General features: G+C 42.5%; 1 protein-coding gene, 1 long non-coding RNA gene and 1 pseudogene across 4 annotated transcripts; 1 reads left to right on the top strand and 2 right to left on the bottom strand.

The window, feature by feature from the left end:
* Positions 1-26,170: 26,170 nt before the first annotated feature.
* On the bottom strand, positions 26,171-32,284 carry LOC106831549 (cryptic protein-like). Of its 3 annotated transcripts, XM_014841847.3 has the most exons (6): positions 32,021-32,284; positions 31,664-31,713; positions 31,399-31,572; positions 30,550-30,664; positions 29,986-30,095; positions 26,171-26,497 (listed from the first exon to the last, which is right to left on the bottom strand). In XM_014841847.3, exons 1-6 carry the CDS (start codon positions 32,041-32,043, stop codon positions 26,379-26,381), a joined length of 591 nt encoding a protein of 196 aa, XP_014697333.2. In that variant the 5' UTR covers positions 32,044-32,284; the 3' UTR covers positions 26,171-26,378. The 3 variants fall into 3 exon arrangements, with proteins under 3 accessions (XP_014697333.2, XP_070363434.1, XP_070363435.1); XM_070507333.1 differs by lacking the exon at positions 32,021-32,284 and having other exon boundaries at positions 26,178-26,497; positions 31,664-31,991; XM_070507334.1 differs by lacking the exon at positions 32,021-32,284 and having other exon boundaries at positions 26,321-26,497; positions 30,039-30,095; positions 31,664-31,991.
* Positions 32,285-35,037: 2,753 nt separating this feature from the next.
* LOC139045073 (uncharacterized) lies at positions 35,038-66,927 on the bottom strand. The gene is made up of 4 exons (XR_011502721.1): positions 65,145-66,927; positions 59,851-59,933; positions 58,646-58,844; positions 35,038-35,907 (listed from the first exon to the last, which is right to left on the bottom strand). It is a non-coding gene; the product is annotated as an uncharacterized lncRNA (long non-coding RNA).
* Positions 55,827-58,039, top strand: LOC106831542 (proline-rich nuclear receptor coactivator 2-like; annotated as a pseudogene).
* Positions 66,928-72,089: the final 5,162 nt, after the last annotated feature.

Genomic DNA, 72,089 nt, shown 5'->3' with positions numbered 1-72,089 from the left:
AAAGGCCCAGGTAGGATGCAATACTGGGCTAAGGATTTAGCCGGAGGCCTGCAGGCCAGACCTCCACACCTGCCACAGCTGCCCTGTGCGACCTCAGGTGGTGCCTTCTCCCACATGGGGGTGGGAGGGCAGAAGGCTGGCATCCCATGCCTGGGGTCCTACTGTGTATCCTTGTAAGTCTAAGACTGCCAGTCTGGAAGGCTGCTCAGGGTCCCCTTTGGAGCTTTGTGAAATGGACTCCGGGGCCTCACCCTTGAGATTTTGATCCAAGAGGTCTGCAGGGGGATGCTGTGGCTGGACTTTTCAAATCATCCAGGTGATTCTGATGAGAACAGCTCACTCGCAACCCCACCTTGACATGAGGCCTCCTAAGCTCCACTCTGGAGGGGGACAAGGGCAATCTCTTCATACTGCCCAAACGATGTGTGCCCTTCTATCCTGGTCCCCAAAACTCATGCCCTCTCTTTCTTCAGGGAGATTCTGGGGGCCCCCTGGTCTGCTTCCTCAACAACACCTGGTTTCTGATGGGGCTGTCCAGCTTCAGCGCACCGTGCAATGATCCTGTGGGCCCCAGCGTCTTCTCCAAAGTCAGCTATTTCGCCAACTGGATCAGAGAGAAGCAGAGCTCCTCGCCCAGTCCTGACCCTAGTACTGCTCCTCCTGAGGAACCACCTCCTGCTTTGGGTAACTCTGTTTCTCTGGGCACTGCCCACAAGCACAGGACCTGCGTCATCCTTGTGTCTTCACAGACCTTCCTCCTATGGTGGCTGTCCCTCAGGATTCTGTGACAGACTCCATGGTGCCTTCCCGGCCCTCCCCCAACAAACCTCTGTGCATTAGCGCCAGTGGGTTCTGCGCTCTCCCTAAATGTGTCCATCTCTGCACCCTCCTGTCCATCTGAGCCCTGCTCCAGGCCTGAAAAAATAAAAATAATCAAAGAAGCTTCTTGCTCCTGTTTCTGACCCATCAGAGCAACCCTCCACTTCTGCCCTCACTTCAGGAGGTCTCCCTTCTCCCTGGGCTGGGGTGGGAAGGACAGGGACACTGAGGGGCTGGCTGGCTAACTGGAGCTGAGTCACTCTCCTCAGGAAGTCTTCCAAAAGAGCCAGCACAGCTCAGGGGCCAGAGCCTCAGCCCAAGGAGGAAGTAGCAAGCTCTAGGGCCAGCGGGGTGCTGATCGCCAGTGCAATGGGCACGGGGTCCTCCTGGAGATGAATGATTTGCCCTGAGCTGGGGATGAAAAAGGATCTCTCAGGGCTACAGGTCACAGAGCCTCTGCTTGACAGGTTCTATTTGAAGTAGACTGCGAAGGACCCTGTCCACCAGGCTGAGGTCCAGAGTCTTAGGTCAGTGGTCCTCAGAGCTCTGTTCCAGGGGTCAGCTCTTAGCCTATACCTCCTGTACCCACAGCCCTATCCTTTCCCGGTCTCCAGGGCCCACCACCCCCTGTGGACTTGCCATGGCCTGCAGTGGTTGAGGCTTGGTTCACCCCAGGTTTGCTGGCCCAACACTGAGCCCATAAGCCTTGTCCTGAGCTGCCTCCTGCAAATATGTCTGGGTCACTGAATCTCCGCTAGTCAGCAGAACTCTCAGAAAGTCCTTTCCACCACCTGCACAGGTCCATCTGCACCTGTTACCGCATCAGGTTCATTTTGCCCGCTGCATGATTATGCCAATAAACGAGATGATGAGTTTGCAAAGAGAAAGGGTTTATTCACAAGGCAGCCAAGTGAGGAGATGGGATAACAAGTCTCAAATCTGCCTCCCCAAAACATGGGGATTAGACATATTTATGGGGTAGAGGGGCAGGGTGATCTTAAGTGTGGGGATAGATGATTGGAGGTGAGGAGAGGTGAGGTAATTGATGATCTGCACAAGTGTAGTCAGACTCCATGGCTCTTCACAGGACACATATTCACAAAAAGGCAGCATCACCATGATCTGAGGGTGGAGTTTTTAGCTCCCTGACATCAGGAGGCCACTTATCAGTCATCCATGCATGATGAGTTGGTGGTCTCAACCGGCCTGAATTGGACAAAGAGTTTACTTTCAGTTCCTGAAAAACTTAAGCACTCTACCCGTTACCATGGTGACCCAGGCAGCAGAGATGTTATCTATAGGTATGCTTTAGTAATTCAGTATCTATCTAACTACTTTTGCAAACAGACTACTAACTGAGGACAGTTAAAACAAGTTGGCCCCCAGTTTCAAACCTTTGATCATCAGAGAGCAGCTTCTAGTCATTGCAGGTCCACTGTGTCCACCATCAGGTGTCCTGTACAAATTCTTTACAATCCTGTTGTCACCCAAATAGCCCAGACTCTCACCAGCAGGTGAGAACAGGTGAAGCCACGTGCATGCAGTCACCAGAACCTTGCTGGCTCTATGCCCTCTGCCACTCATGCAGAGATCTCCTCCCCAGCTCAGCAGTGTCCGGAAGTGAGAAGAAAAGCCTTCCCTCTCCTGGTAGCAGCCTCAACTGTGGGCTCTGCAGCAGGGCTGCTGGGCCCAGAGGTGGGAGGCCACACTTGGTCAGTTCAGATTTGGAGCAGTGGCCACCCGCTGTCCCCAGAACTGCCACTCTTCTTCAGCCCATGGTGGCCTCATGCTGGCTGTGCTGGATTTTCTCCCATGGTGACTTCTGCTTTGCCTATCCACAGCCATGTTTCTGTGTGGAGCATGAAGGGACAGGACTATTTGCCCTTCCAGAAGTTCCTTGGGCCCCCATAACTCAGTAGAGGCACATACATTTCCAGTCCACTCTGCAGATCTGCCAAATCACAGCTCAACCCCCGCCCATTTCCCTGTTATCTGGAACCACACTCAGTGCTCAGCATCATTATCCAGGTTGGATCTGTTTTCACAGATCTGAACCTGAGGCCTAACGTGGTCACACAACTCATCTGAGGTCACATGGTTAGTAAACAGTAGAATATGGATTTCAACTTAGATCTCTTAAGAGAGCTGAGAGGTCTTTGTCCTTCCCTTTGGTGAGGCCACACCCAGACACCTTAGGCCCTGTCCAACCTCCTCTCTTGGGCTACCTTTGAGAGGCTTGGGCTGACCTGTCCCAAGTGTGACCCACAATTCCCTCTGGTCAGTGGCAAGGAAAGATATCAAATAGCAAGACCGAGGTCAGGGTAGAGAGCAGATCTGCAGGGCCAGTGAGTGTGGGACTGGGGGACAGGCTGGGAGTGGCGTCTGTAGTGGGTTTCAACAGATCCGCCCCTAGGAGCTCCCAGTGGGCTTCTGGTTTGCACCCCAAAATCAACCTTGGGTGAGCTGGGGAGATGAAAGAAGATATGGATCTCAGAAACCAGAATCAGTGAGGAAATCCTGGAGAACCGCAGGTTCTCTTGCATAGCCTGTGGCTGGGGGAGAGGGAGGGCAAGGAGAGGATGCGCCTGCAGCTCTCTCACGTGTTCAGCTCTTGCCACTCGCCACCCGCAGCCTCGTGGTAAATGCTGCCTAATCCTTCTCGGGTGCCAGTGTGTTGCAGCGTGGCCATGTGTAGGTCTCACCAGCCACCTTTGAGCAGTGCCCTCCATGCCTCTGCTTCTACCCCCAAGGGCAAGGTGTTACTGCCTGGGGAGACTTGGTCCTTCCAGTGTGATGTCTTCTAAAGCTTTAAAATTGAAGCCCCAACTATGGGAATTGCCTTGTGGGTGGCCGTATGGAGAAGAAGTGAAGAATTGGCTCTTCAGGGCTAAAGAATCCGCTCTGGAGCCATCCCCCTCCCCCTTGAACTTCTCAGGACTTCAGCCCTTCTCCAGTGCAGAACATCACACAGAGTGACAGGATGGTAGCTAACCACTGGGGAATATGAACACAAATGCCAGAACAGCCACATTCCTGAGCAGTGTGATTGTCACACAAGAAATACAACAGACTGGACATTATATGTGATTTGAAATAGAGTTATTGAAAGAGATAGACTAAAAATTTTAATGAGCACATATGAAAATCCTTATGGATATAGGAAAATATTATTAGTAATAAGATCCAAGAAAAGAAACCACAGAAAGGGAGCAAGTCAAAATATTCCATATGAAAAATATAATAGTTGAACTATTAGTTGAACTCACAGTAGATGGGTGAATAACAGGATCAACAGAAATGAAAGAAGAATGCAATCATTACTTTGCATGGACATTACAAAGTACGGAGCTGGCACACTTACAGTAGGATGATTTGTGGAGTGTTTATTTACAAAAGAACTAACTGCAAACATATGGTTGGAGTGTAAGGGAAAGAGCAGGTCCAATGCAGGAGCCTGTACCAGCAGCAGGAGCAGAGTGTTTGCCACCCCTGGGCCCTAAGGGACAGGGTGCAAGAGCCTCGGAGAGGGGCTGCCTTGAGAGGAGCGGGGACCTGCAGTTAGGGGACATAGCCAGCAAGGAAACCTCACAAAAAGGGTTTCATGGGGATAAACACCCTGACTGCTCTATGCCTCCTCAGAACTTCAGCTGAGGCTCCCCACTGGCTGAACCCAAGTGCAGCCAGAGGGCACAGGAACCTGCTGATGCCTCCCGCTGCCCACCCCATCCCACGGAGCAGCGGGAGAGTACGAGCGGAGGGCCAACGGGAGATCACTGCTACAGGCGGGCTAGATTATTCCGATCGACTGTCCTCCTAAAAAAAGAAATTACAAGTTTTGATTAATTCATTTAAAAAAATCTTCATAAAGGCATGGAAGAGGTAGAAAGAGAGTAGGAATCTGCCAGGCGAAATTCTGGGGGAAAGCCTGAAATCAGAGTATAACCAAAATATCTGAGACCCAAAGTTGCTTTCGCTGCAGGTGTATTCTTATAGCTCATAATTGGGCTTCAGGACGCATTTGCAGAGGCAACAGGAAAGAAGTTGTATTAGTCAGGGTTCTCCAAAGAACCGGTTGGATATGTACACATCTATCTTAGAGGATAGATATAGAGGAGAGAGAGAGAGACTTGATTTAAGGAATTGGCTCATGTGATTATGGAGACTAGCAATCCAAAATCTGCAGAGTGCGCTGGCAGGCTGGAGACCCAGGGTGAGCCGATGTTGCAGTTCAAGTCTGTATTAATCATATTTTTTATTTTCTGTATTTTATGATGATTTGACACCTTGAGGGGCCTTGCTGGCCAAGGAGAGTCTGCCCCATTCCTAGAGATAATAAACACCTGCAAACACACCTTTCCTATGCAAAGCCACCAGTCCATACCCCCAGCCCCCTCCTTTACCTAACTGTCACACACCAAGCCAATATTTCCCCTGCCCTAAATCACTGCAGGGCTGCTACGTGATAACTGCAGACACCCCGTAGCCTAGAGCCCAGCGACATTATTCCAACTAGCCAATCCTAAGCCATCTCCTTGCCCGGCGTTGCTTTTTCCATGGAAACCACAATAAAGTCTCTGGGCCCTACTTTCCCTCCCCCACCTGTGTCTCCTGACCAAACTGGTGCTCCATCGGGTGGCCCTATGTGGTGCGGCGTGCCGTCTCCTCTCAGGAAATATAAGTAATGAAAATCTTCTCTCAATGGCATTAGCCTCTCTGTGTCATCATTAGTCACCCGCATAAGTTAAAATTCCACAAGTCCATTTTAATACAAAGTCCAAAGGCCACCAGGCTAGACACCCATGAAGAGACAATGTTGCAGTTCACGTTTGAAGGCAGTCTGCTGGCAAATTACCTTCTTGTTCTGGGATAGTTAGTCTTTTGTTCTGCTCAGGCCTTCAACTGAGTGGATGAGGCCCACCCACATGGAAGACAATCTGCTTTACTTGAAGCCCATTGATTTAAGTGTCAATCTCATCCAAAAACACCACCACAGAAACATCCAGAGTACTGTTTGACCAAATGTCTGGACATGGTGACCCAGCCAAGTCGACACATAAAATTAACCATTTTCAGGCTTTGTATGGGAAACACTCCCCACATTACACTGGGATCCCAAAGAGCCTAACAGGATAAGACACGGTGTTCACCCTCAAGCCCAAGAACCTGCCAGCGAAAGGAGAAGACAAAGGAAGGGTAGGCTTGCACCTGCAGTTTGACTGCCAGGGGCCTGCCAAGCAGCATCAAACTGTGAGTCTGGTTTGAGGTGGCCTGTGACTGACAGGGCTCCAGCATCCTGGCAGGGACAAATGCAGTGCTGCTCTAGAGGGTGGGACCCTCCTTCTTGGTGTGAGGAAATCCTCATCCTTAATTTTTTCAAGAATAATAACCAGCATGTGGTCAAACATAACCAATCACAAAAGGAAACAAAACTCCTTAAATAAGAACCAGAAGAAATAAGAGAAAGCAGAAATGGACAAAGATTTCAGACTTGGTAAATGCCCAAAATTATAAAGTACTGGTACTTATTACGCTGTATCTATTAGCTTTTACTGAATAGCAAATGACCTCCAAACTACTGGCTAGGAGTGCCACTTCCAGCATGGCTCTGTGGACCAACTCTCTAGGGAAACTGTGCAGATTATTTAAAAGAAATTGAAGTCTCCAGAAATGGTCCTATGGATGTATAGCAAATGGAGAAAAATTATTCAAGGAAATCTACAAAAACTTGGTAAGACTAGCAAGTCTGTGGTATTTGACCTGCAGCCTGCTTCCTCCCCATCCCCGCCCACCATGACAGAAAGTGCACTCCAGTTGGCTGCAGTGAGGACATAGGGCTCCCTTTCTCTCCAGCTCCTAGTCACAGCATCCTCTTGGGAGGGACAGGATGTCAGCAATTCTCATCCTGCCCCCAGCTGCCTGTTGCAGAGGGAAAGCTCGGGCAAGTGTGGCCATGAGATTGGGGCTCTTTCGTACACCCAGCTCCTACTCTGGCCAAAGGCTCTGCCTTGGGTGTGGCGCACTGAGAACATGGGAGCCCCCGCTGTCCTTGGCCTGGCCTGTGAAGCAAAGCATCCCTGCCAGGATTGGCAGGTCAGGAGGACCTGAGGCTCCCACCCGCTCTACCGCCTACATCATGGAGCGCTGAACTCCTAACGCAGGGTGACAGAGAAGTGTGCCTGTCCCTACCCTCAGCTCCAGAGCTCTCGCTCAGAGATTCTCTCCGGGGAGAGAAGCAGGGCATACAACAGAGATCTGAAGCTCTTCCCAAAGGAGCTGACTTTACGCACAACAGAATGTGGAGAAGTTAAAGCTGAGGAGCTCCTCAAAAGTAAAGAAGCTTGTGGTAAAAAGCAATTAAGAGGAGACTTGTAGATTCATTAGAAATAAAAAATAACTTTTATCAGGCCAGTTGGTTAACCAGAGAGAACCAGGGAGAGAGACAGCTAAGAAGGGCCCTCCTGGGGTCAGGATAAATCTGAAACGTTGACTTCAAAAACCATCCCTGCAGAGGAGCCCGAATCTAACTGGATCAGGCCAACTGCTCCACTGCACATTTCCCACGGCCTGCTGTGCCTGCAGGCCTGAGCCCCCAGGTGCACGTGCTCACCTGGAGCGTGTCCACTCCTGTCCTCACACAGAGGCTTGGTCAAAGAACACAAGCTCAAAGATAAGCATTGCTGTGCCACATGCCTGCAAAGCTGGGCCTGCCCTCCTGTCCTACTTGCTGCCTTCCTCAATAACCAGGGAAAGACCCTGATTCCACAGCCGCTGGAGTGCACATTTGAAGGTAGTCTGTGCTGCAGCCCTCCTCTTGCCACTTCTCAGGACTCCGCCTGGGTGGGAACCTCGGCCATCACCGCCTCTCCCCCAGCATACGCCGCCTGAGCCCTTGGCTACACATCCCCTGCTCATATCTCTTCTCCAATATTCTGACTTGCTATTCTTGTTTCTGGTTCTGCCTGCCCTGGGGGCAATCAGGGCCTTCTGCTCACCATTAAGAAAGCAAGTGCAGGACAAGCACAAAGCTTGTAAATGCTGATCAGTCACTAAGTGACTCAGACCAAGAGTTTTACCAGCGAGCTCTGCCTAGGCCCAGAGTGGTGAAGAATATGCTCACAGTTGCCCACGGGACACAGTCACACTGGCTCAGTGCTCATCTACCATGGCACACACTCCGTCATCCATGAATTAAGCCAGCCTTTACTGGAAGATTCTGGGGCAGGGCTGCAGGGGCCAGGTCTTGAAGGCCCTCGCATGCAGCAGTTCTTTTCTTTTGGTGAAGAGAGATGTCACGAGAAGGTGCTTTGGGGGCAGCTGTGACCTGATTCAGTGACTTCCCGCACTGACAGCCCACTCCAGTGAGCCGCAGGGCCTCCCCGGGCACAGCAAGCCTAGGAGCACATTTCTGAAGTCCTGGAGCAAGAGCCCATGCATTCGTAGGAGATTAACATTTTTGTGTTTTGAGTCACATTATTCTTAGCTTAGGTGTGTGTTTTCTAGATGCTCAGTCATCGGATTCATGGTATAATGTGGCAGACATGTTTTTTATGTGCACTTAATTGTTAAAAAAAATAAGTAAAGAAAATTTAAAGAGTTCTTCCTTTTTCGAGCATATTACCAAAGCAGTGCTTTTACATGTAGCGGGGACAAGGACTTGGGGGCCCTGTGACATACACAAGTTCCCCTGGGGGAGCCTGGTGTCTGTGTCTGATAATAGCAAAAGCCATTTGCTGATAAAGCTGTGGGCCCAGTTAGACACGATTCTAAACCTACACGACTAGGAATCTAAAGAACAAGAAATGAAAAACAACCACCTAAAAACTAAAAATAAATTTCCATGATAAAAACCAAATCCCTCTGAAAATAAATGAACCTAAAATAAATACAATGATAACCTTCAGACGTTGCACTTGCATAAAATGTCCTTCCCTTATTCTTTGTTTGGAGAGCCCAACGCCACCTCTTACAGGAAGTCTTCATCAGCTACCCTAGGAAGAGCTAGTCACCCCACAGAATGTCCTTTGTATACTTTTTTAACAACACTTATGACACTGTAATATATTTGAGTTTGCCCAAGACTGTAAACTTCTTTGGGCTGGGATCCTCATCTTATTTACTTTTTCCAAAAACCTAACGCAGAGAAGATTGTGTTTGCTAAATAATCTATCATAATTAAAAAGTAAATAAAGAAAGAAATGAGATGAAAATTAACAACTCAAAAATCAAATGACTCTAATATAAAAAACAAAAGTCAAAGAAAATCCATGACTAAAATAAATAATAAAAACTAAAAATCAATAATTATAAGAATAAAATACCATGGCAACTAGACTTCTGGTGGTGAACACGATGCAGTCTATACAGACGTCGAAATATGATGATGTACACCTGAAATTTATATAATGTTATAAACTAATGTGACCTCAATAAAACAAAAGAATTCTTATTAAAAAAGTTAAAAAAGTAATTCAGAAATGAAATAATCTTCAAATATGTATGTAATCGAAAATAACTTTGAAGCTAAATGAATCTGAAAATATATAACTGCAGATTTTAGGAAGACGGCGGCAGCTGTTCCTTCTAAGCTGCACAAGTTGCTCCCTGTGTTAGAGAACAGCATCGAGGAGAGAAGGGCAGTGCAGCAGAGGCACTGAGAGCAGAGCCTGAGACAGAGGACAGAGAGCAGAGCTAAGGAAAGGCCCACAGAGAGCCACCACACGTCTGAGCATTTCAGCAACAACAGGGGAGAGCTCTGAGGTTGGAAAACCTATTTAAGTCATACTGCTTTCTACGAATTCAAGAAAACAAATCTCATATAAAATTTAGTAACAGAAAAATATTGATGTTGAATCCCAGGCAATAGTGATACCGAACCTCTTAATCTCAAGTTCTTGTGCCTGAGGCACAGTGAGCCGAACACTGAGACACAGGTGCTGAGACAGAGAAACGCCCCATTCGAGTTGGCCAAGACAAGAAGGCGGGAGCGTGGGTTCACTCATGTCTGCCTTCACCAGAGCAAAAACGCAAGGGAGTTTTCTAGGGCTAAGGGGCTTGGCAGGAGGAGGTTCAGAGAAACAAAGGGGTCACTCCCTGTAAGGCCCTGGGCAATCTGCAAAGGCCGCTTGGGACCAGCCATCTGTGAAGGCAACCTCCCTGAAGGCATTCTCTTTCTCCTGCAAAACAAGCTCACAAATCCTCTGACCCAGGCCACCTCTCAAGTTAAACAAGAAAACAGCAAACTAACAAGATTCATCTACGTCTGTGCTGGGAACAAGGTCAAAGGCCATCCTGCGCTTACAGCGCGTCTACGGGAACCCTCAGGCGCCTGGCTTCAACAGTTCTAAAGGGGGAAGAGGGGAGTAATTTCAGAATGATGCCACTCCAGAAAATGAAAGGACTACTTCTTGATGTATTTCATGAACCTTTTTCCAAAATGTCCTTTTTCCAAAAATGAAGCAAAAGGCATTAGGAAATGCTATAACATATTAAATGATATCACAAACTAGAATTAGAAAAACTCAGAAATAAAAGAACAGACCTTAGGAAAGAACATGAAAAAAATTGAGAAATTCCTTCCTAATGAAGTGTGAAGAAGCAGAAGTGGAGCAGCAGACAGCGCCGAGGAGAAGGGGCGCTGAGGAGGAAGCTAGCAAGAGCTTACAGAGATTTGAGAAAAGTGTCAAAATTGGAAGATAAGCATAGAAGATGAATAATTGGAATGCCTGAAAGAGAAAACCAAAGCAGAGACACAAAATGAAGATTAAAAGTTATAATTCAGAAAACTTTCCTGGAAATAGGGAAATGCTCTCAAGCTGATATTCACAGAGCGCTCTGAGCACTGACTCAGAGTGACCAATGGCAAGACACATTCTATAAGATTATGGAATCATTAGACTTTCAAGAAAAGGAGAAGTCCTTGGGCATCTAGGAAAATAAGAGCAAATGACACCTAAAGGAAAAAACGTCAGGATCTCGTGAACATTTCTGAGGGCAATATTCTGCGTCAGAAGAAAACAGAGTAACATATTTAAAGACACCTAGGGAAATAAGCCGTGAGCCACGGATTTCATAGGTAGAAACACTGATTTACAGACAGACAAATATTGACATCCAAATCATCCTGCAGAACCTCAGGTGATATTGTTCCCAGGATCCCTCAAAGAGGAACGATCGCACTGAAGACCATGAAATGCCCAGAAAGGACATAGGACAGGTGGCATACACTAAATCTGCAACAACTTTGTCCAACGAAGTGTATGTGAGACAGGATGCTCTCTGGCAAATAAAAATGGCAAGCAATAGGATGTATTGGAGTATATGAGGAAGCCATTTGATGTAAACTTCATTCGGCTTGACTTTGTTTTTCCAAAAGGGCCTGACTGACATGGCCATTCAGCATGCAACGTATATCTGCTTTAAACTTTTGCTGTGTCCCAAAGACAAGAACAAATGGCCTCAAGATAAAGGCGCAACTTCCCTCACATTGGCATTTCCTTAAGGATGAGCACCTCTCCCTAGGTTAAGAATTGGTTGCTATGCTCGCCTGTGACCACCCAGGTCAAGACAGCAGACCCGCTACTTACTGAGTCCATCAATCGCTGTGCTGACAGAGCAGTCTCCTGACTATTGCGAAAGGGACGTCTCAATCATATGTGAAACATGTTCTTTGATGGGATATAATCACCCTGTGCACCCCACTTCTTTGGTGCCCTTCCTTCCTTGGGGAAGGAAGGCCCCAGGCTAAGCTAGTCCTCACATTTGGCTCAGAATAAACTCACGTGAAATTTCTCTTGTAGATTGGTTATGGATTATTTACGTCCACACCTCAGTGGTGGTCACTAGGGTAATTGCCTCATCATAACTTATTAAGAGCTGTCTTTGTTTTGGACTCTTCTTCTTTTATTTAAAAATATTTTTAAAGCAATTGGTAATAAAGGTTGTTTAATGTACACACTTCCAACATTAAATGTGAAGAATATCACCAAAACCAAGTCTAAATCCATACAGTTCAGAGACTGAACACCTGGAGCCACGTTTGCTGACTTGGGAGAGAGGCCTTCAGGGAGGCGTGTGCACAGCTCCTGCTGGCCTCTTGGCTGAGGGAACCCCCCAGGACTGGACAAGCTGCAGCCCCGCTGAGGCCCAGGCTGAGGCCTTTGGTCATCCTCACAAGTGGCAGTTCCACAATTTGCAACCCAAACGCAGGTGCTGAAATCCATAGGAAGGCACAGCAAGGGATGGAAGAGGGGCTCACCGGGGTGGGTATGTGGGATCCAGAAGGGTCTGCAGGCCCTGAGGAGATGACCTTGACCCCTGGCATCCCCACGGGTCAGATTCACAGGGTACTGAGGCCTGTTTACTGCTCTGTGCTGAGGGTGTCATCTGTCGGGACACAGAGTGATCTGGATGATCTGCAGGGCAGCCTCAGGGCACAAGTGCCCGGGAGAGTGAAATGATACAGAGGAAAGGGGAAGACCTTAGGTCTCCAGGGATGAAAAGTCCGAGTCCTGCACACCTGGGCTGAGTGAGGAGCAAGTGGCCTCAGGTCTCATGGGACAGGAGTGGAAGGACAACCCTGTCTCCCCTGCACCCTCCACTCAATACAATGCTGTTATGAGATCCGTGCTGGACAATGGGCAGGCTCCTGTAGGGTTTCCCTTTTCCCTCATAAGCATTTTTCTTTTTAGCACAACTACCCAACCTTGCCCATGCCTTTCAATTTTAAAAAACTATTGTGCTGTGGTAATAAAAACATATATTCTATGGCGTAAGTATATTTCGATGTGGAAAGGTTAGAGAAAATGCTGCTTTTTAAAATGTAAAATATCCAGTTATATTTATTTTATTTATAAAATTGGAAAATAAATGAAAGCAACATAAGCAACTTGTACTCCTACCCTTTAAACATATCTCAAGTTAGCATTGCACTGACTTTCCATCAGGTTTCTGCGTTTTGTTTGATTTTTATATACCTATGAAAAAATCTATAGAACCTCAGCTTTGGGGAAATGATGTCATGTGGTCCACAGGGCTGTGGGACCCCACGGTTTGGGCCACTCCCAAGCCTTGCATCCTACAAAGCTGGACCAGGTGGGCTGTCCTGTTGCCTGGGAGGGATTCTGGGGTGCTTCTGCTCCTCACCCTTTTCCCAGGAGGCCTGCAGCAAGGGAGGTCTGGGCCACCCCACACTGTCTCCCTACACCTGGTACTTAACTGGGGATGCTCCCCATTGACCTTAATGGGTTGGGAGGGTAAGGTTGGGTCCTGCAGGGCAATCAGCACTCTTCACAAGCAATACAGTGAACATGAAGTCATGTGATGGTGGTCCTGCAGGAACCCTGCGACCTTCTCCTCCTAATTAAGGAGCTGAAACAGCACATCAAACATTGACCAGCTTAAACTAGTTTTGCTTCCTTAAAACAGGTTGTTGGTTAATCAAACCTTGCTCAATAACCAAAGCAGCACTGCACATGTGCCAGGTGGGGACCCATAGCCCCAGGAGGACCCCAGAACCAAGAATCTTCAGAAATGTTCCACCTGAGCCCTTTATGAAGCGTGAAGTCCTTCAATAAGGAAAATCTGGCTTCCAGCAGATTGATTACCATGTACGGACTGATTTGAGACTAGCCAATCAGCTTACACAGGCCCGGCTGAGCTTAGTAGCCCCTAATTCCTTAAGTTTTGCCCCAAACCTTGGATCAGAGAGACAGACAGGGAGATTCCTGTCTCCTCGTTGGTCAACTTTGCAATAAAACATTTTCTTTTCTCCAAAGCCGGTGCTATGGAATTGGCTTCCACGCACACCAGGCAGCAGGCCTCTGATGGGTGACAGAGTCACTGGCAGGCCAGGCCAAGCAACCTTAGGGCCTTCTGTGAAACAGGCCTGTTCCCTGGGAGGATGTTCTCCGGGCATCCGTCACTTGCCAGCACTGATTTTACCATCCTCTTACTGTCTTCCCTTGTGTGGTCACAAACAATAGTGGCCAGCCCAGTGCTCTTCTTGGTTTTGTTGGTTTTCCTGAAATGCCAAAAGATCATTAGGAAGTAACTTATTTGCCTTCCCCTCTCCCTCTTGCTGCTCTGCAAGCACACGCCCTCTGACTCGTCATCTCCTTGTTCTTCCTCAACCCCTTCTCTCAGCTCCATGACAAAAGAATTTCTGGAACCAGACTCCTGCTGGATCAGAGTTGACAGCTGGAAGGAAGAAAACGATGATTCATGTCCAGAGCCAGCTGAGGCGGGAAGCTGCCTTGTGAGGAGTGCCCAGGGCAGATCCAGACCTTGCAGCCCACCACCAGCAACCTGAGAGGCCGACTGTGAAGGGAGGGGCCCTGCTCCATGCTCCGAGCTTTCAGGACTGTGAACGATTAACTCTGAAGCTGTCTGTAATCAAAAGGGTTTGGGAATGAGGGAAGGGACAGGAATGAAGCATCAGTAGGGGAAATAGCCATTTGATGCTAAAAGGATTTGAGGGAGCAAGGACTAGGGTTACTGCAGTCTCAGGGCTCTCAAGCACCCCATGTGAGGAGGCTCTGGAACAAGGATTAAAATCATAATTGAGGCCAAACTCGTAGTACAAATTTACAGTCTCTTCCAGGCAGTAGAGATGTTGAGAGAAGGTATTTAGGCTTTGCCATCAAGACACGGAAATGACAGTACCCAGTTTCTCATTTGTTTGCTGTATGACCTGCCCAGTTCATCTGCCTCCTCAAGCCCATGTTTCCTCATAGGTCAAACAAAAGCAGTTATGGTGGCTCTTCCTTTATTGTGATCAATCAAATGCCATGAGGGAAATGTAAAAGTCTGTGCAGAGGTGAGTTTATTATTAGACGAAGTTATTGACAATAATTGTAGTTCTGAAATATGGTTTTTTTCCATTTATAACCCTGTGAACATTTTCTTGAGTGGTGATGGGATTTTTTTCCTCCAGGTTCATTGAGCTATCCCTTGGCATATGATAAACTCCAGAGGCCCAAGCAGCAAAAGGCCTCCCTCGAGACGATGTTTGGAGTCCAAGTAGATGCTTGTTATTCACCATCCTTGTCTAGACCTCTGGGCCACACATAGTAGGACTGGCCTTTGTGGAAGCTCAGTCAACGCAGGATATAAAGTTATCATGCCAGCATTGATAGGAGCTTTAGCGATGATGACCCAGTACCAATGCTTAACCAGTTCTTTAGTCCATTATAGTTCCAATGTATGAAGAGCTCTTGCCTATTTGTTTTAAGATGTAGGTTGTACTATTTAGGTATGGCAAGGCCATTGAAAAGATAGCTTGTTATACTCACAGATTTCAAGAGGCCAGGCACACCATGCCATGCAGGGCCACATGGGGAAACACCAGGGGTGGTTAGAAGGCAGAGGAGTGAGGGGAACATGTACCAGACAACTAAGGACAGCTTCTCTGCCCAGAGCCTGCTGAAATTCTTCAAACTAGCTACCTGAGCCTTCTCCCCTTGCCTCGCCCATTCCTTCCCATGGAAACCACAATAAAGGCTTTGCCTACATTTTCACCTCACTCTGCTCTCCCCTGACTGGCCTGGGGCTTCCCCTGTGGCCTCATATGGCATTCCATGCCTCCTGTTTCTAGGGATCTGTAAGTATAAACTTCTTCCTTCATAGCAGTCATCTCTGTGTCTGTATGTCTTACCATTCCTGATTAAAACAAATCCTGGGTACATTTCAAAACAGCAAAGAAGTCACTCATGTCAACAAACAAGTGAAGTTTTCACATACGTAGTGCCAAAGTTCAAAGAGATTTCAGTGAATTAACATAAGAGGATTGGAAATAGTTTCATAGTAAATCACATAGCAGATTTAATGACAATAAATTTTTTGGAGAAAGAGTCAGTGAATTAGGATATAGCACCATTTGTCAAATTATAATCAAGGGGCTGCCTCATGACCAAGTGGTTACATTCATGCGCTCTGCTTCAGCGGCCAGGGTTTCACCAGTTCAGATCCTGGGCGTGGCCCTACCACTGCTCATTAAGCCATGCTGAGGTGGCGTACCACATAGCAGAACTAGAAGGACATACAACTAGAATAAACAGCTATGTACTGGGGGGCTTTGGGAAGACGAAAAAAAATTATAATCGAATCACAACCATAGGTTGGGTACGGATGTAAAATTTAGTAAAAGTCAGCAAAAGCTTATTGACTACATGGAATTTACAACAGAGTATTACATAGTTTACTATCAGTTGCAAATTCTGCTATATTACTTTATATATAAAAACTATATATACTTTACTTATAATAAACTGATATATATTATATATAATTATAAATATATTTATAGTAATTATATATATAATTTTTTTCTGGAGTGTTGGTTGTTAAACATTTGCTTGCACATCAGTGTATAAACCCCAGTGGAAGTGCTGCAGACATCCCTCACTCAGCATGGAGGTGTTCAGCTGCTGGAAATTCAGACATCTCTGTGGCTACGAACTTTCACAGGGTCTAGCTGTGATGAGGATTATTTTGGGCTGGTTACTTTTTTTTTTTTTGGAAGATTAGCCCTGAGCTAACTACCGCCAATCCTCCTCTTTTTGCTTAGGAAGACTGGCCCTGAGCTAACATCCATGATCATCTTTCTCCACTTTATACGTGGGACACCTACCACAGCATGGCTTTTGACACGTGGTCCCTTGCCCGCACCGGGGATCCAAACTAGCAAACCCTGGGCCACCAAGAAGCGATGTGCGCACTTAATCACTGGGCCACCAGGCCGGCCCCAAGGGTTGGTTACTTTTAAAAACTGGAAGGAGGCTCTGAGTAGTGGAATTTGCTTGCCCTTTGTTGGGAGACATTTACATTTGTAAGGGAGATCTCCATCTGTGGGGGTGTCTCCCTCTCTGTACCAGGAGGAAGGGGGGATGAACTTATCTCTAGAAACTCTTAATGGGGACAGCAAGGACTTCAGTCTGCATAGTGATCTTGCCCTTGTTTACTGTGCTTGTCTGGTAACCTCATGTAACTGACTCCCCCACCACCAACATCCTCCAGGAAGCATAAGACATCCTGACTTAATCTGGTCTGATTCTTATCTAAAGTTATAGGACCACCCAATAACAGACCCCACCTGCACTGATACCATTTTAACAACTTTTTTACATATTCTTTCTTTTGTCTTGTAAAGAGATAACTCACATACCTATGCCTTAAATTTAGCCCTACCCACAACCCATGTTTGCAGCTCTTACTGCCCATGGGTCCTGTCCCCATGCCTGCAGCTCTTCACTGTCCATGGGTCCTGTCCCCATGCTATTCCATACTATTCTCTGAATAAGAGAGCACTACTGCAGACCTTGAGAGTCCAAGAAATCTTTCTTTCCACTCCTCAGCTTGCTGAGCCCGCATCGTTTCTTCTGGTGGCCCTACCGGGTATCTTGCTTCATCGGCTTGTGAGCTTAAGTTCTGGTAAGTGCCCTTTTCTTCCTTGTCCCTTTCTCTTTTCAAGGATGGATCTAAATTCACTTCTCCATTGGGAACTTTCTTGGACAGCTGTTTGGATCCACATTTGCTGCCCATGGCTACTCTATGGGGCAAATCATGGCATTCAGCTTGAAGAGAATCAATACCTTAAGCCTCAGGGTGATGAAGAATGAATCAATCCATTCCTTCCTAATCCTATCTCTAACATATAGATTTTATATGAGCATGGGTCAACTGCTTAAGTCATTAGGACGGTCACCAATCTCCAAGACTCCTGTGGCAGGTTTCTTTTCCTCAGGCTGGATTGGGATTCCTCCCTATGGCTCATGACCATATTCCAAACCATGGGAAAGTCCCAATCGGGACTCCAGTTCAAGGAAAGTACCAAACTCTAACCTTTGGTTGAGTATGGGAACCCCTTCTTGGGAGAATGGCTCCAGGATGCAATTAGGTAGAATGTCCCCCAGACCGGTGGAAAATTCCTCCCTGTTTTTCTCTATTCTTTTATCTCTGGGACCATTCACCAGGCACCTATTACTGCCAGGCATAATAGGGAAGATATACAAGGGATGTGATGCAGGGGGATGCCCTCATCATCTCTTGCTATAGGAACCCCATTGGGGGGATTTCAAGGTAATGGATCCTTTTCTTTCATCTCTTTTAATGTTCTTCTCTCATCTTAGGGACCATTCACCAGGCACCTATTACTGCCAGGCATAATACAGAAGGTATACAAGGGATGCAATGCTGAGGGACGCCCCCATCACCCCTTGCTATAGGAACCCCACAGGAGGAACAACAGGTAGGATGCTGCCCTAGGTTCAGGGGGGATTTTCAAGGTAATGGACCCTTTTCTTTCATCTCTCTTAGAGTTATATTGACCATTTTGGTCTTCTTTTGAGCTTTGCAACTGAAAAACAAAGAAATCTTTAAAAGAGTAAAAGGCTCCACCCTGGGAGCCCCAACTTTGGGTTTCCAGGCCTGATCACTCCGGTGACCCCAAGTGGGGTGCCCTCTCTTGGCGGTTGACTCATTGAGCATTTTAGTCACCTACTGAGTCAGTTATGAGGATAGGAAACCTGTGATTTGTTCTGTGAACTGTCCTGCTTGGGTTGTGTGCCCTGGCATGGGAACTGTTGTGTGACTCTTATCTTGATAACCCTCTGGAAGAGGCCATGAGGGTGAGGTATGATCTCTTCTTTTCCTTTCTTTGTCTGTTTCATTCATCACCTCCTCTGCTGTCACCAAGTGGAGGTTAAGTTCAGGCTGGACCTGAGCAGAACCTGGACCATCTGTAAAATTGAAAGCTTGAAATGCTTTTGCCAGGGACTTAACTATCAACCCCTGGCACCAGGAGCCCCGGCCCCCAGTCAGCCTTTGCTTCCTGCTTCCGTGGCTCCCCTTGTGCTGGCTCAGGGACTAAGTGCCCAGGCTGAGTGGGACTTGACTAAATCTTCTAACTATGCTGACACCCACAATCGGACTCTGCACCCTTCTCCAGTCCACTGTCAGTTGGACACCAGCTTTACTGCCATGGGGAATGCCCAAAGCATCCCTGGAGACTCACTGCTTGGGTCCATTCTAACTAATTAGAAACACTTTCAATTGGATGGGTTATGCCCCAGAAACTCCAGCTGGGAGAAAACTTGAAGGGTTTCTCTATGCCTTTGTGATGCAGTTGGGCAGGTAGATCAACCTAGAATGTCATTTGAGTTAGAGTTACAACCCAGTTTCTGAGAAATCAAGAGCAACTGTCCTTGGAAAATCTTTGCAAGACTGGAAAATTATCTCTAGAAGTGTTCAGGTTCCACCCATTTCCCTTATCTCAAAGAGCTTGCAAATCCTCTGGGGACTACCTAGCCCATCACTAATTCCTAAGACTGAATTTAAAAAAAAAAAAAAAAGTGAAAAAGGAAAAAATGGCCATAAGCGTGCCCTTGCCAAAAAAAATCTAGCATCTTGAGTGTCTTCTCCACAAATATTGGTAAAAAGTCTCAAAACAAAGTTTGGATTCATAACTGGTGAGCTTTGTATTACTCTACCTTATTCATGGCAGTAATTTTTAAAATAATAGCTGTGGAGATTCTGTCTATGTGTGTCTATATGTATGTTATATGTGTGTGGTATTTCACCTCTGGATAGTATGGCCAAAATCAAGAGCTCTGTTTAATTGCCTTGAAGTAAGCACTTATGTAAATTCTAAATGTAGTAGAAATTAACCCAATGTCTTTCAAGTTAACGTGATGTGAATTAACCTTTGGTAAATGAAAGCTTGTTTAAGTTTGTTGGTTTGATTAAACCAGTCTTGTCAGAGTTGTTGGTATTTGCATATAATGCAGGCATGGAGCCTAGGTTTACTAGTCAAATAAGCTCATGTTTGTTAGAAATTCATCAGCAAAATAATAGCTTTAAATGATGACCAGTTTTGCCTAATATCTCATGAAGGGAAGATTGGACTTTCTAGAATAAAGCCACTTGGAAATATTGGCCTGGTACCTTGTTTATAGCGATTCTGGCAATCTTACCTGGTGAGTAAGGAAGCCCACTTACCTGGCAGGTGCAAGGAACCTTGCAATATTTTGGGGGGACCTCTAGAAGAGGGGAATCTACCCAAATCTGTAAGTACTGCAGACAAAATCTGACGGCAAGTCCTTGACTTGGCTTTTCTGGCCTCAAGAGGCCTTTACAGTTCAATCTGAGATTCCTCATTAAAAAATTCCAGCAAAGCAGATTTAAAAGAGCCTGTATACTCAATCGCTATTCTTGCTGCACTTATGTAAGTAACTGGACCAAGTTGTATTGAAACTACACTTATTTTGAAACCAGTTAATCTTAATTTGGCTATCTTTTGTAAAAATGAGGTGATTTTAGACAGAAAGATGATGTTTCAGTAGAAGCTATAGTACGCATTCATGGATATTAGATTCTAGCTCTTCTCTTCTACAAGATTCATCTATTACTAATCATAATGTCTCCTTGTGGCCATCCATCTCTAATACCTGGGAGTTCCCTGGCCACAATCAAACCTTTTCCTTCAACTCTACTGCCCAAATACTAACTAGATTTGCCTTGTCACAGGTCGATCATAAACAATGAGTTTATAAGGTAAAGTCTCTTATCATAGCCTTAAAAAATACTGATTGATTTGGGACTGACTGGGAAAGATGGCCCAGCACACGTTGATTAGCCCCTAATGGCACTCAGTGGCTATGTGGCTGCAACTTACGGCCTTGGCTGCCACTGGATGGCTTGGACGATGCACCCTAGGCTTTGTCTGAATATAAGGTAAAACCACATTTACCATATCTTCTCCTGCTAACCTACCCAACCTAAGACAATGTTGGACTTGCTCTGTCTTCCACTGGTATGATCACCTTGACCCAATTTCCTTCACCACTTAGGAATTGAAAGTGTCATCTAGCACACAGAAGCTCTAAACAAATTTACTATGAAGGCATTAAATGATACACAACATAGCCATTTGCTGCTTGATTTAGAAGTATCCCAAATACACAAGGCAGTCCTCCAAACCGAATGGCAATGGATATCTTGACAGCAGCACAGTGGGCACTTGTGCCATTATAAAAACCAAATGTTGTGTCTATATTCCTGACTACCATCAAAATATCTCTGGCTTCCTATCTGATATGAGCCACCAAATTAAATCCACGTCTGACCTACCCTATCTCTAAATCATTGGCTGAACTCTTGGTCAGGACCAGGTTTCTGGACTATTATCAAAACTTAATTCATTGGGTTAATCATACTGCTTGTATTTCTTATTATAATTTGTTGTCTATTTTGTTGTTTGTCTTCTGTGTGTCAACAAAGTTTCACCTCCTGCACCACCTCTCATCAAATGATTCTCTCATCTCCAGAGGATCTGTATACCTTGTCAGCCTTGGACTCCACAGATGCAAACTTCCGGTCCACTGAACCTCCTACCTGTACCTATGGCCCCATTTAGGGACAGCTCTATGACCTTGTACAGCCAGAAGCAGTTACAGAAGACTGACCATCGTCCATATCCCCAAAAGATTTTGGGGCCAAATGGGTTCGGGGGGGTTTATGATGAGGATTATTTTGGGATGATTACTTTTAAAAACTGCAGATGGGAAGGAAACTCTGAAGGGTGGAATTTGCTTGCCCTTTGTTGAGAGACATTTGCATTTGTGAAGGAAGTCTCCATCTGTGGGGGTGTCTCCCTCTCTGTACCAGGAGGAAGGGGGGATGAACTTATCTCTAGAAACTCTTAATGGGGGAGGCAAGGACTTAAGTCTGCATAATAATCTTACTCTTGTTTACTGTACTTGTCTGGTAACCTCATGTAACTGACTCCCCCACCACCAACATCCTCCTTTGTCTTTAGCTGAAGATAATATTTAAGGTGGTGGCTTCAGCCATTTACTTAATCTGATCTGATTCTTATCTAAAGTTATAGTACCACCCAATAACCAGACCCCACCTGCACTGATACCATTTTAATGACTTTTTTTTAAAAATATTCTTTCCTTTGTCTTGTAAAGAAATAACTCACATACCTATGCCTTATAAATTTAGCCCTACCCTCAACCCATTTTTGCAGCTCTTACTGACCATGGGTCCTGTCCCCAAGCTATTCTGTACTATTCTCTGAATAAGAGAGCACTACTGCCAGACCTTGAGAGTCCAAGAAATCTTTCTTTCGATTCCTTGACTCACCGAGCCCACATCAGCTGGGGTCCTGTAGGGGTCCAGCTGCTAGTCAAGATGTCAGTGGCACGTCCAGCAGCTCTATCTGGAGCATACCCCACCCCTCATTTTTTTTCCCAGTAGCAGACAGCCCAGGTGAAATGAGAAATGAGTTCTATAAAGTTTTTACAGAACTTAATTTTAAATATTCAAAGCTAAATTGAATAGGAAGGTCAGTCACAGACCTATTGCCTGTGTGATATAAAGCTACATGTGCCATAGTGGCTTTTGCAGACAGCAGAAATTGGAAATACATTCACAGGCTGCTTTTGAAAGCTCCCAGCCAAGAAAAGTCAGCTGCTTTTCAGCTTCAGGCCAGGAGGAAACTGTGATTTGGCTGAAAAGGCACCAGAGGGCTCCTCCCCGTAGACATTTGCTCCAGCTCTGAAGTAAACCTTAACGCAGGAGTGGGTTGAAAGGGCCAAACAGGCAGGAAGTTGAAGCCATGTGTACAAACCCTTATGGCTTTCCCTGTCCCTGCTTTCAGTGCCCTTGAGTGGCTCCCTTATGAGAGCACACAAAGCTTCTGGTGACAGATCCTACTTTTCTGGATATGTGAAGGTAGACTGACTGAGAACACAAACTGGCAAGGAAAGAGTGTCTTCTAAAAGCAATCCAGAATGGAGACAGTTTCTAATTGCTTTCTCCACAGGGAGGTCCCTCCCTCTGTCAGGGTGAGCAAAGCCAGGACTGTGAACAGGCTCCTCCGTGGGACATGGGACAGGCCAGCTCTGAGAGTGACATAGGACAGCCCTCTCCATCTGCTCTCCTTGATAGCAGGAGACAGATTAGATACGTAACACATTTATGCGAAGGCTCCAACCAGGAACCCAGGGTCCTCTTTTGTCTCCTGGGAATTTTCTACTTTGTAATGCTCTCTCTGGACACCTGGGTGCCATTTACAGGGAAAATACCTTTTTCTCTTGAATTCTCCAAGCATTACTGAAAAAGCTGTCAGCTCACTTTTCACAATTCCTGGATGACATTTTACGTTCTTCTCAGAACTAGGTAGGTAAAGGTTTTGATGTGGATTAAGGCTGCCCCAGGTAGAGAAGCCCAAGGTGACCCGGCCTACATGCCAAACTATATGACCCGGTGGATTTTTATGGTATGAATTAGGGCTGCCCCAGGGAGAGAAGCCCAGGGCATCCTCACCTACATGCCGATCTATATGACCAGATTCATATCTAAAGTTATATGACCGCACAATAACCAGACCTCATCTGCACTGAAATCATTTAATGACTTTTTACATCATCTTTTCTTTTTCCAGTAAAAATAAGTCACATACCCATGCCTTATAAAATTAGCCCTAACCCTCAACTCGGGGCAGCAGCAGGAGCTCTGACTGCCCACGGGTCCTGTCCCCATGCAGCAGCAGCAACAGCTCTTCACTGCCCATGGGTCCTGTCCCCATGCTATTCTGTATTATTCTCTAAATAAAAGAGCACCACTGCCAGACCTTGAGAGTCCAAGAAATCTTTCTTTCGACTCCTCGCCTCACCGACCCCGCATCATTTCCGCAATTGGTAGGTAGGTAGGTAGGTGGATGTGGATGGATGGAGAGATAGATAGATAGATAAGTAAATAGATTAAATGGCTAATTTGGTTTTCTTGCTTATAATCAGGAATTATTCTATTAGGAGGATCCATAATCCTGGTTCCTAATTTTCTACCTGAAATGTAAATGCATGTTTATATCCTAGATATTTCTCATCATGAACGCAACTTGGTTTCCCTTTTGCCACAGCCATAGCCTCCCAAATGTGGAGCAGTCCCCGCAGTTCAATCTTCTGGATGCAGCTACTGAAAAGAAGATCAGGTGTCATTTCATCTGCCTGTGTTTGTCAGCACACTGCACATTAGTATTGTGGGGACCTGGAATTGGCCATCCCAAGATATGTCTCTTTGGCATCAGGATTATTTGAGGCTGATTGCTTTTGATAAACTGGGACAGGGAAGGAGGCTCTGAGGAATGGAACTTGCCCTTTGTTAGGACATGTTTACATTTGTAAGGTAAATATCTGTGAAAGTTGCCTCCCTCTCTGTACCAGGAAGAAGAAAGGAGATGACCTTCTCTCCAAAAACTCTTAGTCAATACCAAAGGCAAGGACTTAAAATCTGCATTTTATTGTGCTAGTCTGGTAACCTCCTGTAACTGACTTCCCTCCCCCTCCCAATGTTGGCATTCCTTAAGGATTAAGCATCTTTCCTTAGGCTAGGAACCAATTGCTGCTGCGCTCACCTGTGACCGCCCAGCTCCAGACAATCGACTTGCCTCCTGCTACACCCACTGAGATAGCAGACCACTACCTGCTTTGTCCATCAAGCACTGTGCCGACAGGGCAATCTTGTGACTATTGTGGGAGAGACGTTTCAGTCACATGTGAAACACCCCGTTTGGGGGTATATAACCACTCTGTGCACCCCACTTCTTCGGTGCCCTTTCTTCCTTCGGGAAGAAAGGCCCCGGGCCATGGTTCCTCATAAAGCTTTGTTTAATTTTCTCTTGCTATTCTGTCTCACGTGAATTTAATTCGTTCTCCGGCCAGACGAACCCACATTTGGGGAGAGGAAATGTCCTCCTCCCCTACAGTATAAAAGTGTAGAAGACAGCAGTTTGTAAGCATGCTACACATAGTATAAACATATTCAAGTTCCTAGGATAAATTTGCAAAGTTCATCATTTGTTTGTTTCTCTAATTAAGCTGCAATAGAAGGCACTGCTCAGAATGCACTTGAAACTATTCAGACAACTTTGCTATAAAAAATCATTATTGCCTAGAAATGTTTGCCTCAAAACTTGAATAATTATTTTTTCATGAACCACAGTCCAAGTCAACCCTTTACTTAATTCTACTTTCTTTTACTTTAACACTCATTTGAATATTACATTGAATTCATATTTTCATAGCAAATGGCTGAAAAAGTTGAAAATGCCCATTCCAGTGCTCATATTGAGAACTCCAGTCACTATGTGGGTGACCCTCCGCTGCAGGACGTCCACAGCCGGGCACCAGGTGACTGCTGGGGGCAGGGAGATGTCAGTGTTGATTGAAAGGCACTTTTCTGTCCACAAAAGCACTCCATTATATGCAGCTTTACGGCACAAGGACAATAAATCCTGTGAGGGCTTTTCCATTGAATTCAACTTTGCATATTTTAAATGAAATTCTGCAAGGTTTATAAAATATCAACATTTTGATCAACTTATTAATTCAAGCTGTATTGTCTATTCCAGAGTCCTTTTGGCTCTCATATTTTCTTATTTATTTGTTTATCTGAATAATTTGTAATATTCTTCTTGTTTTCACCAGTCTGATTTCTAGTTGTGGCATCTGTCCACTAGGGCTGTGATTAATCGGCAGAGCGCTAATACAGTTGACAGACCCAGCTTAGAAACGTCTGACTCCCAAGCACCTCTCCAGGACCTGCTGTGCGATTGGTGGGAAGACAGCCCCTTTAGTCCCCTTTAATTTTCCCAAGTTCTTTATATATATTTGGTTGCAATCAGGGTTCAGATCTGGCGGCTGGCCTGCTACGGGTAATTTGTGCCTGCCTGGCTGGCTGTCAGAGAAGATGGATCCTATGAGAAGGGGCCTGAGGTTGTAACCTGTTTTGGCTGAATTCTCTCCTTGCCTAGCCTTTACAAGCAGTTCTGCTGTGTGGAATCTTCCCCTTTTAAGGAGCTGTTGTTGATAATCCCAAGAAGTGCTAATTCCCTGAAAAGGGTATCACAAAGGCACAGTTAGTAGAGGAAGCTGGAGAAAAAGAGGTAGGTGCCAGGCTGTCTGCTCCAGTCTTGGCTCCCTCCCCCTCTTGCTTCTCCTTCTCTGTCTATGGAGCATTTTCAGGCAGCTGATCTTTGCCAGACCCAGAATGCAGCAGTACTAGGGACACACGTGTGGCGCTGTCCCTGCCTCCCAAGGCCTTAGAGGCCAGTGGGGGAGACTGACAGTGAACAAATGAATGACATCAAGTGTCCCCACATCTGTGGTGCATCTATGTGCTGGGGCCAAGGGGTACTCAAAGAGGAGCTGTTATCCAAGTAGGGACACGTTCTCAGTCTAGTCCGAAACCATCCCAGCTGACCTAGAGCTGAAGACGCCCCACCCTCCAGTGTTGATTCCTGTGTGTCTAAGTCTCATCCCTGGAAATAAGGCCCAGGGAAGCGAGGAAAGCTCTTTCATGAAAATCTTTATTAATAAAAATATTCATCTAATGCTTCAGATTACAGGAAAGGAAACAAATCTATGACTTACAACATAGAAAATCAAAGAGGATGCACAGTCCTGGCTTTCCCACGGAGTGCCACGCTCGCCCAGCTGCGCTGGGGATGCCTGGCTCTGCTGGCGTGGAACAGCGGTCCCCGCAGGCCCAGCTAGTGGTCAGTCTCCCCCCTCACTGAGCATGCGCAGCAGGAAGAAGCCGAGCAGGAGGATGAGAAGACTCAGCATGTGCTGCGCGCTGCATCCATTAGAGCGTGAGGCGAGAAAGTCTTTCAGGTCTGGAAAAAGAATCCCAAGAGTACATAAGGCACACTGTCGCCAGCCTGCTTTAAGAGCGTGAAACAGAGATATCTGCAATGGCTCCAATAAAGGCCCTTTTCTGCCTGGCCTCCTCACTCGACTTTGCCCGTGGGGCTCTGCGGCACCTGCAACAACCACCAGGAGGGGCTGCACAGAGCACAGAGCAAGCCCCACTGCGGGGCACTCAGCTCAAGGAAGAGGTGCTCTCCTTTAGCTTTTATATTCCTTTCGATGAGGCCAGAAGCAAGGGGATTTATCTGGAACTTGGAGAGATGTAGAACTGGTTTATTGTTTTTAAACCTAACAAAGAAACAGCCCATCAGCTTTCTCATTTAGCCCATGAGCTGACCAAGGTGATCTTTCTGAGAGTTCCATTCCAAGTCATTTAGCAATCAGGGGCAAAAAGATTTGACTTAAAATACAAAAGAACAAAACCGCTTGCATCTATCTTGCAAAGAAGGTCCACCTTTTCCCCAAAGCAGTCCTAATGATGCTGGCCCTGATATCAGTTCCCCTACATTAAACCCAGCATACATAGGGTTAAAATTAAGACACTCCTCCCCTTTCCCTGCTTACTCCTCCGCTTCCTGGCACCAGAATCCACCATCCACCACGGAGGCAGACAACCAAGTACAGCAACCTGCAAGGTCACAGACTCCTCCCTTTCCTGCAAGCAGCCACAGGCTAGTGGGAAAGCACGGACCAGCAAGGCGACAGGCTCCCCTCCTCCCTACAAACGGCTGCATTCCTTGCAACCTTTAAAACCCTACCTCCCATCTTTCGGGGAGATGAGATGAAACGAGACAAATTTGAGGGCTCACTCTCGTCTCCTGGCTGATATGATCTGAAATAAAAACCCGTTCCTTGCAATAAGCCTGGTGTTCCAGTTTTTATTTGACCCCTCTTGTGTGGCGGGTAAAGAACCTATGATGGTAGGCGGTAACATAGTTAATAGTACTGTATTGAATATTTGAAAGTTGCTAAGAGAGTAGATCTTAAAAGTTCTCATCTCAAGAAAAAAAATGTATAACTATGTGTGGTGGTGGATGTTAAGTACATTTATTGTGGTGATCATTTTGCAATGTATACATATATCAAATCATTATGTTGTACACTTCAAACGAATATGTTATATGTCAACTATATCTCAATTAAAAAAAGTGTTTGACACAGTTGAGAGATGTGCTTATGTACTCTGTAAATGGTAGTCACAGATTCATACTACTATATATTATCATTATATCAATGTTTACATCAATATGCTATAGCATATTAATTTGAAATATTTTTAAATATTAAATGTTATTATAAAATATCATCTTGTTTCTAAATTAGCAATTTAGATTATCTCTTAAGAAAAAAAGAATTGGACCTTGTTTACTAGCTGTAGTAGTGAACTACTCTATCTGTTTTCTCAGATCTCAAAGGTACAATAACACCTATTTCATAGGCTTGTTATCAGAATTGAATGGGATAAAGTGTATAAAGTGCCTGAAGTATACTAAGAGCTAACGAAGACAGTTATCATCATAACCATCGTCATCCTCACATCATCATACACCTGCATCAGCACAGCTGCCATCATCATTCCCTTGTCATCCTCACATCATCATACACCTGCATCAGCACAGCTGCCACTACCATCATCATCATCATCACCACCCTTACGTCATCATAACCACGTCAGCACAGCCACTACTGTCGTCATGTGCCCTGAAGCAGGATCAACGGGTCAAAGAGCACAAAGGTGTTATTGCCCTTTCTGCACCTGACAGATTACTCTGGAAGATGACTGCACTGTTTTGGTCAACTTTGATGAGCAGAAGCCACATTTTCCAGCCACTGTCACTGTCTTTGGCAGACAACAGTCCCAGCCTTTGATGTTTCCAAGGATGTAAAATAACGAGCAGACATCCTGGAACCCAGTTCCTGACCTGCTACTTCGGAGTCCAAGCTGGCCTTGCACAAGAGACTGTAAAGGATCACAGCTGGCCCCTTCCCCACACAGCCACTGGGAGATACAATGGCAGATGGGAAATGCGCTCACCGGTAGGACTACACAGGGACCACCTGCAGTTCTCATGCCTGTTCCCTAATTTTGTCCTCTTCTCTGAGGCATAGGAGGAGCAGCTAGTGAATCAGCGGCCTAGGCCCAGCAAACGCACAGCCCAGCAGAAGAGGGCGGGCTTTGGGAAATGTGGTCCACATGAGGGAGCACCGGAAAGGTGACACACATTATACTATAGTCATACTTCCCCCTACTGGCACTGCTGGCACCCCGCAGAGCTGGCTGAGCAGAAGGGCGGGGCAGGAAGTGGGCTGAAGGGCTGCACCTTCATTAAGAATGCCCCTTGACTGCTCATCCTACCCAAGAGTGCAGAGGAGGGAGGCAGGTGCAGGAAGGCGAGTTTAAAGCTGAGCATTCACAGTATCCTCTTCCACTACCCTCCCCACCAGCAGGAAGTGGGCTTGAAGGGCTGCACCCCACTGGTGCTGCCCCACCACTGCAGTCCTGAGAGCCGACAGGAGGGTGGCAAGCGGGGTTTCAGGGCTGTGCTACCATTAAGTGTGCTCATCGACTGTGAGTTTTGCCCACAGTTGACTGAGGTGGAGAGAGGGACAGGAAAGTGGACTTAGGGGCTTTGACTTCACATTGCACAGCAACCCCACCCAGGGCTGTGGCTTCATTAACTGCCCCTCGCTGGAGTCCCAGCCAGGACGTGCTCAAGAGGGGAGAAGGTGCAGGCCGTGGGATTGAAATGCTGTGCCTTCTCTGCGTGTGCCTCTGGACCCTGCCCAAGGTGATGATCCAGCAGCAGAGCAGAACATGTTTTCCGACCCAGGAAATTCCTGTTCCTCACTGAGTTTTACAAGTGAAACAGTAGCCTTGAGTGGGTGACTGCTCAGAAGTTTCACAAATGAGTGTTCACTCCTGTGTGCTCTCTACACCCAGCTGGCCCTTAATATGTGTGGCAGGCCTGAGCTGTGGTTACAAGGCACCTTTCTTCCCTGGGAACGTTGACCGTTGGCCCTGGAAGGCAGTGCCTGGCCGAGCACGCCTGTGCCTGTCCTGCTCCAGTTCCTCCTCACTTCACAGCTGAGAGGGTGGGGGGGCCGTGCAGGGAAGTGACTGGAGACTTCGTCAGGTAACCTGTCTGCCAGGCTTGCTTCTATTTAACAGCTTGTGTGCTCCCCAAATTCTGCTCATTGTCAAGGACACTTAAGGACGCTGGAAATCACCTTAAAACCCTGCAATTGGGATATGGGAAACTTAGGAATAAAATTTAAAATGATGATAATAATGATAATACACTATGTGATTTACAAGGAATGTGACTTTCTTGGGTGATGGATCGACCCAGTTTGCTCATTTCGGTGTCACAGAGATTCCGTAGATCTCCACGGATCGGTCTGTATAAAGCAGCAACCGCCTGCCTCGGTGGATTGCGATCACAGGTCCTCTTACCACAGCGGCCGGGTGTCTGGCTGGGGAGGCAGTGCAGGGCCACGAAGACGCACCTGCAGAGGCGGCAGCCGCGGAAGGTCCAGGCTCCGTGCACTAGGGCGCCGCATTCGCTGAAGACACCAACACCCTGCCTTACGATACTGCGGCCGCCCCACGCCCCGCCCCACGCCCCATGCCCCGCCCCGCAGCCTCCTGCCGCGCCCCGCAATCTCCCGCCCCACCCGGCGCCCCGCCCCGCCCCACCCCACCCCACCCCACCCCCTCCCGCCCTGCCCTGCGCCCCGAGCCCCGCAGCCTCCCGCCACGCCCCGCGCCCCGCCCCCAAGCCTCTCGCCACGCCCCGCGCTGCGCCCCGCAATCTCCAGCTGCGCCCCGCAGTCTGCAGCCCAGCCGTGCCCCCCGCCCCCGCGCCCCCCCACCCAGCGTCCCCGGGCCCCGCCTTGCCTCGCAACCCCCAGCCCCGCGCTCTGAGCCCCGAGCCGACCCGCCGCGCCCAGCTCTCACTCCCGCCCGCCTGCGCCCCTCTCCGTGCCCCCGGTCCCAGCCGGCTCACCCCAAGCCCACCTGTGCCTCTGGTCGTGCTCGCAGTAGCGGCCGGTGAAGTGGGCGGGGCACACGCAGAAGCTGCCCAGCACGCAGGTGCCACCGTTCCTGCAGCAGCGTGGCCGCGGGGGCGCCCCTGCAAGGTCGCCTGGGCGTCAGCTCCGCGACCCGGGCGCAGCCGTCTGCGTTACACCCGCCCAAAGAAGGCCGAACGAAATTTCCCCGAGGAGGCAATAAAATTAGCTCCCTGCTAAGTGTGTTTGTTCGGGAAAACCCTGCTTGTTAATTTAAGAATTAAAACCAAACTACAAGGGATGCGGGCGGGTCAGGAACAAGCCCGAAAACGCGACGGGAAACCCTGCCTCCTGTGAGTAGGGTTTTCTTTTTTCCTTCTTTTCACATGTTAAAGTCAGGCTGTGATTTCCCGTGACAGTGATTAAAGACAGGCCTCCCGGCCGGGGACCACCCATGGCTGCCATGACGCCGCCCACCCTCCCTTCTACCCCGCGGGAGGACGTGGAGTCTGGAGCCTGAGAGTCTGAAATAAGCCCAGCAAGGGTCTTCTATTATCTTGGGTTGGGATATTTGTTTTAAATACCTTTAAATCACAGTTCTTTGGCCCTGCAGAAAAATACCCATTTAAGAGCAAATGCAACGTTTTACCAATGAAATAGTAAAATGTTTTGCGGAGTAAAAGAACGTCTCACTAGGAAATATTTTTTATTTTATAGTGTATCATCATTTGAAGATGATAAAATATTGTCTTGTTGGCTTTCTCGTTACTTATCATAGGTTTTTTTTCAGATCCAGAACTCGGAGTCCACTGACTGAGACGACCGCAAAGGCGTTGTGGGCGGCAGGGTGACTTACGCTCTTGGACAGCTGGGGAGGAGGGAAGTGAATCCTGCGGCCCCCAGCCCTCTGCGCTCCCGGTCACCTTCCTAAAGTTGTTCGAGGTCGAATTGAGTGTTTTCTCCTGGAGCTTCTGAGCTGTAGCGTTGTTGATTTCTTCTCTACTGCCTTTATGTTTCTCTCTTTGATAGCCTTTTAAAAACATTGAAAATATGAGACTGATAATGATTGAGAAACAAATGTACAATAAAAATTAAGAGACTATAAATAAAATGCTTCTTACTGTTTCCCAAATGGATGACCTGTAATGTCAAAGTGATCATAAACAGGAGCCTAGAATATTTAAAGAAAATTATTGAAGTTTGAGATATAAAAAAGTATAAGCAGAAATTTACATATGTATAAAATGTGTATGCAATCACATATAAATATATAAGTATATACACTCGTATAATAAATATTATGCAATCAGTTTGTAACTTGTACATTTTGATTCATGTCATTGATTAGAAAGATTTTGCAACCAAGAAAGTGTACACATCCGTTACTGAGAAGGAACAAGCATGCAGGCATCGCAGTTTATTCTGGAGGCTGTTAAACACCCTCTTGGTTCTAAGATCTGGATGGTCTCTGTCCTTACCTAACAGGGCGGCTCCAGGGCATTTTCCCACAGGTGTGAGAGTCTCCTTCTCTCGTCAGTACAATGAAGATCAATTTCCAAGGAAGTTGTCTCACCAGTTTCTGAATTTTCTGGTAACTTTACTCCAGGTCCTGGAATAACTGTGTCAGGACACAAGACGGATGACAGAGGCCGCAGGTATTTCCTACCCTCTGCCTCAGCCACAAGAAACAACGAGAGCTCCAAGTTCTGCTGTGGAAGCCCATTAGGCGGTGGCCTGCTGTGACGGGCAGGGCCGGTGCAGAGCCTCAAGCGCTGTCCCCTCAGTGAGACCTGGCTGGGGGCGGAGCCCTGGGCTGATTCTCTCCCAACGGTGTTTACAGTGGTGACTGCAGCAGGAGTGGTCAACCCCTGATGTAAAACACTGGTGGCCGAAGTGACAGGCCTTTCCCTCGCTGAAAACAAACAGACTAACAAAAGAATGAAAACCCCAACATGAACAAAAAGTTTTTGAGGAAAATGGAGATTTTATATTGTGTCCTCCTTGTCCTGAGAGATGGTGACGGAGACCAGCTGAAGAAGGGAGCTGCTGTGTGTGACATAAGCAGCAGGCTTGGGTCCCAAAAGTCTTGAGTGGGGAACAGATATGAAGTGAGACATTTCAACACCTGCTTTCTGAGGATGTATCAATATTCCCACAAACTAAGGCTCTTCTCTCTGCCCAGCATGTTGGTGCATGTGTCACAGATATGACCCACTGAGTACAGCACTGCTTTTGGGAGGCACTGTTATTTATTCCCCATGGAAAAAGTGAGGGAACCGAGGGTTAGAGTTTAAGTCCCTTGTGGCAGTTAGATCTTTGGACAACATGAAATGCACAGATATGATGAGAAGCAGCCTGCAGTGTGCGCGCACAGCATCTGAGAATCACTGAGCACAGGGTGACTGCCCCTCACCATTGTCTGATGACAATGTGTCGGGGCTGGCCCTAAATTTTTAAACCTTTAAATGTGAGATTAGTTAGAGAGGCTGTTAAATAAGCCCATAGGGAATTGGTGAGCTTGGTGGTCTTGTGGCCTCCCAAGGACTAGTTCTGTGAGCTGCCAGGGCCAGGTTGGGACCAAGTGGGCAGAACTGCGGAGGGGCCCACCTCATGTCTCCAGGGAGTGTCTGTGACTGTGACAGCTACACTTTTAAACCTGAAAGTGTTTGGTTATTGTTAGTTTCATAATTTAGTTATATATAAGAGTAAGTATATTTTATGACTTTCAATCAACAGAAACTTCTATATGAGCAAAGTGGTGTGTACACTAAAATAAAACCATGTATAAGCTAAAGGATTAGATTTCTTTGAATAAGAAGTTTTAGCAGTATTCAGTTCAGAGGATGATGTTGAATCTAAACCTTTCTGATAATATTAAAGTTTTAAAAGTAACATCTAAAATCTAACTTTTCTCCACAGTTTCTTTTGTTAAATTTTGTATTGTGGACATTTTCAAAGAATACGTGAAAGCTAGGACAATGGACTCATAAACTCATAAACTCAGGTTCAGCAATTCAGTATCAACCTTTGCCAATCTCATCGCATTTATTTTCCCCCACTCTTTTTTTCTGGGAGTATTTTAGAACAAATCTCAGACATCATGATATGTCCTATGTCAAATAAGGTTTTGAAAATATGCACTTTATAAATGGAAACTGTAGAAAAGGAAATGTCTTGCCAGCAAGACAGGATTGAGAGGCTAGAAATAGGGATGGCATGTCCCATCTCCGGCTGTTTGCTTAGGATCTACGTCAGCTCTGAGGCGGGAAGGGGCTAATGGCCTGGGGTGATAAAGCTTCTCTGACCTATTTTTCAGCATCCTGTCACTTGCTTTCATTTACTTAAAGGTCTTATAAAAAGAGTTTTGCATTTCCCTGCAGAGGAGCCCAGGTTTGCTTGGTTAACAAGGCCCAGCTGGAAGGGGTTGCTGGAGGCAGACCCCCTGCTCTGGGGAAGGTCCTCTTTCTTGTTATCACTTGTAAACAGATAAGACTGGAGCCAACCCCTCATCAGACCTCTAGTGAAACTTCTGGCTCATTTTGAGCTGACATAAAGTGGGTGAGAATTGGGACACCCTGCCTCAAGATTGGAGACTGTCCCACCTCTGTGTTCTCAGTGCATCAGATAACCACTGAGGAAAATGTTCTGCAACAAGTTAGGTGTGAAGGAATTCTCTGAGTGACTTTACAGCAGTGGTTGTCAATGTGTGCTGCTCACTGGGGTCTCTGGGGAGCTCTTAAAGTGCACTTCAGCCACACTCAGGCACTCTGCTCAGAGCCCCTGGGCAGGGAGGAGCCAGGATCAGGGTTTTTCACCAGCCCAGGTGATTCCAGTGTGCGTGCAGCTGAGACTGTCTCTGGGTCCATGTCCTACTTGGCTGTGCGCTCCTGAGGGTGGAAATGCTTCCTTCACGTCTGTGCATCCCTTTCAGTACAGTGCCGAGGCATGGTAGTCCACAAGAAAGGTTGTTTGTATGAACAAAGGAATAAACGGATTATCATGCTTTTACCCACTTTTCAGTGAGGAAATTGAGGGCTAAGAAGGTGAGAAATCGGCGTGGGGATATAGGACTCAAAACATCTGTGTGGAGACCCGAACCCAGGTTCATCTAATCTAAAATTTGTGTTTGATTCAAGTCGCTTTAAAATTATTGAGTATTTACTACCGTATCACTGAGTTACACAGATTGTTTTATCATCACATCCTTATGACATAGATACTCATTTCTCCATTTTACCGATGAGAAAAGTGAGGTTTCAAGAGTTGAGGACTTGCAGGGCCTTCACAGAGTGACCCCGGCAGCTGGAAGCTGACCGAACCGTGACCGTGCGTTGCCGCCGCCGGAGGCAGCCGAGGGCTTCCGCGGGGCGCGGTGGAGAGGACGCAGCGGAGGGCGCTGCCCAGCCCTGCGATACGGGAGAGATTCGGAGAGCAGAAGGCATCTGGCATCTCCGGAGACGGGACAGCGACAGGGCAGTTCCAGAAGGTGGGCCCCAAGGGCGGTCTTGAGAGCGCCGACTGGTGGAGGGAGGGGGCCGGCGGGAATGGTTCAAAGGAGGGTGGGAAGGCAAGGAGGTGTGGGTGGAGAGACGGGTGATGCAGGAGGAACTGTAGCATAGAAGGGCCGGAGGATGGGGACCCCCTGGCTGCTCGTGCAGGAAGTCATGCAGACTCGAATAGGGTTCAGAGAAAATTCTAAACATATATTTAACAACTAATGTCATTTTTCTCAAATTATGAAAAATATAATACATTCTGATGTTAGTCAATTTGGGGAGAACAGAAAAACATGAAAGAGAAGATAAACATCATTCCTGCTGTCATTGCTCAGAAATAATGACTACTGGCTTTTTCATCCAAGTCTGTTATTAGCCCTAGGTAAAAAGTGAGGGAACCGAGGCTTAGCGTTTTAGTCCCTCGTGGCGGTTAGATCTTTGGACAACATGAAATGCACGGGTATGATGAGAAGAAGCCTGCAGGGTGTCTGCACAGTATCTGAGGACCACTGAGCACAGGAGTAATTGCCACCTGCCATTGTGTCTTTTCTATAGATTAATCCTCGGCGATTTATATATTTTTATTTCATTGTAACTGCTATTATTTTATTTAGTTTTTCTCTTTGCTACTTGTATTTAGGAATACAATTGTTTTTTTCTTATTGTGCTAAAATGTATATAACACAAATGCTTTAGTCAGCTCAGGCTGCTGTAACAAAAGACCTCAGACTGGCTGGATTAAACAACAGACATTTATTTCTCACAGTTCTGGAGGCTGGAAGTCCAAGGTCAGGGTGCTGGCAGAATCAGTTCCTGGTGATGTCTCTCTTCCTGGTTTGCAGTCAGCCGCCTTCTCACTGTGTCCTCACCTGGCGGAAGAGGGGAGCAGAAAGCAAGCTCTCTGGTCTCCTCTTATAAGGGCACTAATCCTGCCTTGAGGGCACCACCCTTGGGACCTGATCTAACCCTCCCAAAGGCCCACCTCCAAAACACCATCACACTGGGGGGTTATGGCTTCAACATGTGAATTTTGAGGGACACAATTCAATCCATAGCAATATTTGCCATTTTACCATATTTAAGTGTACAATTCAGTGGTATTAGTTACTTTCACAGTGTTGTGGGGCCATCACCACTAATTCAAAACATCTTCATTACCCCAAAAGAAACTCTGTGCCCATTAAGCAAGAACTCCCCATTTCTTGCCTACCCAGCCCCAGGTAACCTCTAATGTACTTTCTGTCACTATGAATTTGTCAATTCTAGATATTTCATGTGAATGGAATCATACAATATTTGTACTTTTGCTTCTATCTCATTTCACTTAGCATAATATATTCAGATTCATCCATGTCACAGCGTGTATCAGAACTTCATTCCTTTTTATGGCTGAATAATATTCCGTTGTATGTATATTTACCACAATTTTTTTTCCATTCTTCTTTTGATGGACACTTGGATTGGTTCCACCTTTTGACTACTGTGAATAATGCTGCAATAAACATTGGTGTATAAATATCTGAGTCCTTGTTTTTAATTATTTTCAATATATACCTAGGAGTGAAATTGTTGGCTCATGTGGTAATTCTGTGTTTCAGTTTTGAGGAACTGCCTATGTTTCACAGCAGCTGCACAATTTTACATTCCCACCAGCAGCGTTCCAATTTCTCAACATCTTCACCAACATTTATTTTCTGTTTTTTCAATAATAGCCATCCTAATGGATGTGAACTGATTACTTATTATGGCTTTGATTTGCATTTCCCTAATAGCTTATGATGTGGAGCATCATTTCATGTGCTTATTTGCATTTGTATATATTTTTCCGGGGAATGTCTATTCAAGTCTTTTTCTATTTTTGAGTTGGATTGTTTTTGTTTAGTTGTTGAATTGTTGTTCTTTCTGTGTTCTGGATATGAACCCCTTATAAGATATATGATTTGCAGATATTTTCTCCCATCCTGTAGAATATCTTTTCACTTTCTTGTTGATGTCCTTTCATTTTGATGACGTCCAGTTTATCTATTTTTTTTTCTTTGGTTGCCTGTGCTTTTGGTGTCATGCTTAAGAAACTATTACCCAATCCAAGGCTATGAAGAGTTTCCCCTGTGTTTTTTTGTGAGTTTTATGGTTTGGGCTCTTAAATTTATGTCTTTGATCCACTTAATTAAGGGCCCAACTTCATTGTTTTACGTGTGGTTGTGTAGTTTTCCTGGCATTATTTGTTGAAGAGACTGTTTTTCTTCATCAAATGGTTTTGGCACCCTTGTGACAAATCAATTGCCCATAGGTTAAAGGGTTTATTTCTGGACTTTCAATCTTATTCCATCAGTCTGTCTGTCCTTATGCCAGTACCGCATGTTTTGATTACTCTAGCTTAGTGTTAAGAGTTGAAATTGGAAAGTGTACATCCTCCAACTTTGTTCTTTTTTAAGGTTGTTTTGGCTATTCAAGTCCTTTGAATTTTAGGATGGGTTTTACCATTTCTGCAAGAAACTCTGTTAGGATTTTGATATGGATTGCACTGAGCATCAGTTTGAGTAGTATTGTCATCTTAACAATATTAAGTCTTTCAATCCATAAACATGGAATATCTTCCCATTTATTTAGGTCTTGTAAAGTCTCTTTCAGCAGTGTTTTATAGTTTTCAGTGTACAAGTCCTATTTGTTGTTAGCATCTGTTGAGTCCATTCCAACTCCTAACAACTCTGTGTACAGCAGAACACAACCCTGCATGGTCTTTTTGTGTCATCTTCTCACCTTCTGGCACTATATCAGACAGTGCTTCACTGCCATTAATAGGGTTTTCATGGACAATTTTTTTCAGAAGTGGGTGGCCAAATCTTTCTTCCTAGTCTATCTTGATCTGGAAGCTCTGCTTGAAATTTGTCCATCATAAGTGGGCCTGCTGGTATTTGAAATACTGGTGGCATAGCTTTCAACATCACTGCAACACACAGCCACCGTAGTATGACAACTGTCAGACAGGTGGTGTAGTTCCCTGACCGGGAAATGAACCCAGGCCGTGGTGGTGAGAGTGCCGAATCTTAGCAAGTCTTATTCCTCCTTGGATAAATTTACCTCTAAGTATTTTATTCTTTTTGATGCTATTGTAAATGAAATAGCTTTCTTAATTTCCTTTTTGAATTGTTCATTGCTACTGTATAGAAATAAACTTATTTTTGTGTGTTGATTTTGTATCCTGCAACTTTGTTGAATTCATTTATTAGCTATAAAAGGTTTTTGTAGAATCTTTAGGGTTTTCTACATATAAGATCATGTTGTCTGCAAATAAAAATAGTTTTCCTTTCCTGTTCTGTTTGGATGCCTTTCTCTTTTTCTTTTTTTTCTTGCTAAATTGCTCTGGCTGGAATTTCCAGTACTATATAGAATAGAAGTGGTGAAAGTGGGCATCCTTGTCTTGTTCCTGATCTTAGAAGAATAGCTTCTGTTCTTTCGTCATTGAGTGTGATGGTAGTTCTGGGTTTTGCACGTAAGGCTTTTATTGTGTTGAGGTAGTTTCTTTCCACTCCTAGTTTAGTGAGTTTTTTTTTTTTTTATCATGAAAGGGTGTTGAATTTTGTGAAACGCTTTTTCTGCCTTGATTGAGATGATCGTACGATTTTTTTCCTTCATTCTGTTAATGTGGTATATTACATTAATTGATTTTTGTACATTGAAAAGTCCTTTCATTCCAGGAATAAGTTCTATTTGGGCATGGTGTTTAATTCTTTTATTATATTAAATAGCATATTAGGTATTGAGTTTGGTTTGCTAGTACTTTGTTGACGGTTTTTGCATTTTCATAAGGGACAATTTTCTGTAGTTTCCTCTTCTAGTGTCTTCATCTGGCTTTGGTATCAGGGTAACAGTTGCTTCACAGAATGAGTTAAGACATGTTCCTACTTCTTCAATCTTTTGGAAGAGTTTGAGGATTGGTATTTTTCTTCTTTGTAATGTGAGCATTCACACGTGAATTTTCCTCTTAGAACTGCTTTTGATGCATCCCATGTGTTTTGGTATGTTGTGTTTCCATTTTCATTTGTATCAGGTATTTTCAAAGTTCCCTGGGATTTCTTCTTTGATCCATCAGTTAAGAGTGTTTTGTTAATTGCCACATATTTGTGAGTTTTCCTTCTATTAGTGATTTCTAGTTTCATTCCACTGTGGTCATAAAGATAATTTGTATAATTTCAATCTTTAAAATGTATTTAAATGTATTAAGACTTTTTTGTGGGCTAATGTATGGTCTATCCTGGAGAATGGGCCATCTGTACTCGAGAAGAATCACACATCCTGCTGTTGTTGAGTAGAGTGCTCTGTGCATGTCTTTTAGGTCTAATAGTTTATAGTTGTTCAAGTGCTCTATTTCCTTATTGATCATCTGCCTGGTTGTTCTATCCATTATTGAAAATAGGATATTGCATTCTTCAACTATTATTGTAGAACCATCTATTTCTCCCTTTGATTCTGACAAATTTCACTTTGTAGAACTCTGTTGTTAGGTGTATTTACGTTTATAAATTGCCATATCTTGTTCCCAGACTGGAACTTTTATTAATATATAATATCCTTCTTTGATTCTTATAAACTTTTTTGACTTAAAATCTACTTTGTGTGATAATGATATAGCCACCCCAGCTCTTTTTGGTTACTATTTGAATAAAATATCTTTTTCCATCCTTTAAATTTTAACTTTTGTTGTCTTTGTATCTAAAGTCAGTTTCTTGTAGGGGGATCATGTTGTTTTTTTTTAAATTTTAATTCATTCTGCCAATATCTGCCTTTTAATTGGAGAGTTTAAAATAATATTTTTAATGGCTACAAAGTACTTTTTCTATAAATCTACCCACATTTTAAAAAATATCACAAACTAGACATTTTGATTATTTCTGGGGTTTTTTTTTCTCTTTTGAACATAATATACTGAACATTCTTATATATAAATTTCTGTGGACATAAATTATTTAGGATGATTTTCTAGAAATAAAATTATTGGTTCAGGCTCCAAATAGCCAAAGCAATCGTGAGAAAAAAGAGCAAAGCTGGAGGTATTATGTTTCCTGATTTCAAACAATTTTTTTATGGAGATATAATTGACATATAAAGTTATATTACTTTCAGGTATACAATATAATGATTCAATATATGTATATACTGCAAAGTGATCACTACAATAAGTCTGGTAAACAGCTATCACCACACATAGTTACAATTTTTTTTTCTTTTTTCTTGTGTTGAGAACCTTTAAGATGTTCTATCTTAGCAACTTTCAAATATACAATACAGTATTATTAACTATAGTCACCATGCTATACATTACATCTCCATGACTTATTTATTTTATAACTGGAAGTTTATACCTTTTGACCATCTTCACCCATTTCACCTGCCTCCCACCTCCCCACCCCTGGTAACCATCAGTCTGTTCTCTGTATCTATGAGTTTGGGGTTTATTTTCAGATTCCACATAGAAGTGAGATCATACAGTGTTTGTCTTTGTCTGACTAATTTTGCTTAGCATAATGCACTCAAGGTCTATCCATTTTGTCACAAATGGCAGAATTTCCTTCCTTTTCATAGCTATAATATTCCACATATATATATCTGTGTGTGTGCATATACACACTCATATGTATAATAACATTTTCTTTCCCTTTTCATCCATCAATGGAAATTTATGTTCTTTCCAAGTCTTGGCTGTTATAAATAATGCTGCAATGAACATGGCGGTACATATATCTTTTCAGAGACTTGAGATGCTTTTGCATTGGGGAATGCTTGCTACTCTTGTGAAATTAGCATACATCTTTTCAAATTACTGTTTTTGTGTTCTTTGGATAAATACCCAACAGTAGAATAGGTAGATCATATGATAATTCTATTCTTAATTTTTTGAGGAATCTCCATACTGTTTTCCACTATGGCTGCAGCAATTTACATTTTTACTAGCAGTGTATGAGTGTTCCCTTTTTGCCACATCCTCTCCAATACTTGTTATTACTTGTCTTTTTAATAATAGCCATTCTGACAGGTGTAAGGTGATAATCTCATTGTAGTTTTGATTTGCATCTCCCTAATAATTAGTGATGTTGAACATCTTTTCATGTGCTTGTTGGCCATGTGTATATCTTCTTTGACAAAATGTCTATTTAGATCCTTTGTTCATCTTTTGATCAGGTTGTTTTGTTTTTTGTTGTTGAGTTGTATGTGTTCTTTATATATTTTGGATATTAACCCTTTATTGGATATATGATTTGCAAATATCTTCTTCTAATTGGTAGGTTGTCTTGTCATTTTGCTGATGGTTTCTTTTGCTAAGGAGAAGCTTTTTAGTTTGATGTAGGCCAATTTGTTCATTTTTTATTTGGTTTCCCTTGCCTGAGGACACATATTCAAAAAAGATACTGCTAAGATTGATGTCAAAGAATGTACTGCCTATGTTTTCTTCTAGGAGTTTAATGGTTTTAGGTCTTACGTTCAAGTTTTTAATCCATTTTGAGTTAACTTTTGTGCATGGTGTGAGACAATGGTCTACTTTCATTCTTTTGCATGTGGATGTCCAGTTTTCCTAGTACCATTTATTGAAAGACTTTCTTTTCTCCATTGTATGTTTTTGGCTCCTTCGTCATAAATTGGGTTTATTTCTGGGCTCTCAATTCAGTTCTACTGATTTGTGTGTTTCTTTTTCTGCCAATATCATGCTGTTTTAATTACTATAGCTTTGAGGTGTATTTTGAAATCAGGGAGTATGTTGCCTACAGGTTTGTTCTTTTTCCTCAGGATTGCTTTGGCTATTTGTGGTCTTTTGTTGTTCTATATAAATTTTAGGATTCTTTGTTCTATTTTCATAAAAAATGTCATTGGGATTCTCATTGGGATGGTACTGAATCTGTAGATTGCTTTAGGTAATATGGACATTTTAACTATGTTAATCCTTCCAATCTATGAGCATGGAATATCTTTCCATTTCTTTATGTCTTCTTCAATTTTTTTCAACAATCTCTTAAAGTTTTCAGTGTACAGATCTTTCACCTTGATTAAATTTATTCCTTGGTATTTTATTCTTTCTATTGTGATTGTAAGTGGGATGGTATTCTTGATATCTCTTTCTGCTAGTTCATTTTTAGTGTATAGAAATGCAACTGATTTTTGTATGTTGATTTTGTGCCCTGCAACTTTACTGTATTTGTTAATTATTTCTACTAGTATTTGGGTGGATTCTGAAGGGTTTTCTATATATAGAATCATGTCATTCACAAATAGTGATAATTTTACTTTTTCTTTTACAATTTAATTTCTTTTTCTTGCCTAAGTTCTCTGGCTAAGACTTCTAATACTATATTGAATAAGAATGGTGAGAGTTGACATCCTTGTCTTCTTCCTGTTCTTAAAAGGATGAGTTTCAGTTTTTCACTGTTGAGAATGATGTTAGCAATGGGTCTTTCATATATGACCTTTATTATATTGAGGTTCTTTCCTTCTATAGCCATTTTATTAAGAGCTTTTTTTTTATCACAAATGGATGCTGAACCTTGTCAAATGTTTTCTCTGTGTCTATTGAGATGATCATGTGGTTTTTATTCTTCATTTTGTTAATGTGGTATATCACATCGATTGATTTATGGATGTTGAACCAACCCTGTGTCCCTGGAATAAATCCCACTGAATTGTGGTATACAATCCTTTTTCTGTTTTGTCATATTCAATATGCTAATATTTTGTTGAGGAATTTTGCATCTATGTTCATCAGTGATATTGGCCTATAACTTTCCTTTTTGTGTTGTCCTTGTCTGGTTTTGGTATCAAGGTAAGGTTGGCCTTGTAAACTGAGTTAGGAAGTGTTCCTTCCTATTCAATTTTTGGAAGAGTTTGAGAAGGATAGGTATTAAATCTTCTTGAATGTTTGGTAGAATTCTCTGGGGAAGCCATCTGATTTGCGGTTTTTTGATTTTTGGAGGTTTTTGATTACTGTTTCAATCTCGTTACTAGTGATTAGTCTATTCAGATTCTCTATTCCTTCTTGATTCAGTTTGGGGAGGTTGTATGATTCTAAGAATTTATCCATTTCTTCTAGGTTATCCAATTTGTTGGCATATCTCTTTTCATAGTATGTTTTTATAATCTTGTATTTCGGTGCTATCTGTTGTTATTTCTCATTTCTGATTTTATTTATTGAGACTTCTCTCTTTTTTCTTAGGGAGTCTAGCTAAAAGTTTGTCATTTTGTTTATCTTGTCAAAGAAGAAGCTTTCAGTTTCATTGATCTTTTCTATTTTTTTTTTTTTTAGTCTCTATTTCATGTATTTCTGCTCTGATTTTTATTATTTTCTTCCTGCTACTGACTTTGGGCTTAGTGTGTTCTTCATTTCCTTGTTCTTTTATGTGTAGTGTTAGATTGTTTATTTGATATTTTTTTTGTTATTTGAGGTAGGGCTGTATCGTTATATACTTCCCTTTTAGTATTGCTTTTGCTGCATCTCATAGGTTTTGGTATACTCTGTTTTCATTTTCATTTGTCTCCAGGTATTTTTTGATTTCTCCTTTTATTTATCGATCCATTGAATTCAGTAGCATGTTGTTTAGTCTCCACATATTTGTGATGTCTCCAGCTTTCTTCTTGTAGTTAATGTCTAGTTTCATGCCATTGTAGTTACAAAGTAATGCTTGCTATTATTTCAATCTTCTTAAATTTATTAAGACTTGTTTTGTTTCCCAACATGTGGTCTATCTTTGTGAATGTTCCATATGCACTTGAGAAGAATATGTATTCTGCTGCTTTTGGATAGATTGCTCTGTATATATACCTATTAAGTCCATCTGGTTTAGTATTTCATTTAAGGCTGATGTTTCTTGTTGATTTTCTGTCTAGATGATCTATCCATTGATGTAAGTGATAAAGTCCCTTATTATTATTGTGTTGCTGTCAATTTCTTCCTTCAGATCTGTTAATAGTTGCTTTATGTACTTTGGTACTCTTGTGTTAGATGCATATATATTAGCAAGTATTATGTCTTCTTGGTGTATTGTTCCCTTTATCATTATATAATGTCCATATTTGTCTCTTGTTATCTTTTTTGGTTTGAAGTCTATTTTGTCTGATACAAGTATAGCTATACCTGCTGTCTTTAGGTTACCATTTTCTTGGAGTATCATCTTCCATCCCTTCATTTTGAGCCTATGTTTGTCTTTAGAGCTGAGATGAGTCTCCTGGAGGCAGTGTATTGTTTTTAGGGTAATGTTTTTTAATTCTTCTAGCTGCTCTGTGTCTTTTGGTTGGTGAATTCAATCCATTTATATTTAGAGTGATTATTGGTATATGAGGAGTTAATACTGCCATTTTGTCTTTTGTCTTCTGGTTGTTCTATATTTCCATTGATTGTTTTTCCTTGCATTTCTGTCTGCCTTTTCAGTTTGGTGGTTTCCGGTGATGTGTTTCTCAGTTTCCTCTTTTTTTTATGTTTTGTGACTCTGCTCTGAGTTTTGTTTTGTGGCTACATGACGTTTGTATAAAAGATCTCATCGATGAGATAGTCATTTTTCTGCTGATAGCATCTTTTTTCCACTTGCCTATGCAGTTCTGTCCTTTTCCCTTTCCTTTACCACGTTTTTGTTTTCCATGTTGTGGATTCTAAATACACAGATTATTGTATTTTTCTTATAAAAATATCCGTGTACCTCACAATGCAGTTGGAGGAGAATAGTCAAAAGATGGAGCTGTGTCTTGCCTTTCCACAAAGTCTAGAACTGCTAACGCTGTTATGCATTTTTTCTTTTTTGGCTTATATTGCCTAGTCTTTGTTTATTTTATGTGGTTGGAGCATACACTTGTATCTAGATCCAACTTTATGTCTTTTTCTTTTAACAGTTTTCAGTCATATTGAAGTCCTAACTTTCTGGGTCTCTTTAAACTATTAAAATAAGCCAATTCTCAGTCCTCTTTCTTCTTGCCATCAAAGCAAAGGCCTTTTGCGTCAGAAAGATAATTGTGACTCATCCTGAGGCCACAATGTTTCCTGTCTGGCTACAGCAGGGCTCAATGTGGTTTCTGGCAGCATAGTTAGTGCTACGAAATTCTCATGAAGCTTGGAAAGATTTCTAATAAATCTACTCTTAAATCTTGCAATAACTCTAGGTAAACTAGCCTATTTTTCTTAAAAATTATATATTTTCCCTCTATCCAGTGGATCAATTTTCAAAAAATAAAAGAAAAAATGCTGAGTGTAAATTTTATCTATGTCCTGAAATTGGCAGGAAGTCAGTGGGAACATGAACTTCAACCCCTACCTCACAGTAAACGGGTGGCACCACTGGAACGGTATCAGAGGAGGCCAGCTAAAACACAAGATGTAAATAAGATCCAGAGTCTCATAACATAATACCCACAATGTTCAGATTTCCACAAAAATCACTCTGTTGTTAGTGCCGTTGAGTCGATTCTGACTCTTAGCACCTTGTGTACAGCAGAGCTGAACCCTGCCTGATCTTGTCGCACCATCCTCTCACCTTCAAGTGCTATATCAGACAATGCTCTGCTGCTATTCATAGGATTCTCATGGACAATTTTTTGGAAGTGGGTGGCCAGGTCCTTCATCCTAGTCTATAAGCTCTCTGAAAGGTCCACCATGGGTGACCCTGTTGGTTTTTGAAATACTGGTGGCATAGCTTTAAGCAACACACAGACACTGCTGTATGACAACCGACAGATGAGTGGTATAGTTCCTTGACCAGGGAATGAACTTGGGCTGTGGCAGTGAGAGCACCAATTCTTAACCACTAGACCACCAGGGCTGGCTGAATCTCTAGTCATTCCAAAAGACAGGAAAATCTCAACCTGAATCAGGAAAGACAACAGCTACAAACACCAAGGCTACACAGACATTAGAATGATCTGACAAGGATTTTAAGGAACTCATCATAAAAATATTTCAAGAAGCAGTTATAAACATGATTGACATAAATGAAAAAACTGAAAATCTCAGCAAATAAATAAAGGTATAAAGAAGAACCAAATGAAAAATCTGGAACTGAAAAATACAATCAGCAAAAACAACAACAACAACAACAACAACAAAAAACCCTTAACAGATGGGCTTAATAACAGACTAGAGATGACAAAGAAAAGAATCAGAGAACTTGAAGGCAGGACAATAAAAATTCCTCAACCTGAACAACAGAGAGAAAATAAAGTGAAAAGAATGAGCATAGCCTCGGCAACCTGTGGGACTATAACTAAAGATGTAAAACTTGTGTTATCAGACTTTTAGAGAGAGAGGACAAAGGGTGAGGCTGAAAAAATACTCCAAGAAACAATGGCTGAAAATTCCCCCAAATTGGCAAAAAACATAAATCTAGAGATTCAAGAAGCTGAGTGAACCCCAAACAAGATAAATGCAAGACAATTTATGCCAAGACACGTCAATGACATTTCTGAAATGTAAAGGCAAAAAAAATCTTGAAAGCAGTGAGAGAAAAATGACATGTATGAGAATAAAACAATTCAAATGACAGTGAATTTCTCATCAGAAATGATGGGGGCCAAAAGGAAGGGGCACAACAATTTTCAAGCTCTGAAAGTAAAGAACAGTGAACCTAGAATTCTACATAGTGAAAATATCCTTCAGAAATGAAGGGGAAATAAAAACTTACTCAAATGAAGGAAAACTAAGAGAATCTGTTGCCAGCAAACCGACCCTAAAAGAATGGCCAACAGAAGTTTGCTAAACAGAAAGTAAATAATAAAAGAAGGAATATTGAAACATCAGGAAGGAAGAAAGAGTAACTCAAAGAGTAAAAATATAGGTAAATGCAAGAGACTTTCCTTGTCTTATTGAGGGTTCTAAATTATGTTTGTTAGCTGAGGAAAATTTGAACCTTGTCTGATGTAGTTCTTAATAAATGTAGAGGAAATATTTAAGAAAATTATAGTGTAAATAAGGAATGGTGAAAGGAAGTAAGGATTCTATACTACACTAGAACTGGTAAAGTGAAAACACCAACAGACTATGATAAGTTATGTTTTCATAACACAACATCTACAGCAACCATTAAAAAAGCTATACAAAACAATATACTCAATACCACTATAGACAAATCAAAATGGAATGCTAAAAAAGTTCAAGCAACTTACAGGGGGTCAGGAAAAAGAAAACAGAGAAACAAACAACAAAAAGAACAAACATAAAATAAATAATAATATGGAAGACAGGCCCTAACATATCAATAATTACACTAAATGTAAATGATCTAAATCAATAATGTAAAAAAATATATTAATTGCTCAAAAAATCAATTATTATCTTAATGGAAGCAAGCAATTTTCCAACGCACAATTATTTGCTATGATTGTCATTTTTAGATAGTTATTATTGTATCCAAAAATATGTAAAAGCCTGTATACATAAAAACAAACCAATAAAAAATTAGTGACTATGTGATATAAATAGGTCGCATATAAAATCAAATTTAGAAGACCTGGGTTTCAAGGTTTTGTTCTTTCCAAGTCTAAAATTCTATGATTTTAGATGACACGAAGGTAGACAAATACTGCTGTAAACAAAAATACATACAATTCCAAAGGTTCACATTGAGATTCCTGCACGTGTGCTAATTGGGACATTTCCCCCACGTTTACCGTTGATCCTTTATTTACAACACACTTAGAGCCTGGGAAAAGCACATCTAGACTCAGATAATGAGGCTTTGCTAAAATTCCTGGAGAAATTCAAGGGTCAGAGGTGGGGGCATATAGGATGCACATTTTGAAGGGTGGAGCATCAGCTGATGGTTCTCACAGAAATGTGGAACTTGTGCTTTTGCTTGAAGAGATTTGAGGGACACAGTGGTTCCACAGATATTCCTGTAGTGCACTGGATGTGCATTGTGGTTTCTTCCCCTTAATGAATGATGAGACACACACACCTAACTTCAGCATTCAGGGTTTTGTCAATAAATAGCAGTAAATGTTAAAAATGAAATAAAGCAAAATAAAACGCTCCAGAACAACTTGCTCACCATTTGAAAGAACCCAATGTTAATCTTTTCATGAAGTCTAAAGGACTCATTTGTAATATGAGTCATTTTCTGAGCTTATCATTTTTTATCAGTATTATATGAAACTTTGTCTAGTTAAATGAAACCTACTAATTCATATTTTATTTTTAAAAGATAAAGAACAGCATTCTTGGATCTGAGGTCATGTGAAAGCTCCACCAACTGAGGTTGGGGAGAATTGTGCACTTGTGAGTCACTGCCACTCCCGCAGTGTGTGGACACGGGCCAGGCAGGGCCAGGTGTCCTGACTTCCAGTCCACTAATCAGGATGTTCCTGACGACTGGGTGGAGTGGCGACTGCAGGGAAGATGGGGAAGCAGGCTGTTGCTGATGAGCGCCCAGGAGGGCTGCATTAAGTCTGTTTTTGCTTCTAGTTTACCTCCAGCCTCCTCATCAGGGCACATGTAGAAATAGTTCTGTTCAGAGTTTAATGAATTTTCACATGAGCCGAAATTTGGTGACCTATTTTAAGAAAATGGAACTAGGTAATAGTATTTGTTAATAGTAACCTAATTCAGGACAACATTGACAACTGCCCACAGATGACGTTAAACTGAAGCTTTATATGCTTTTCAGTGTTATCATCCTGATGCGTGTTAAAAATCCATACTCCATTGGCACTTGTCTCTTGTTTTCTGACAGCTAGTTTGCCAGTTGTTAAAGGAGACTTACAGGTCTGCTCTCAATAGTTTGCCATTGAAGGAACATAGAAGGAAAATGATTCCATCCTCATGCCTACATACTTTTATTTCTTTCAAGTTCCTATTTTGCTGAAGAACTAAAAATATTTTAGTGACAAGGAGCTAAAAGGATTTTTCTCATTTGTTTTAGTTTATGAGATAGCAGCAAGAACAAGTTTTCAAAACAACTTGACCAGAGTCACCAGCCTGTCGTCAACAGCTCCACATTGCAACTCAAGTTTGAACCTTGAAGACGTGAACAGGCCCTTGCTTGCCGTTATCCAGAGCCTTCTTCTTGGATCACAGCCAAAAACTAGGGTGTTAGGTGGACACAGATTGTGATGGTCCTGGATGGGATTCAGAATTAAATGAAAGGCTTAGAAAGTTAATGTAGCAGGTGATATTTTCTAAATGACTGCAACAATGTGCTCATCTCACACGCTCTCCCAGTGTGACTTTAGCACTCCTTTCAAGGAAAGCTGGGGTTTAAGTCCTTTCCCCTTGAATTTGGGTGGGGACTTGTGATTGCCCCAACTAAGAGAGTATGGTAGAAGTGATGGTAGGTTATGAATATAACTTCTGCCTGGCTTGCGGTTTTGGGACATTGCTCTGGAGAAACCCAGACTAGCTCCTACAGAGAGATGGCATGAAGAGGAGCTGAGGCCTCTAGCCTCCAGCCGGAACCTTCACCAGACATAAATAAACACGGCTTCATATGATTCCAGTCCCCAGCGAGGCCCCAGGCGTGTGGAGTCATCTCTGCTGTGCTCTGTCCAAATTCTATGAGCATAATAAAAGGTTATTTTATGCCAATAAACTTTGTGGTGATTTGTTATTCAGTCCAAGTAATTAAAAGAGTGAAAAAATACAGACACAGTTTTGTTCATTGATGAAAATGTATTTAAAATTTTCAAGGGGGCCTAAATAAAAACAGTTTTAGAGGGACTGACACTCATTCGTCTGTCCACCTGCTGACAAAGCTTCTACCTGTGTCTGCTGTGAGTCAAGCACTGCTATAGGCACTGAGAGCACAGCTGAAAACACCAGCTCCTGCCCTCAGGAAGCAACAAGCTTTGAGGGGAAGAGAAGCAAAGAGACCCTGAAACACAGGGTATGGTGTGGGCGGTCAGTGCAGAGGAGAGACTGGAGCCCAGGGCTGGAGGGCGGGGCCTCACTGTGTGTGCCGGTGGCTCCGCGGAGGTATTTTCATCTCTGTGTGTGGCTCTGTTAAGGTCACTGTGAAGGTGAGTAGCCAATACCCCAATACCAGACATCTAATAGTTTGCACAGGGTAGCAGCCACGTTCATAGAGTGGTTTAAAACCTTGGAATTAAAAGATCTTTCTAACTCTAACTCAAAATCCGGAATCCATAAAAGACAAGTTTTGCTATATAAAAAACAAAACTTCTACACGGTTAATAAAAATGCTAAGTAGTGTCAAAAGAAAAATAAAAAGGTCAATCACTCTAACATAGAGAGGGATTCTAAGAGTTAAGAAATAAAAGCCAAAGAAAAATAAAGATATGAATAGACACTTTATTGGGAAAAAAATTAAATGACCTTAAATCTATGAAAATGTGGTTAACCTCATTCACAATAAGAAAAATTCTAATGAAAATTATGCTGACATACGTTATCTGAGCTATTAGACTGGCAAAAATCCAAAAGTTTGACAATACATGTTTTTGGTAAGGCTATGGAGAAACAAAAGATTAAACCCCCCAAGTGCCCATTTATAAGACAAGAGAAAGAACCTCTAAGAGGTAAATAGGAAAGGCAGTCCAGAGAAGAGATGAAGAAGGAGCTGCCATAAAACCAAGAGAGGAGCCGGCAGTGTGCACAGAGTCCAGACAGAAGAATATCCAGGGGACAGGAGCTTGCTTGGGCTGGCTGGCAGGTGCCATCAGAGCCTCAACCATGCACTTATAATTTTCAATGATTATTTTTTTTCATCTGGGGAAGCCTGGCTACAGAGGATGACCAAAGAAATCAGATCAATTGTCTGGTGCCATCTGCTTATACTCTTTTATTTACTGTCTGAAAGTTATTTTTGGTTTGTGTCGAATCAGTATATATCCAAAATATGTAAAAGTGAGATGGTACTATTTGTGTCTTTTGTCCCACTGCCCATTACGCTTTTTTTTCTCCTCCTCTTCTCCCCAAAGCCCCCCAGTACATAGTTGTATATTCTAGCTGTGAGTGCCTCTGGTTGTGCTTTTTCTTCTTTTGCCCACTACTCTTGAGTGTCAACTTACTTTTTTTTTTTTTTAATTTTTATTTTTTTCGGATGTACATCATATTTCAAATTCTGGATACATTACATCATGTTCACCACTCAAACACTAATAATAGTGCATCCCCTCACATGTGACCCTAATCACCCCTTTTGCCCTCCCCCCTCCCCCCTTCCCCAATGGTAACCACCAGACCAATCTCCAATGCTATGTAGTTTAGTTTTTTTTGTCATTTTTATCTTCTTCTTATGAGTGAGATCATACGGTATTTGACTTTCTCCCTCTGACTTATTTCACTCAGCATAATACCCTCAAGGACCATCCACGTTGTCACAAATGGCTGAATTTTGTCATTTCTTATGGCTGAGTAGTTGTCCATCGTGTATAAATACCACATCTTCTTTATCCATTCGTCCCTTGATGGGCATCTAGGTTGCTTCCATGTCTTGGCTATTGTGTATAATGCCGCGATGAACATAGAGGTGCATGTATCTTTATGCCTTTGTGTTTTCAAGTTCTTTGGATAAATACCAAGTAGTGGGATAGCTGGATCATAGGGTAGATCTATCCTTAATTTTCTGAGGATACTCCATACTGCTTTCCATAGTGGCTGCACCAGTTTGCACTCCCACCAGCAGTGAACAAGGATTCCCTTCTCTCCACACCCTCTCCAACATTTGTTGTTTCCTGTCTTGTTAATTATAGCCATTCTGACCGGACTGAGGTGATACCCTCATTGTAGTTTTGATTTGCATTTCCCTGATAGCTAATGATGTTGAGCATCTTTTCATATGCCTGTTGGCCATCTGTATATCTTCTTTGGAGAAATCTCTGTTCAGATCTTTCGCCCATTTTCTAATTGGATTGTTGCCACATGCAAAAGAATGAAAGTAGACCATTCCCTTAAACCATGCACAAAAATCAACTCAAAATGGATTAAAGACTTGAATGTAAGACCCGAAACCATGAGACTTCTAGAAGAAAACATAGGCAGTACGCTCTATGACATTGGTCTGAGCAGCATATTTTCAAGTCCCATGTCTGACCGGGCAAGGGAAACAAAAGGAAAAATGAACAAATGGGACTACATCAAACTAAAAAGCTTCTGCACAGCAAAGGAAACCATCAACAAAACGAAAAGACAACCTAACAATTGGGAGAAGATATTTGCAAACCACATATCAGATAAGGGGTTAATATCCAAAATATACAAAGAACTCATACAGCTCAACAACAAGAAAACCAACAATCCAATTAGAGTGCCAACTTTCTATGCAATGTGTTTATTCTGCTGTTTCTTGATGTTTTACATTTATTTATTGACTTCTTGCTAAGGAAGATTAAGATTTAGTTTTCTTACTCCACTCACACATACATTCCTCTCTCTCCATCCTTCTGATGTAAACTCTTTTTTCTTTTGGTTAAGTCAATATTCCTTGGGTTTTATTTTTATTATGTTACACAGGAGCCATGTAATATTTGATCTTTCATTTTCTTCTTGTGCATCTTTAACTCTCCTTCAAGGTAACAACCGTCTTGCAGCCATGCATACATACCTGTGGGTGCCCACCACGAACATATCCCGGCCGCAGGTGGTCCTCCAAAACTATCAGATGATGTTTTAGACTCATCTTTTCTCTTAGAGAAATTTCTTCCATTCTTTGTGTTCTTGTAATCAATACTTTTCTTTTTCATTTACTGTCATTTTAGTGGGGATTTGAAATAAAGATGTATATTTTCAATCTACATTAGTTTACTTGAAGTCTTCTTTAAAATGGACTAAGAATCGTGTTGCTGAACAATACAATGAGACTGATACCATTTATGAAAATATACACACAAAAGGATATATTGTTTTTTGGTAAACGAACTAAAACAATCATCTATAGTGAGGCCTGAAAAATTCAAAGTCAGGAACATCAAGAAATAATCCCTTGATACTAGTTTCTCCCACTCCTTTTCTAATAATTGTCAAATTCAAACACACAGTTAAAAAGTCCAAAGAATACCAAAGAGCATAAAAAAGTGGATCTTCCTCTCCCGTCAGACAGAAGCAGCCATCTCTGTGGGATCCATCTCTTCTAGCAGTTTGTCAACTTAGGAAAAAGAGGCACTGCAAAGGAAAAGGAGAGCACTTATTTGGGGTCTTAGAATTGCAACTTGGGGAAGATACCTTCAAGGAGCAGCCAGAAGTGTCCCCCTGAGGAGTACAAGCCAGGAGTTTTATTAACAGAAAGGACAGCCCAGAACTATCCCCTCAGTTGTTTGTTAGGGAGGGTCAATTTATGTTACAGTTCATTGGCTTACTCACGGACACCTTGTTGTTACCAGAAAAAGTGTATTTCTGCACAATCCTTCAGCAAGTCCTTTCTCAGCAAATGACTCCCTTTTGCTAAGTCAGCAAGGTCAGCACAGTTTCATATTTTGAACAAGAAGGAGTCGAGGGTACAAAGTGGAGTCACTGTTGTCAACTCGTTTCACATTTCCCATTTTGCTCATGATTTTTCCAGAAGAAAACATCGACAGAGCAGCACTCGTCCTTGGAGGCTGGAGTGGCTTGATTACCCGCTCTGCTTCCGCTCCGTCCTTCAGCAGGAGGTCTTGTGAAAGAGTCAATAGCAATCTCCTCTAAATCTTCTGATCCATAAAATTCTTCCTGATGACAACATCTAACACGGCCATCCACATAAACACAAGCTGTGCGGTTGAGTGGGTTATAGTAGAGGTTGCAATTTTTTAGTAAACACTTGGTTAACATAATGATGCATATTATTAAGATTAACAACAATCATCTAAATCACATTAGAGCGTATAGTTACAAACATTCAATGGAAAATAACCTAAACTTCTTCCAGTACCATTAATATTTTTGAAACAGAGGGCAAGGTTTTTGGTCAGTGTCCAAATCTGAGTAAGGAGTATTCTCTTATGAGTAAGAGGTACACAGTGGAAGGTAGTAACATCGAGGGCCTGTTTCCTAGAGGGAAGCTTGTAGGTGGATTCAAAAAGCCCAAAGGAGAAGCCAGCATTTTGACCAGATAAACTTCTCCATCCTTGTGAGGATAGTGGCCAAGCCACTAATTCAGGCGTATCATGCTGTAGCACAGATCCAGCAATCAGTGAGTGTGGAATCAGAAAGTTTCTGCAGTGTAGGAACAAAAGGGTGTGATAAGGCATGACAGTAATGAGGTTATGAGGAAAGATAAAAGGCCAACCTGAGAGCCAAAATTACCCCTAATAGCAAAAGCCATTATAAGAAGAACTTAAATAAAGGTGGTTTGATATGTTGACTACGCATGAAATTCAATTCATATGGCAATAACCAACATAACAGCAGTGAGTTCTTCTGATTTCATAGAGTTTTACCAGCACCTAAGAATTCCTACTGTGTGCATTAAGCAAAAAGCATTAAGATACCTATCAGGACAAATAGCCCAAATACTTCAATCCAGCAATCCTTTGTGGGCAGCCTCCCAAAGGATCTGTGGGATGCTTTCTAGGTTAAGATGTCAAACATAAAACCATTCTTGGAGTTCTTCACTTTGTGTAAAGAGATCCACAAGAAGGAGCACAAAGGTACAAGTTACAAACGGAGTCATGCGCTTTTAGTACACAGAAGAGTAGATAAGAGTTCCCCCAGTAGGATGATTAAGAGAAAATTACAAAGAGAAGAACAAATTGTTCTGTGAGAAAGGACAGAAAATATACAGGCCTGGTCCAGAACCTTCGGAAAGCTGTCTGCTCAGCTCTCATCCGCTTCATTTCCTGGAAATCTTACTTCCAGGTCACCAGTTGGTGTGCAGGCCCCGTCAGGGTTGGTGATTTCTTTAGATATGACACGTGAATCTGAGTCTACTCCCTGAAGTTTGGCAATGCAAGCATTGGTTAACAGGACCTGATCAGGTCCCTTCTAGCGAGATTGGAGGGACTCTTTCTAATGATGTCTTTTCCACTAGACAAAAGCTCTGGGCAGCAGATTACAATGTCTGGTCTCCCAGGAGCACATTGTGGAAGATATCGTTCTACCAAAGCATGATTATTCTCTATGGATTTGGTTAGGGCTTTGAAGTATTGAAAAAACTTGAAGTGTATCCCCTTTTATCTGCTGTGTGTCAAAGCAAGCAGGGGCAAGGTGCTCTGGGCATCCTGTTATATGGAGAACAGATTCTTATTGAGTGTATGCAAATACATATATTGTTATGAGAATAATGTTTATTAAGAGCTTCAGAACTCTGGAAGGGAAGGGAACACTTGTTCACTGCTGGTGGGAGTGCAAACTGGTGCAGCCACTATGGAAAGCAGGTTGGAGTATCCTCAGAAAATTAAGGATAGATCTATCATATGATCCAGCTATCCCACTGCTGGGTATTTATCCAAAGAACTTGAAAACACAAAGGCATAAAGATACTTGCACCTCTATGTTCATTGCGGCATTATACACAATAGCCAAGACATGGAAGCAACCTAGGTGCCCATCAAGGGACGAATGGATAAAGAAGATGTGGTATTTATACACGATGGACTACTACTCAGCCATAAGAAATGACAAAATCCAACCATGTGTGACAACATGGATGGACCTTGAGGGTATTATGCTGAGTGAAATAAGTCAGAGGGAGAAAGTCAGGTACCATATGATCTCAATCATAAGTAGAAGATAAAAACAATGACAAAAAAACACATAGCATTGGAGATTGGATTGCAGGTTACCATAGGGGAAGGGCGGGAGGGCAAAAGGGGTGATGAGGCTCACATGTGAGGTGACGGACTATAATTAGTTTTCGGGTGGTGAACACGATGTAATCTACACAGAATTCGAAATATGATGTACATCCGAAAATTGAAAAAAAAAGAACTCTGGAAGGATCGAGTAGGGAGACAAAGATAAATGTTTTAACCTTTGTTGCCAAGATACACTTTATCAAATTGCCGTAAGTTATAGATAGCTTAAAGGAGAGGAGAAAAAGGGGTCCTTTAAATCTGGAAAACAAAACATCAAAGCAATCAGTGTCCTATTAAGATTTTAGAAATTTTCACCCAGTTCAGTCTTATAATCCTGAAGTTATAAAACCTGTATTCCAGAGTACTTGTCAAAGTCTTTTCTATGAATCTCTTTGAAGATGAAACACTTTTGCAGGCACAATTTTTGCCAAAGCATCAGAGTAAAACAATAACTGTTTATAAACTACAAAAGACTAAAAAATGTCCATTATTAAAGTTCTGCTGAGAGTTCACTATAACGCAATTGACCAAAGAGTTTGGTTATTTTTGTGACATACAACTTTTTAAGATAATAATTGGAATTATGATTGATAACATTTTATTAGAACATATCAGATTTCCAGGAATTTTACATAATTTCTGGAATACTTATGGCATATACCAAAACAGGCACAATGTAAAGAAGGTTTAGTAGTACTCCTTATTTAACAAACTTCCCATGCATTTCACCTATCAAATAAGCCTAATTAGTCTAATATCTCTCAGGTCAAAAAGACTTTATTTAGAGTTTGATTTTGGGGAAGTTTATCAAAAAATAGAAAAGTTTTTAAACATTTGATCTTTATGATTTTTTATGAAATAGTACTTAATTATCCATTTAACCAAAGTGACAAAGAGATTTTAAGGTGAATACAGATTACATAGTTGTAAGCAAAATGGAGTTCTTTTAATATTGAGAAAATTCAGTTTTTCTAAGTAATCAAAGATCTGATAAAGACAAAACACAGAATGTTTTTTTCTAGACAGATTACATTATAGGTAAAGAAATTTTATTATAATTTATTGCTAAATGCAGATCAGTAATCTGAGACGACTTTGTCTTTCAATAGAGAAAAACCAAATTCTAATTTTCACCAGTGGACTCTTTTTTTTTTTCTTGGTGAGGAAGATTGGCCCTGAGCTGACATCTATGCCAATCTTCCTCTATTTTGTATGTTGGATGCCACCACAGCATGGCTTGATGACCAGTGTATATGTCTGTTCCCAGGATCCAAACCAAACTCACACCAGTGAACCCTGGCCACCGAAGCTGAGATCCTGAACTTAACCACTACGCCACTGGGCTGCCCCCTGCACCCGTGTCCTCGATATTAAAATTCATTTTTAAGTAAATTCATTTTAATCTTAGCCAGCTTGACTACGTATTAAAAGATCTTTTTAAAGATTTCTTTTTGGGCCTCTCGTCGGTGCTTGCCACCACCCCCATTTTGTCAGTAGAGGCAGGAGGAGGAGGTTGAGTTGGGAAGCTGAGGTGGTTGGAAGCTAGCTCATGGGTGCTCATGGGCTTTGCTCCTTCTGTGTCTGTCTCTCCCTGGAAGGGGAGGGAGCTTCCACATGGAGCAGGAGCCGCCACCGTAGTCCCGAGTGAGCTTGAAGTCGCTAGAACTTCTCTCAAACTTGTGTGCTGAGGAGACTCAGATGTTGGCCTCAGCTCCTAGGGTGGACTTAGCAGATTGGCCTGTGAAAACTTCTGTACTGAGATAAAGGCAAGGATTCATGAGAAAGGAACATCCGATATCCTGGGCTTGGCAGGGAGGGAGAGGACAGCAGGTGGAAATCCTGCAAGCTGAAAAGCAGCCTGACAGGTGACAAAGAAGCTGAAGGTGGGTGATGGGGAGAGCGTAACCTTCCAGCCCCTCAATCTGGAAGTGTTAGGAAGAACCAACAACAGTGCGACAGACAGAAGTCCAAGGATCATAATTCCCAGATGAAGATCATTCATAAGAAAAAAGAAAGAGCACATACTTATAACTCAGCAGCAGCTGCATGGCCATGCAAAACGGAGGCAAGAACCAAAATTTTTCAAGTAATCAAAATTCAACTCCAGCTTACAAGTCCCAGCTTACTTTTTAAGTCCTAAACTAGTCAGAACTACGCTGAAATCAGATTTAGTGAGCTGTGGTCACCAAGTATTCTTCCTAAACCACTGAGCCGCTGGGTTCCTTTCCTTTAATCCTTCTGATATGGAAATAACGACATTTCAATGTAAAAATCTTACTTAAAGTACAAGTACGAAATGAGGTAAAGTACTAATGTTTAAATTTAGTTATATTTAAGGGTAGTTGTCAGTTGCTTCAGACCAAGTTCACCAGGGAATTAATCTATTTGTGTAGCACTGCTAATTAATGTAGAACACATAATTAGACCTCATCTTCCTTGTGTTGTGTTGTGTGCACCGTGACGTAATGGCAGCATCAGGACAACTTAAAATGGCTGAATATCGCCAGCTGTGCTTGATACCAAGCGTTTTCGAGAAGGTAACTCAAGTGAAACCAGCCAAGTTTAGATTTGAAGAATGGTAAAGAAATCAGCTTTTTCTATTGCTTGTTGGAGGAAAATACTAATTTAATATTATCATTCATGGATCAGTAGATTTACTTGTTGAAAGCTAGAGAATCTGATTACAAGCATCTAGTTAAGACATAGAAGGATTGAAAACTAGTTGAGTATTTGAAAGTTTAATGTCCTAGAAGCACCCAGACCAGCAATTTGCCAACACCCTGGTGCGCTGCCGAACGAAGAAGTGGACTATTCTCAGAGGGTAGTTACACTGGAGCCAGCTGTGTGGCGGCGAGTGTGGAAAGGGCGCATGGACTTACCTAGAATGAGGCCGTTTACCCCAATGGCATTGTTTCTTACCTGCGGTGGGGAGGCGTCCGCCAACAAACACACCAAAGCCGTTTTAACAGAGGCAGTACTTGGTGGTCACTGAGTAGCTTTCAAAATCCATCTGTGCCGTGCAGGCCTACACAAGCTGCTCGGACAGCCGTCTGGCCTCAGATCCTCCTGCGAAGCTTGCTTAAGGTGGGCAGCGGTGCAATAGGAAAGCTCTAAGTACCTAGGAAATAAAGAGCCATGTAAATATATGTAATAAACTTGCAGCATATGTAAAGCTTTGTTGGCGTTTATTCTACAAAAATAGAATATTTTAGCATGAAGTTGCTGAATATAAGACCCTGGACTCTTTTATACTGTGGCCTAATATTAAAGGTCCAAAATAATCTGTTTTTAAGTTTCCCCTTGTGCTAGTGTATGTATGTTATAATTGATTAGATTGTGAGTTATATTTCAAAGTAAATTCTAGTATAGTAAGTTTTGTATAACTGAAAAGGTTTTATGCTTCTAAAACACTTCCTATTTTTTAAAAATGTGAAATGCAGTATGGGACTATTTTAATTTTTCTTCCTTAGGCCCAAAGATTAACTATTAAAGAGTCCCTCTAACCTTAAAGATTCATCTTGGCTTTTGACAATTTTTGTAACCTATGATACGAATATACTTTGCTGTATGATGCTAGTGTATTTTTGTCACCAGCAAGTGCAATGCAAGAGACCACTTATGCAAAAGATGTAATTTCTTACATACTACATTGTAAACATGTTTTACCTACCTTAAAGATAAATGCTAAGTTTAACAGTTAACCCAATAGTAAATTAAAAGAAAATGTGTATGTGTGTGGCAATTAAAAATTTCCGATTGTAAGTACCCTATTTTCTAATCTGGCAGCTTTTTTAGATATTTTTAAGCAGAGTGGCTAAGCTGTATTTCTCCAAATAAATTCAGATAAGATAAGACAGCCCAAGTCAAGTAAAGATATCCTAAACATTAGTTTAATTAGTGCTTAACGTACATATGTGAATTTGAAGCATGAAATTAAAAAATAAAATTGCTTTTTCTCCCCCTCCAAAAAAATAAAGATTCTTTTTTCAAAAATCTTCTACAGTTTTTTACATCTACTTGGGTTTTGTCTTATCTTTTTCTTTCTTATTTTGGAACAATCATTTTATTTTCGTGCAGAATTACTTGTTTTCCTTTAACAAAAAATGCGTCTTCATTCTTCATACCTTCTCTTACTGAAAATTCATATTGTATTGTCTTCTTTTCACATACAGTCACTTTCTCAATTTTAAAAACTCACAAAGCTTATCTAGAAAAGAAATGATGGAAGGCAGTTGTTACAGAATAATTAGAGATTTTACTCTTAGAGGACAGTGTGATTGCTTTTGCATTACATTAATGAATATAAACTCCTTATATATAATATAGTTAAATCATATGTCGTTTGGAAATTACAGTATGAGATTCACTTGTGTCCACAGGTTCATCCTGACATTGCTAGACTGGGAATGAGAGAACAGGCAGAGGCAACAACATCCCCACGGTATTGCCAAGAGAGTTCCTCTAGAAGGAGCAGGCAGAATAAAGATTTGAAAGATGGAACAACAACTAAACTGATGGCAGAGCTGCAAATATCTGGGAAGCCACCCCCCAGAATTCTCAGCCATGTAAGTCGTTATAAGAAATGGGGGAAATTCTTCTAAACAAAGATTACTGCCGGGCTGTAAATCTGAAAAGACAAGGCAACAAAATATGAGCCTATCAGAGAATGATTCCAGCCTGGCCTTGAGGAGTCATTGCTGTGTGTGTGCAGGACAGAAAAGGTGGTGGTTCTTGTATTGGCCTCTCCATCTGGCTGCATAGACACTTCTATTACTCAACCAGTGGCTTTCAAACATGTTGGATCATTCCACAACAAGAAACATAGTGCATATTATGGTCCAGCATATACCTACATATGTAAAACCATATAAGTAACTGAAATAAAAATTCAGTAAACAGACATGTATTTCCATTTTTAGTATATTCCATACATGCATTCTATTTTGTACTTTATGAAATTATTTTCATTTATATATAATAAACAAATTTATGAATTATAGATAAAATTGAAGACATATTGTCCATTTATCTATATTGATGTGTAGATACCATGAACATTTTCTATTTAAATAAAAATTAATCGTAATTTATCAATGGTCTATGACCATAGTTTGAAAGATAAGGAGCAACAGTCGATCCTCCCACAGTAGGAAAAGCTCTCCTCTGTCAAAGGTGCGTGCTGCTCTGCCGCGTTCTCTCAGCATCCACACACAGTGTGCACAGAGTTAATTTATGTTTATTACTCTAAGAGTTCTGACATTTTCTCTTTGGTTCATTTTGTATTCTCAACTCTTCTTCCAACTTTTTGAACTATTTGTAATCTTTCTTTCCGGTAAAAACTAGAAGCAGGCAATTGTGAATTATTATGTATCGACATCCTATAGTAGATTAGCAAATTCATAAACATGTTTTGTAATTTCTAGAAGCATGTTTCTCTTTACAGCAAACTTTGCAACGTGGCATAAAACATCTCTATTGGTAGACCCAAATATCTTTTGTCTCTCTGTAAAAACATTAAAAAGTCAAAACCAGACAAATTTATGTTTAACAATCAATGTCTCAGTATACCATCTTATGTAGAAATGGTTTAGATTTTCAATGAGTATCCATTATTTAGCTTAACTTATATAAGCTTTTATCTTGTTTACATTTATTTAAACACTTGTTTTTAACAATTATGTTTGGATTAGACCTTAAGTAGTTAACCATCATCACAAGTCATTCCCCCTGCCAACAAATTCCAATACAGAAACAGCAAGAGCCCACTCAATCAGTACACCCAGGCAGAAAAAGTTGTACGTTTGTACTACATTCAGTGCTGATGACTCTGAAGACTTGCCTGTTTTTATTAAACCAACAAATTTAAGCCATCTTTTATTTATCAAAGCTTTTCTCAGAACAAATGAACTTGAAAAACATTTGGGTTAGTTTCTGTATTTCTGAGAGTCTTAGGAATACTTAATTTATATAAATGTTTAATTTTGGCAATTCCATCTGGAGGTAGAAAAAAATATATATATAGACACACATACATAGACATACAGATAGACACAAACAGAAAGCTTCAAAAATTTTAGCCATGTCTCAGGTACAAAACTCAAAAGAATAGTTAGATCCAAATTGTGTTTCTCACAGATGGACTAAGTTAAGGTTATCTGCTCAAATGGCCAAAGATTTTTACTAAACTTTTTTCTTTTTTCTTTGCATGCTGTAAGGATCCTCAGTAACCTTTGGGAAAGCATTGATATTGTCTCCAAGTTCTGTTTTTGACCAAGGAGTATACGAAGTCCAGAAAGTTCCAGAATCATCTGACTTAGTTTGGAAAGGTGCTGTTAGAGCAAAAGAGTCAGAAGAGGGCATGGTCTCCAGTGGACAGCAAGGCAGCTTGGAGAGATGCGAATAGGGAGGAGCTGAGGCTGAAAGTAAAAGCAAAGCAGCCTCGAGATCTTTTTCTTGAGAAGATAAGTGCTCAGAAAGATTTTTATTAGCTATAGTCAATTTAGAGACAGGTATCTCTTAGGGAAGCAATTTTAGAGTCTTGAATTCTTTTGGAGACCTCAGCATACCTATTAAAATAAGCTTCCCATTCTCCTTGTTTAGTTTTGGATCTCTTATTCTCTAAACACGAACACAAATAAACTAATTTCAATATTTCCAATGAGCCCTATTTGGGCTAAGCAAGTTTTAAATCACCCCGCTATACAACTGCTATTTCTCTAAAAATTTACACAGAGGGCCCATAATTTTTATACACAAATCCAGCAGGTGTCCCAAACAGGGGTTAAGCCCCTGTAGCAGTCTTAGACTGAGTACTTCCCAAAGCGGAAGCCCCAACAGGGGGTTTGTCCGCATAGCAGTCCTTGACTGCATACTTCCCACTACAAGTACATGCTTACCAAAAGAGAAAGTTAATTCTCTTAAACTGGTTACAAAAGACACCCAGAATAAAAGCCAGAACCTCAACAAAGGTGGGAGGTTCAGGACCAAGAAAAGCTAACTACCTGGGCCTGGGACCATCAGGGAGATGACAAGAAGGAGCTCATGCAGGTATCTAGCTTGAAACCAACAGCAGCCCCAGAAACAAGAGCAAAGTAGCTTCAGATTCCATGTTTCTGATAGCAAATATGTCAACTTAGAAAACGGAGGCAACTGCCAAGCAAAAGGAAACCGTTTATTTGGGGTCTTAGATTTACAATTCGGGGAACATATCTTCCAGCAGCAGCCAGAAAAGTGTTCCCCTGAGGAGTACAAGCCAGGGGTTTTATTAGCAGAAAGGACAGCCCAGCACAATTCCCTCAGTTCTTTGTTAGGGAGGGCCAATTTATGTTACAGTCCATTGATTTACTCAAGGTCACCTTGTTGTTACCAGAAAAAGTGTATTTCTGCACAGTCCTTCAGCAAGTCCTTTCTCAGCAAATGACTCTCTTTTGGCAAGTCAGCAAGGTCAGCACAGTTTCATATTTTCAACAAAAAGGAGTCGAGGGTACAAAGTGGAGTCACTGTTGTCAACTTATTTCATAATTTCTTGTGTGTCCGTGTCGTATACACAGCAATAAGTGCCATTTCTTCTCTCCACAGAGCAATTCTGATAGCAAAGTTCAAATAAGCAACACACCCAGACAATTAAGCATCTTGGATATGCGTTTTATGATTATCCTCCACCCTGGAGCAAAAGGGAGTGCAGCAAACAACAGGCCATCGGCCAAAACTGCAAGCTAAGCAAGTTCTTACATTTTTAAGTGATTGAAAAAATTATTCTTCTTAATAATATTTCATGACACATTAAAATTAAATGAAATTCATGTCTCAATGTCCATAAATAAAGCTTTATTGGAGCACAACCACGCTCAATTGTTTACCTGCCGTCTATGGCTGCTGTTGCACCACGACAGCAGAATTGAGTATTTGAGACGGAGACTGGAGGTGGCACCCTTCTCACTTTGAATAGCTGCTGGGTACACTCAAAACTGCACCGACTCAGTTATAACGTGACAGCTGTTCCACTGCCATGCATGCTGTTGTGCTGTGACATTACATTTACTTTTTGTTACTAGTACATGCCCATCATATCAAAACAAAGAAAGAAAAGTGGACTTCCAAATGTTTCATTTTTAAGGCACATTGAAGTGTAGATTATTTTGTTTTCCAATTAGATGGCAAAACATTGTGTTTATTGTGCAGTGCCACTGTGCTAAAAAGAATAAAATAGGTCTTGGCGTTACCAGATTAAGTGTTCATCACAACACTCCCAATTCACAGGAAGGCAACAATAAGAAAAATTAGAAAATTTAAAATAAAATAGCTCATCACAGCAGGATTTCTTCACAAAAATAAAAATGAAGCTGCAACCAATGTAGGTTTCCGAATGTTAGACAAGAAAAGTCATTTACTGATGGGGAGTTCATTATATTGCGCTTTATTGCAGTGGCTGAAGAAATGTGTCCAGAAAAATGAACTTATTTAAGACGGTTAGCCTTCTGGCTGTCACAGTTCCTTGAAGAGTTGAGGACATTGGGAGCAACGTTAATAGTCGATTAAAATAAGGCGCAAGATGTCCAGTGGTTTTCCTTGGCTCTTGATAAGCCCAACGGCATTGCTGGTGCTGCGCGGTGCTGTTTACTGGAGAAACCAAGACTGAGTTTGACGTGCCCGAAGAATTAGGCTATGGCTGGTGTGCGTGGAGCAAGAACATTTTCAAAGAGGTTGAGAAAACGCTGATTCAGTACAACCGGCGTGGAAACTGTTCAGATGTTACAATTGCTGGTGCTAAACATCCTTGTGGAGCAGAAAAGGGCTTGGTTGGACAAATTCACCAAGTTTCTGAAAATGTAAAGTCTTTAAAGGAAATGGTTGTTTATTTTATTATTCAACAGCAGATGCTTTGCAGAAACTATTTGAATCCATCACGCATTACCGGACCACTCGTGTCAACAGTGGGCTCTGTTTGGATTTGAGCTTTTGTCACAACAGAGGCTGGATATCACGACTTGCCCAGTCGTGCAGTAGTTTAACAGCCTCACGGCGGTCCAGTTTTATTGTGATTTTCTTAACTCAGAGCTAAAATTGAGTTTTCTGGAATGAGAAGAACCACCACCTTCAATCACTATTATTAAACACCGGATGAGTTTAGAAACTAGCTTTGGCGGCAGATTTGATAACGTTTCTTAATGAAATCAATATAAGGGAAATTAGAGCTGACGTGTGAAACTCATACTGTAGTAAAGTCATTTAGACAACAGCTAATGTTTAAATCACAAGTGAGGGGAAGTTGCTTTATAGACTTCCTGTGCTGTCAAACGTTAAAGCGGGGAGGAAGAGCCCCATTCCCGTACACATGAGCTGGGGCTATATTTTCTGAGGTGAAACTACACTTCTAACCAGAAGTTTTGGAGCTTAATGAAAGTGCAAAGGAGCTCACCTTATTTCCACATCCACTTCCCCGTGCGATAGAGGCTCTCCCACGTCACTTCAACTGTACGTGACTAACCTGCGATCCGCAAAGCAATGGCAGGGTAAGAGGAGAATATCAAGAGGAGAATCTAGTCAGATTCTGTAAGTGCCTTCCGAGTGATAAATACTCTCAGTTAAAACCACATCTTTATGGATTGATATCAGTATTTGGCAGTTCTTATCTGTGTAAAAGAGCGTTTTCAAGGATAAAATATGTAAAATCTCATTACAGGTCAACAGTAACAGATGAATATTTGCAATCAATTTTGGTGATAGGAAACACTAACTTTGAATCCCAGCTAACAAAATGTTATTGCCCCAAAATAATTCCATTCTTTTCGGTAGTATTCCTTGTATCACAAAATATCATGTTGGTTGTTATTATTATATCTCAAATGTTGTTAATAAAATTTTGTGGAAACTTGTTTTCTGTCTTGTTATGTAGGTATATACTTAATTTCATTGATTTTGCCTCTTGGCCTATAAAGCCTAAAATATTTACCGATCTGGCTCTTTACAGAGAAAATTTACTAACTCCTCACGGGGAGACTGCAGTCTTTGTCTTGAGAAGCTTACAATTGAATTTGAGACAGACAAGACAAATGCCCATGAAACTGCAAACACTCTGAGTTTCTTTCTTTATTCTTAACTTTAAAATGTTCTTCAGAAGTACAGAAAAGCCAAGGATCCTGACCACCCACCTTTCTGCACACAGCCCATTTTCCAGAGGTCAGCAAGAGGTCATCCTGCGTTCCGTTCTCCGTTCATCAGTCTAGTCTCACTCAGCCAGAATTATCCTGTTGACAACTAGGGCAGCTCCTATCCCTTCTGCCCAAGCCCTGCAGCAGCTGCCCAAAGGTTAAAGCCACAACCTCACGGTGGCCACAGGCCAGGCCTCGGAGAGCCTGCCTCCCTCACCCACCCCCACCCTCAAGTGTGCCAGCCGCACTGGCCTTTGCTTTTTCTTGGCACACTGCCTTCTTAGGGTCTTTGCATGAGCTCTTCTCTCTGCCTGGGATTGAGTTGCCTGATTTAGCAAATAAACATACAGGATGCCCAGTTAAATGTGTGTTTTAGATAAACAAATAATCTTCATATAACTATGTCCCAATATTGCATGGGCTGTACTTAGATGAAAATACTACTCATCGCTTACTCGAAAATCAACCTTCTCCAATGTCCTGTGTTTCACCCAACAGCACTGCCTGGAACCCTCCTCCGCGGCGCCTTGGTGTCTAATCTCCTTCAAGTCTTTGCTGGGACATCTCTTTTTCAGGGAGGTCTACCCTCAGTGCCCATTTAAAACTGACAAGCATGCCACTCCCTGCCATTCCCACCCCCCTTACCTGGCTCTATTTTTTTCCTATAGCATTCGTCGCATTCTAACACACCAGATACTTCACTCATTTGTCATGTGTTCTGTTTACTTTGATCTCCTCTCATTCCAGTGTGAGCTCCACATGGGCAGGCATTTGGCGGTGGGAGGAGGCAATTCACTCCTTTCTCTCGGTACCTAGGAGAGAGCCTGGCACATGACAAGTGCTCAAGAAACTTCTGTTGAAAGATGAATAGGTGAATGTCCTCTGGACAGCATCTGGATGTCCACAGGCAACCATTCCCCCTTGAGCTTATTATATTTTTGTCAAGCTTTTTTTTCTGCCTGTTCATCCAAGCTAGAAGGCTGGCTTTGCTCCCCAGTCCTCCCTTTCTCATGTGCTGCCCTAGTCCTCTTTCCAAGATCACTGAGTCTCTGCATTGTTCCCATCTGTTCCCTGCTCACAGCCTCACGGTTGATTTCCCAGTTCCAACTCACCCTTTAGGTGTTGTGTACTACTTGAAAGTCTCCCATGAGTCTCCCTGCCTCTCATCTATCCCCCTCTGATCCCTTCCTCACACTACAGCCTGATGACCTTTCTAAAATGCAAAATAATGGAAATGAATCTGCAACCACAATTTGTCAAACTAACTGTACAAGTCTCAAAACTGATAAACGGCACCAAACCATGAAGTGTAAGACAAACTGTCTAAGCTCAAGTTGGCCTGACACAAGCTCATTCAGACCTCTATATTTCAAGATAAGCCCTCAGTACAGGGACTCCATGTAGACTCAAGGGGTCAAAAAATAAGACTGTGCCAGCAACTCACCTGTTTACAAATCCTGGCGTGTCCCTGCCTAAACCCTCCTCAGAGCCATCTGAACGCTTCCAGCACCCTGCCCTCACTCTCCCTTTGCGACGCTGTCAAGGCTATCCAGATGGTGCTCACTCTTGCTCAGAAAGTTGAATAAACTCAGCTCTATGAAATCAACACCTGGTGGTCTTGGTGGGAGCTTTGCAATAATCTGTTTTCTGCTTAACTCATTTCATTCCTCCCCATGGCCCACGGGGCAGTCCACAGCCCTGTCTTAGTGTCCAGGTTGTTCCTGGTAAGCCATCTGTTCTCCTCCCCCAGCACCCCCTCACGCCTGTCCAGGTCTGGTGGCGGCTTTGCTCTTTCGTCTTTCCTTGACTTCGCCGATGTGCATGTTTTAGCTGGAATGCCCCTTTCCACCTGCCTGCCTTCGTCTGCTTCCCACTCACTCTTCCAGGCACAGTTCCAGCTTCACCTCCCTAGCTATTCATCTTTCTTATCTGCTCCCATTAGTCCTTTATGCATATATTGGCCCCAGCACTGAAGAGTTGGCTTGCTCTGCTTACTGGGGAGAGGTGACTTGCCCTGCCCTCGGCCCAGTGCCAGGATATGATGATCACTCATAAATGTTTCCACATCAATTAATGTAACAGCTGGGTAAAATGCCGTTGTTTTCTTTTTCCCTCTTTCTTAAGATGTCTCTCATGGACTGTGAAATATATTAAAAGGATTTAAATTTTAGCCATTTCTCCACTGGGTAGAGTAGAAAAACAGCATGGACTTCAGAGTCGGACAGACCAGGATAAAAGGCTGAATTTTGCCATGCGCTATTTATTGAGCTGCCATAGTAGAGTATGATGATGGTATTCTCAAGCTCTGGTGGCATCAGAATCATTGGCAGGGGTTGTTAAAATACAATTGCTGATTCAGTGAGTCTGGTGTGGCCCAAGAATTTGCAGTCCTGACAAGTTCTCTGGGGATGCTCGCCCTGCTGGTCCAGGGACACACTTTGAGAACCACCACTGTAAGGGCTGAGAACATGAACTCTGGAGCCAAACAGATCTGTCTCTCAGCTCTGGTGTCTATTGACTCTGTGATCTTGGGCAAGAGGCAAAACTTTGCCTCAGTTTTAATTGTTGAAAGTAGATAATAATAGCATTTATCTCATGTATTGCTATAGATGTGCTGATTATTATGACTGCAACTACTATCATCACTACCGTTATTATTATTATTGATAGAGAAGTAGCTCAACCCCTCTGAGTGTCATTCGTCACGTGTAAGATAGAAATAGCAGGACATCCAACAAAGCTGTTATGCGGTTTGATGCCGCGACACCAACATTAGGGCGCTCAATGGACATTTGCTGCCTGCGTAAATGGAGGGCCTGGTTCATAGGAGATCCTCATTACATACTGGATTCTTTTCCTACTTTCCCGTTCAAAACACTTTGGAATATACAGCAAATTGGTCAAGTCCATAGTTTTGAGACATCTGCCCCCAAACTCCAGGAAAAGAAAAGGATGGATAACATTTTTCTTCTTTGTACTCATATTGCAAAGAACGTGTTTAGACAACCACAAAGATCTCATCAAGACCCAGCGTCTTTTGAAACCATGGTAAATGCCTTCTGTTAGCATCACCATTTTGCGAGGGAGGCTCAGATCATTAACCTCTTCAAGTCTAATTTTTTAAACATTGTATTACTTTTCACCACATATTGTGTAGAGTTGTTTACAATCAGCGTGTCTTATTAAGTCACTTTTCTCAATACTTGGTGCTTCATCTACTTTTTGCCGTCCTTGTAGTCCTATGCTAAGCCGCCGTCAGACTTGCCTGGAAAACCACGCATCTCCTGCGGGCCTCCGCCTTCGTTCGCTGCCCTCCACTCTGTCTCTTTTATGTTGTGTAGTGCTGCTTGAGTGATCTGCTTAAAACACATATTTGGTCGCATCACTTCCCTTCCTTAGACCCTTTAAATTGTGTCACAGAGTCCCACAACATTGCTTAAAACAAATCACAGCTTCCTTTTTACTTCTCCTCTTCTCAGCTCCCCCTTCCCCCCCAAACATTAGTCATTATGACCTTTCAGTTCCTCTAACCTCTCTCAGTAGCAATCTGCTGAAAAAAGAAACACATCTTTATCAAGATTAAACAATTTTAACCATGAAATTGCTTTAACTTTACCCTTTGTGATATGGAGAAAAGAAAAATCATGATAATCCCACTATCCTAATATATTGTCATCATTTTTATCTGTGGAATCACAGTATAAACCTCTGCCATAATCTTCCATGAAATAAACACCTGTTCCATATCCAGCGGGCATGAAGTCATCCTGTTTTTTCCTTGGTAAATTTTCATAAATGCCACAGTCTTACCTCGTTTTTTTCCATGAGACTTACTAAATTTTGTCACATGTAATCATACAATCTAGCACTTTTAAATTGTTCTTACATTTATATTTTTAAAATGTCCTTCCTTATTATATAATATATCGAGACACATATACAAACAGATATACACATATACACATACACACACATATATATACACACATATATTATATATTACTCCATGTAAGTATAGAAATTATGGAAACATGTAGATGAGATAGTAAAATTTACCCATGATTGCACTACTCAGAAATAACCACAATGATCCTTGTGGAATATATTTCCCACCTTTTAAGAATTCTGCTTTTACATAAGTGGTCTAAGACTGCATCATGCTTTTCACACTTCATATTGTATCATAAGCATCTCCTATGTAATTAAAAATCACCCTAAAGGAGACTTTTCAACGATGTGGTAATATTTTATGGTACACAGGCTCCAAGTCTGTTAACCATTCCCTGGAACCAGGTGTGTAGCTGATTCCAATGCTTCTGGTAAACCAGACTAGTTCACAGCAGTGCAATCATTGGATCAACAAGAATGAATAAATAAAGTGTTTTTGCTATAAATTGTCATTCCCAAGTTTTAACCCATTTATACTCCCACAAGAAACATATGGATGAGGGTTGCACCATCCAGAATATAAGCATGTCAAGGGACTGAACCAAAGCTTTTTTTTGCAGCTCCAAATGTCATTGCATACGAGATGATTTAGGTGGTTCTTGATGAAAGGCACTTATTAAATGTTTTCTTTTATATAACTAGCACTTTAAAAGCCCATGTAGGGGCTGGCCCCATGGCGTAGTGGTTAAGTTCAGCAGCTCCACTTTGGCACCTGGGTTTATGGTTTCATATCCGGGACCTGCTCCACTTGTCAGCCATGCTGTGGCCCCCACCCACATACAAAATAGAGGACTTTGACACGGGTGTTAGCTCAGGGCTAACCTTCCTCAGAAAGACAAAACAAAACAAAAAAGCCCATGTGGCAAGGAATTAATATCTCTGGTGACAGCCAGAGGACCTGAGTGAGTGATCTGAGGAGCAGTGAGAGCCTGAGCCAGGGGACCCAACTAAACTGTGCTGGGCTCCAGAGCCCAGAAACTGAGGTGACTGAGGGCGTTGTTTTAAACCACTAAATCTGGGAGATTAGTAATTCAGCAGGAGACAACTACAAGGACAGGGTACTCCCATGACAATACCTAAAATGTGGGCATGGCTTTGGAACCAGGTCGTGGAGGCTGGAAGAATGCTGAGGAGCGTGTCAGAGAAAGCCTAAGCTGCCTTCTATAGACTGTTAGTAGAAATCTGGGCCTCAAGTCACTGGGACTCTAGTGCCAGGGCTCAGAAGGAAGTGAGGATGATGTGACAGGAAACTAGGCCAAGGGGGGCCTTCCTGTGGAGAAAGCTTAGCAACATCATCACCTTCAGCAAAACTGAAGCTGCAAGCTCATACAGGGCCTGCATTGTAGGGCTGTGACAGCTCCGCCGTTCACTTTTGGACTTCAGGAAAGATCACATGCTGTCTACCCAACACCCCATTAGACGTGTATTCATCAAATGCCTCCTATATGCACATCTAAAAGCCTCAAAGACAAATGCAGATGTGTCAGAAGTGAGCTTTCAATATCCACGTGGGTTGGAGCTATAGGGTGCCTCTGTGTCTGGGGGATTTAGAACTCTGGAGCTAAATCTGGCTGGGCTGAAGAGTCTCCCCTCTTCTCTTCTCCACCCAGGTCCTTCTGAAAATCAATAAGGTGAAAAGCCTCCCAGTCCAGTTATCAGCGGGCTGGTTCTGGGACTTCCAGAACAACATGAAGAGGCTCCTTAAAGAGTGGAGGAAACGAAGCCGGCTGGAATTCTATGAGTTCCTTGGAGTTTGGCGCCACCTACAGGGCCTCAGACAATGAGCTCAGGTTTAGCTCGTTTTATCAGGTGATTTATTGTGGAGGGTTATCTTGGCAGCTTCCCCTGCCAGGAAGAGAGACCACAGAGGACAGCTCCAGCATGCATGTGAGTAAGGCAGTGACAGCGACCCTCCTTCCATATCTTTGTTCTTCAGTATTTTTCTGCAGACCATTATGAAATCTTAACTTCCCTTCTGAGAGGCAACAGGAGCAGCTGCTCTCAGCTGTCAGAGATCAGGAATGTCGACAAAGCGCTCACATATAAGACCCTTTCAGAATGAGACACTGCTGTCTTCCAGCACCAGGTGTTGCTACACAATGAGGTACGACCATTATCCAACACCCAGGAGCACGTGTGAGGTCTGAGAGCAAAAGGGAAATATATTCTCACCAAAACCAAGAAGAAATGTCTGAAGAAGACATTGAAGATACCTTTGACAATGTTTGCGCAGAAACATTTCTTTAGGCTGGAAGTGGAGTTTC

Source organism: Equus asinus, chromosome 4 (assembly GCF_041296235.1).
Source record: "Equus asinus isolate D_3611 breed Donkey chromosome 4, EquAss-T2T_v2, whole genome shotgun sequence".
Taxonomy (NCBI): domain Eukaryota; kingdom Metazoa; phylum Chordata; class Mammalia; order Perissodactyla; family Equidae; genus Equus; species Equus asinus.
Note: the sequence above shows the minus strand (reverse complement) of the source record. Positions and strands in the feature narration are given on the sequence as shown.

Bases quoted from the DNA above. Each gene is read 5' to 3' on its own strand.
- LOC106831549 (XM_070507333.1), bottom strand. From the start codon at position 31,868: ATGTACAAGTTACAAACTGATTGCATAATATTTATTATACGAGTGTAT. The intron at 31,573-31,663 runs GTAAGAAGCATT...TGTTTTTAAAAG, and splicing joins GGTCATCCATTTGGGAAACA to GCTATCAAAGAGAGAAACAT. The intron at 30,665-31,398 runs GTAAGTCACCCT...GCGACCTTGCAG, and splicing joins CTCCCCAGCTGTCCAAGAGC to GGGCGCCCCCGCGGCCACGC.